General features: G+C 36.5%; 2 protein-coding genes and 1 pseudogene across 2 annotated transcripts; 2 read left to right on the top strand and 1 right to left on the bottom strand.

Moving 5' to 3' along the window:
* Positions 1 to 40,140: 40,140 nt before the first annotated feature.
* LOC149183347 (putative WRKY transcription factor 45) lies at positions 40,141 to 41,322 on the top strand. Its single transcript, XM_089418704.1, has 3 exons — positions 40,141 to 40,484; positions 40,689 to 40,835; positions 40,928 to 41,322. Exons 1-3 carry the CDS (start codon positions 40,141 to 40,143, stop codon positions 41,064 to 41,066), a joined length of 630 nt encoding a protein of 209 aa, XP_089274830.1. The 3' UTR covers positions 41,067 to 41,322.
* Positions 41,323 to 61,164: 19,842 nt separating this feature from the next.
* LOC149183346 (protein-L-isoaspartate O-methyltransferase 1 pseudogene) lies at positions 61,165 to 61,822 on the top strand (annotated as a pseudogene).
* Positions 61,823 to 68,216: 6,394 nt separating this feature from the next.
* On the bottom strand, positions 68,217 to 70,643 carry LOC149183345 (serine carboxypeptidase-like). Its single transcript, XM_089418702.1, has 6 exons — positions 70,541 to 70,643; positions 70,366 to 70,446; positions 69,354 to 69,442; positions 68,955 to 69,213; positions 68,657 to 68,790; positions 68,217 to 68,570 (listed from the first exon to the last, which is right to left on the bottom strand). Exons 1-6 carry the CDS (start codon positions 70,566 to 70,568, stop codon positions 68,421 to 68,423), a joined length of 741 nt encoding a protein of 246 aa, XP_089274828.1. The 5' UTR covers positions 70,569 to 70,643; the 3' UTR covers positions 68,217 to 68,420.
* Positions 70,644 to 72,089: the final 1,446 nt, after the last annotated feature.

The following is a 72,089-nucleotide window of genomic DNA, read 5'->3' as shown; positions in this document are numbered from 1 at the left end:
ATGGAAAAACAGGCCTACGCACTTGTCAAGGACATAAAGGATTTTAGAGTGTACATACTGTATTCACACGTGACTGCCTATGTCCCACACGCTGCTGTTAAAGACATATTGACCCAAGATGGATTAGAAGGCAAAAGAGGTAAGTGGATTGCAAGCATCCTCGAATATGACATTGAAAAAAACCAACCAAACTGATAAAGGGACAAGGTTTAGCTAAACTGATGTTCGAAACAAATTTTCAAGCCTTAGACATTAACCAGCTAGACAGTGAACCGGAGCTGGCGACTCCACAGATCAGTGAAATATTTCTGCAATGCCCTTGGTATACTGATATTTGCTATGTATTGTTAAACCTGTGTGCTCCCCCAGGATTGTCCAGAACCAAGAAAAGATTTTTGAAAATGAAGGCTTTGAGATTTTGTGTTATAGATGGTGCTTTATTTTGGAGAAATCATGAAGGTATATTGCTGAACTGTTTAACCATGAATGAAACTAACAATGTCATGAAAGAATTCCATGCGGGTGACTGTGGAGGACATCTCTGTTGGAAGTCCACAGCAGATAAAATTCTAAGGGTTTGTTTTTACTGGCCCACCCTCTTTGCAGATGTTAAAAAGTTTTCCATGTCATGTCACAAGTGCCAAATTTTTTAAGGCAAGAGAAAGTTGCTGCCCCTGCCCCTCAAACCCATCTCCACCGAAAAACCTTTTCAATAATGGGGTCTTGACTTCATTGGAGAAATCCATCCCTCTTCTTCAGGCCAACACAAATGGATCCTAACAGCCACCGACTATTTCACTAAATGGGTCGAAGCCATTCCCTGTAGGCAAGCCAATGACACCATCATTATCCAATTCCTTGAATGCAATATCCTTTCCAGATTTGGTTGCCCTGAGAAAATCATCACTGACAATGCCGCTGCCTTTAAGTCCAAAAAGATGATCAATTTCTGTCACAAGTTCCATATCACCCTGGGTCACTCTACAGCCTATTACCCTAAAGGTAATGGTCTGGCCGAATCATCTAACAAGAGCCTCATCAACATCATAAAGAAGATGCTAGAAGAAAACAAGAAGAACTGGCACAAAACGTTGGTAAATGCCCTATGGGCAGACAAACTTTCAAGCAAAAGATCCATTGGAATGAGCCCTTATGAGCTGGTATATGGCATGGAGGCTAGATTTCCTTCATCCCTGGGCATTCCTACTATCAAGCTGTTACAGGAAATCCAAGCAGAACCAAATGATATACAGAGAAGAATCAATCAGACAATTCACCTTCAGCAAACCAGAGAACAAGTTTATGACAGAGTACAAATTCTGCAAGAAAAGCTTAAAAAGATGCTTGATAAGAGGGCTAAAGCTGAAGATTTCAATACTGGTGACAAAGTTTTAAAGTGGGATTCAAGAAGAGAAGACAAGGGCAAACATGCTAAGTTTGATTTCCTATGGAAAGGCCCATTTGTTGTTTCTGTTGTTCAGGGAAATAACACTTATTTTCTCAAATCCATAGAAGACAGCACAGTTGAAGAAGGCCCTGTGAATGGCAGGATGTTGAAACATTATCATGATCCTTGTTGTTGAAACAATGCAAGTCCTGTATATACTTTTGTACAGCAATATTATTTGTATATATCAGCACTCAGTTTTTATTTTTGTATAAACAGGCCGACTGCCTAAGGAATATCAGTAAATTGGTGAGGACGCAGCCGATGCAAATTTTCTAGTCTCAAAAGCATCAAGACAGAGGAAAATTTCCAGTTCATACCAGCACTTTGCTCTAAGCAAAAGCAAGGCAACACAGCAGTTTGACCCATATTCCCAAACTGTTTTAAGAGGCATATTCCAGCAGCATTGTATATAAAGATCAAGCACGCAGAAGAAAGCAGGCGATGCTATACAGTCCACAGTAACTCAGTTGAGGAGGAGGTTGTTCATAGTTCAAAGTTTCATATTTTTAACAGCCAGAACAAAAAAGTTTTCAGCCTACAGCAACTATAGAGATCAAGGCAGTCTGACCTGCTGTTCTTGACTTTTCACAAGGAAAAGCCATCCCCAAGTGGAGCCACTGTTAGCCTCCTGTTGCAACAGGGTATCATCTTTCATGATTGACAGTTTTACATGCCAAATATGTCATACTTTGCAGGCTGCAGTGTTCCATATTTCCAGATGAGACCAAAGAAGAAGCCATGAAGTGTGCTAGTCCAAATGCCACTGCTGCATTCCATTTTGATGAGTTGTTCCAGTTTTGAAGAGTTTTCATTTAAGGGAGGTCCAAACAGTCTAATCTTGGTCTCCCTAGGTTTCAATTTCCTGTTTTAGAATATAGAGAATGCATCTGTCCAAACAGTTTAATCTTGGTCAGATTTGTAGATAGGTAGAGAATCAAAGGGACCCAACTGTTTAATCTAGGCCCTGGCAGAAATAAGTGCAGATTTAGATAGGAAAAATTCAAAAGAAAAAGTGTAAATATGGGTCTGCAAGTCTAAGTGCACCCAATCCAAAAGAAGAAAAAATGTTAGGAAAGTAGGCTGGGTAGGTAGCTGTGGTTGCAGAATGGTGATTCATGATCAATTTTGTGTTTCAAACTATTTTATCTTTTCAGATCAGTGCAGGCAGTTTTGCATTCAAAAGAGCTCAGAGCTGGACATCACTAACTTCCCCCTTCTTCTAGTTCCCCAAGTCCCTTACTAACTTCCCAAAGAGGTCAAGATCTGCTTGATTCCTCTTAGTTTCATCATCATCCATATCAGTTGCCTTGGTGAAGATCTGCTTCACTCAAGGACTTCATTTCTGTACAACTTCTTTTCCCCAAATTTAGCCTAAGGTCCCTGAACTTAGCGCTTGCTGGTCACCTTCATATTAACTACTAACAGTATTATATAACTCCCTATCAGTTTTCCCCATTCCCCCTACTAAACTATGTATATAACTCCCCTATGTAAATATCCCCTCCCTGGCAATATAGCCATATTTTTCTAAGTCTGGGGAAAAATAGTCCATCTGGGGCTGTTTTTAGCCCATCCGAGTCATATCAGGGATTAATCTGACACCTGGTCAGATTAATAACCTCTTCACTAGCCCTAAAACCCTAAAAAACCCATGTTTTACCCCTCATCCCTAAGTCCCAGCTGTAAATATTTCAACCGCGCTCATTTTTACATCCATAAACCCCTTTTTCCCGCCCCTAACCCAAATTTTTTGTATAAAATATTAACCCTGCCCGTATTAACCCTCATAATCCACCGTTCCCTAAGTTACAACCCACCGCGCACATATTAAAAAAGGAATATTCCTGCAAATATTCCCCGCCCTAACCCGCCATCACCTCGCACCGACTGCCAACTGTTGGATTGCCCGCCCCACAGATCAACGGTGGGCGGGCCACCCCATCTCCGAACCGCTCGAGCTTTAGCGTTCGGGAGATGGGCGGTATTGCCGCCGTACTCCCGCCACGCGTCAAGCGCTGGGCTGTGGCGGAGCCCCCTCCCCCAAAACCGCTCTCCCCCAAAGGCGGTGCGCCACGAACCCACTTACCGCCTCCTACCCGGTGATGTCACCGCTTACATCACCCCCTGCACAGTCACCGCCTACGTCACCCCCCTCTGCCCAGTCACATGTCGAGTCATCTGCCTGCGTGGCCTCCTGCCACGTCACTGCCACGTGTCCCTGCCACGTCACCGTCCGTACATGATGACGTCATGCTGACATCATCCCGCCACGTCATCATGCTGACGTCACCCGCCATACAACGTCCCATCATGCTGATGTCATGCTGATGTCATCAGCACTTTTTTGGCGCGAAGGGCAAAAAATCGCACTTCGGAGCCCCAGAATTAGTTTCTGAGGCAGTTTTTGATGAGCGATTTGTGCCTAGCGCAAATCGCTCATCGCAGGATTTTTTAGGCCGAAATGGAGAATCTTCAGGGAATCTTTTCATTATGCAGCCCCCAGGAAGCCCGAAAGGCGCGAAAATGACCCGTTTTCTTCACAGAGCACACCTAAAGGACCAGAAGGCAGTTTAGAAGAAGCAGAGGCCGAACAACGGCCATTTATTTGTGATTAGACCCGCAGCACATCAGAATAGCAGCCCAGATTTTGTCAAAGAGTATCAGAGAAAGGAGACAGACGCCAAAGTGTATCAGCCGAAGATCTTTTAGGGGCTCGAAGCACCTGTACATTAATGAGCCCCCAGCAAAGTCAAATCAAGCAGCATGAGCCCATCCCTGCTTTCAAATCTCAGCTAAATGTTTAATGCCACAAGACGGAGATGGAACAGACACCCATGCACATTCATTTCAGAAGCACCTGCACCAAGCCACCAAGGACAACAAAATTTATTCATTTTTAGTGCGGCCGCCCTCAGCGCAGCCCGAGTTAATTTCATGCATTTATTTCAGATAGAGTTAGGTCAATAAACTATTTTTTTTTATGACCTAATTAGGTCAAGATGTAATAAAGAACTCTGTAGATAGTTTTGCCCTATTTATACCACCCTCTGTATAGTTTTAAGGGTTGGTCAATTGAGAATTTCACTAGAGACTCGCTGTGTATACCTAAGTTTTTCCATAATCAAAGATTGCCGAAAGCTTGGAGAGCAAACTGTCTGTTGTGAATGAATGTTTTGGAGACTGAAGATGGAATTCTTGTGCTGCAGCCTGAAACAATAAGTGCCTCTTATCTCTGTTTATTTGTTTATCACTATCTAAATAGCAGGAAAAAAGAATAGCCTAGAATTAGTTTAAATACTCTCTATGCTCAATTTCTGCTATTTCTTTATGTTTTCCTCTGAATGAATTGGTTATGAATATGAATTCCTTCTGGCTCATGTTTACCCCGATTCACTTGTGTTGGCCAATTATCTAGGGATTCTTAACTGCCCCTAGGTAGCGCCCTGTTATTTCCCCTGTTAAGCATAACTGAGAGATTCTTAACTACCTCTCATTCCTTAGCATTTCTATCCATCCCTTAAACCTGAAACATTGCTTCATGCTCAGCTATCTTGCTCCACTTTCCCTCACTGTTATTAAAGTAAAGCTCCAGCAGTAGTTTCTCCTCGACTCCACGCCCAATGGTTCGAAACCCTTAGACTATGCCCTGCCTCTCTACCTAAAAAATCAATTTTCCCACCAAAACAAAAACCTCTGGACCCAAGACCTAGCCTAAAATCCTTTCAAACAAAGCTAAATCTAAAAGAGAGAGCCCTCTCTGACTGCAGGTAGGCTAGAACCTGCAGTCCAAAGTTGGTTTGTGGTTACCTTGGCCGTATCCCTTTCTCAACCTTCAAGGACAACCTAAGTGATAACACTATCAACATTTCTAAGAATCTTATCATGGACTCAAAGACCAAGGGCATTCTTATCAAGTTTCATTTATTAAGAGATCAAGTTGCTACTAATGTTGTTCATCTTAAGTATGTGGCAACTAAATAAAAACTTGCAAACATCTTTACTAAGCCACTTGCAAGAGAGCCCTTTTCGTATCTTCGATAGTGGATAGGAGTTGTGATTCCTCCTCCCAAATGACTCTATTATAATGTGTGTTGGTAGCTACTCAATGTGTGGGACCAAATGAAGACTAAGTTGCAGTGGTTTACATAAAGTTTTCATGATAACCCTTTGCCAATGATGCCAAATGGGGAGAAGATTATTGGTGCTCAGGAGAAGGCATAGGATGAAGAATACCATGTTAGGTTTTAGGGGGAGCTTACAATGTTTCCATCAATTCCAAAGGGGGGCATTGTTGGACAATTAGCATTGTCTAAATGGTTGGTCGCACTTGGTATGTTGACATTGATGTTAACCAGACTGGCATTGAGATCAAGGGAAATAGATATTGGCAGTGTAGAGAATAATCATAGTAGCAACCTTATTGGAAAATCCATAAAACGATGACTATGATGGTTGGGAGTCTTAGACTTTGGAGCCAGTATTGGAGTAGTAGATCATGTCAGAAGTAGGTGAAACCCACTTAGATCGAAAGATGTTGGAAAAATATTTATAGTGGTATGTGGAAGATTGAAAATGGCCTCCTAGACCTAAAGGTAGAGCCAGTTAAAGTTTGGTGACCTTAAGTTCATGATAGCAGGATTAAAAGGTGATTGGAGGAGTCTTGGCGCATAGCCAAAGTTGGCAGTAGTGCCAAAATCGACAGCCAATCCTAGCAGAGTGGCCAAAAGGAGTTTTAGGTGGATGTGGCATGTGCCAACAGAGCAGCAGGAGGCAGTTTTATTGGCCAGTGGAGGCCCCACTTGACATCCTGGCCTGGCGAAGGTAACCTAGCATTATAGCCTTGGCAAAGACTTAAGTCTTACAAAGAAAAAGTGTCGAGAGATAGGGCACCAGTACATGTTGATATTGATAGGTAGGCAATAAACGACCAATGAGAAGGGCTCTTGGTAGACCCCAAGGTACACATCATCCTACAAGGATCATCCTAGAGGATTGTAAAGGGGAAACAAAATCGAAGCACTGGTTGATAGGCGTCTCACCACGTGGAAGCATTCTAACAGCACTTGATATGACATCCTTGTTAGGGTTGGTGCTAACGGGAATAGGTTTCCCAAACCTTTGATTGTGTAGATCAACAACAAAGAACCATTTAGAGACCACTCCTAATACCACAAACCATAATGAAGTGGTTTTGAGAGAATATTTATTGAACCCGATGGTTTTTTATTAACAAAGGAAATTTCTCGCAAAGCCATGGTCTCAATGACTCTTCCTCTCTCCTCTGGCAAGACAAGAGCCAACATGCAATTGAGCCAGAAGACCAAGGGTGATGATGTCAGCACCAGCCAATCAAAGCATGACATGGGGCATGAATATTTGGTATTTTTGGGAACCCAAATGGCCCAAATCTGGGTGACACGTGTCACCAATCATTGGTCAATACATACCACAGGTGACGTCATCCTCGTGGATATAGCGCAGAAGACTTTAAAAGGCACATAAGTGAAAGAGTTAGGCAACAGACACGATAACATGTTGGCATTGACAATAGAGATGCAGCGAATGAGGATGAGGTCAGGTAGTCCCCACTAGACACGTCGACCTAGTAGCATGACCCCGATGGATGAATAAAGGGGCACACAAAAAAAGGTGTTGGGATAGAGGGGGTTACAGGCTAAGCATCAGTGCAGGGTTCTATATAATAGGTAAGAACCAGGGGCGCAGACATTACAAAGAGAAACAAAGGCTCTTGGAGCAGCTAAGCACTAACCCTTGCTCATTTCGCATAGAAACAAGGCCAACGGCATGGAGTTGTTAACAAAGAAGTTTGGCCTGCGAAGGGCTTAAATAGGATAATCTCCTAAAGGTTTGAGCCAGTGGTCACAACACCTAGTCCCATGGAAAAAAAACAAGGAAAGGTGTTAGTAAAAGGAGCTAAAGGTCGAAGTCATCAGATTTGACAACATTGTTAACGGAAAGCCTTTGGGCTTTGCATGGATGATTCGTCAGCTATGACTTGAGAATTGAGTTAATACAATTTCTGAGAGTTATGGTTCAAGGCAACAAGGACCACGACACATAGGAGCAATGTAATGGACCCTATTGTGAAACAAAGTTAGCCATCCCTGAGCTCATTGCAAGTTATGATGAATTAAATGAAAATATGACATGCTGTGTTATCCTCTAGTCCTATGAGCCTTAAAGAGTAATGAAGGAGATCCATGTTATGAGTACAGGTATATATTAATGGAGAAGCTCTTTGAGTTTGCAAGTTGACTATGATTTAATTCTTAGTAAAACATTTAGCTGCCCATTCTCATATTTAATTCAGTTGTAGTGGCCGAGTAGTACAGAACAGAGAGATAATGTTTTCCATGCATAGCCTAACTAAGAATTAATTCTCAATATGGGAGAAACACACAGGTGCTCATTCTTATGTTTAATCAAGTTGTAATGGTCAGGCAATGTGATGTAACAATGGCATGGAGAGCCATGATGTTATGCTCTTGGGTAGAATGAGATTGACTGTAGAGACAACATTGATCATTGTGTAACAGTGAAATAAAATAAGGATTACAATGGAGCAATGTGGGTGAATGTATTTTTGGTGTGAGTTGAACTGTGTAGTGTTGTGTGTGTGCAAATGAGAAGGTGACTTTGCCAAGTGTGTAATAAAGATACAAAAAAGTAGAGGTTTGTGACCAGAGATGGTTGAGCAGCAGGGAGCATAGAAGGAGAATTGCAGAGCTAAAGGAAAGAAGTTGGTACTGCATTAGACCGGATTTATATTTCTATGTAAATGTATCGGCCTTTATTTTTAGTTTGAAAATTGTATGAAAAAGTAGAAAAGTGGCTAGAGCAGGTAGTGGCCTACACTCAGAAGAAGTTGGTGCCTCTTAGCAAGTTGTGTCTTCATATCTAAAGGGGGTTGGGGCCACCTATAAGTGGGTGCTCACAAACAACTTGATGTAGTTAAGTGGGTGCTTAAACTACATCATAATAACAAACATATTGGTGGTTTTCTCCCTTTGGATTTCCATCTAAAAAATACCTGTGCCAATATGTGTGTGTTACTCAGTTGATGTATGTGAATATCTTATCTTATTGTTCATGTTTATTGTAGTATGAAAGCTCTCTCAAATAACTGACAGTAGTGAAAATAATTGAAGGTTTGTACTTTAAGTTTTAGGAAACCACTATTATTGATTCACCCCCCTCCTCCCCCCTCTCAGTAATTCCTTATTCCAACATGTTGATAATTTCATCCAAATTTTTGTGCTATTTGCAAAGTTATGTTGGATGTTCTTCTTTTGTGCTTCATTCAACAGAGAGACAATTTCTGCTTCCAAACCTTCCTTCTACTTCATGCTTTCTTCCAACTCCTTGTTGAGTGATTCATTGATTTTCTTGGCCTCCTCTAGGGTAACTTTAGATTGATGATTGTCTTCTCTGATTCTTTAAACTTCTTATTGATGCTTCTAGCGTGTTTCCGTAGTTCACTCAATTTGGCTTCCATTGCCTCGACATTCCTTCTTTCTACTTTTATATCCCTTAGGGCATTGATAAGTTCTCTTTCAAGATATACCTCACTTTATCTTCTTCATCATCTTCTTGTTCTTCAGGGGGTTCCTTCTTGTAATCTCTTGTGATGAACAACACCCTTCATGTGTTATTTTCACTATCATTGTCACTCTCTTCTTTGGATGAAGAGTTATCTTCCTTTGAGTAGAATCTTTTCTTTAAGCCTTTCTTTCTACCTTGCTTCTTGTATCTTTTTTAATTCTTCTTTGATTTCCTAGGAGCTTCCTCTTCATCATAATTGTCTTAGTTCTTTGCATAAGGACACTTTGACACAAAATAACCAATTTCACCACAATTAAAACATTTTAAAGGGAGCTTACCTTTGTACTTGTTTGTTCCTCTCTTCAACTTCCTCACAAAGTTAGTTATCTCTTCATTTGCAATTTCACTACAGATACAACTGGGGCTTTGCTTATTCTATTGCTTGCTTTTCCATGCCTTCTTAGATGTTGTAAAATTTGCTTCTCTTTTGGATGAGTTCTCCTACTCTATTCTCATTTTGTAGGTTGTAAGTATTCCATGAAGCTCATCCATGCTCACACTTTCTAAGTCCAATCTTTCATCTAGCACTGAGACTTTAGCATCAAATCTCATTGGAAGTGATCTCAATATTTTTTGGACAATTACCTTATTTTCCATTGGTTCTCCCAACCCTTGTATGGTGTTTACAACTTCATCAACCTAGAGAAAATAAGTAATATTTTCATCTTCATTTATTTTCACCTGCTCAAATTTTCCTCTGAGGGTGTGAAGCTTGTCCTTCTTGACTTTTTTCCCCTTCATATATATTTTGGAGCTTGTCCCATAAATCTTTTCACGATGTGCAATGCATTACTTTTACATACATTGATTCTATTAGGCCATTCAAACATAAAGCAATACATGATGTCAAAACATGTAGCTACAATATAGCCAAAGAACCCATTGTACATTGTTGTAAATGTGTGGCCTATTGTTGGGCTATTGATCATAGGGACAGACATAGTGACCTTTAGACATCAAATATTTATTGGGAAAAATGTTAATGATCAACCCTAACCTCCAAACATCAAAGTTTTCTTAAAGAAAATGGTCTTCTTAAGGAATATGATTATAAATTATTACCAACTAATGTAATAAAATAGAGCTTCCTTATTGAAAATTAATATTCATTTTGTTTATTCTATGTTGAGATACTTCATCATTTGATATGAAAAACTTTTGAATCATTTCATATAAACACCTCCTAAGTAAATGAATATGAATAATATGTATAAAATGATTAAAATCTTTGAGGTCGCGGGGGCAAGTGGGGAATCTTCTTTGCGGAGAATCAAGAAGAATATAAGCATGCTTGGAATAAACTCCACCACTAGTGTACGTAAAGCTATTCTGTCAAATCACAACTATGGAATAAACTACTACTTTACCATGCATATTCATGTTGAATATTTCTTCCAACTACAAGCCAAAGGCATGACATGATATTAACCTCTAGAGTACTAATTATAGTGGGAATACACTGTCTTAAACACTCTGCATACTATCAGACAGTTTCATCATCTATCTCAAATCACTCAAAAATAGGATTACATACAGCAACACAATGCTCTTTCGGCCACCAGGTAGTTTGGCGTTGAAGCCCTTCAGGCTTTCTATTATTATGATAGATTACATTTACACTTGGGTTATTATGTTTTTTTTCGTCATGACTATTCCCTCATCGTGGGCGTCACGTTACAGAGCTTTCTTTCACATCACAGATGCGCCTGCAATGACTGGTTTTCCAATCAACGGCTTTCGTTCAACTGAGGGGAGGGATGATGATAAGGGGAGTGATATTTATTTATTAATGTGTCGGGTAGTATATTTCAGGACGTCTTTTGTTTAATTGAGGGGAGGGATGGGAGGGGAGTGATATTTATTTATTAATGTTTGGGTAGTATATTATAAAATTTAATCAATGATATATATTGTTTCGGGTATTAATGAATGAATATTACAAAATATATTAGTTGAATGAATATTACAAAGTTGGATTTGAGTAAGTATAAAATTTAATTAAATTTAACTAGTGACATACATTGTATTAATCATTAACTAATGAATATCACAAAATATATGGAGCTGTTTTTAGTGCGACTTTTTAGAGTTTTTGGTGCAGGAATCCAGCGGAATAATTTGTGGTGAAATCTTGATTTGTGTTATCTAAACTATTTTTTTGACTGTATATGGATTCAACACACTGAAAAATCCTAGGACACTTTTATTGTGCAGTGGTTACCCATCAAACTTGTGATTTCAATGAATTCTTGCTAGCTTTTAGAAAAATTAAATTAGAAAAATCCACCAAATTTTTTTTCCAAAAAATCACATTAAAAACAACTCGAAAATATATTAGTTAAATTTAAATAAATACAAAAGCTAACTAGGGGCAGTATAGTATTAATAAATAAATATCAGAAAATAATTTGTTATCTTTTCATAATTACTTATATGTGACCATTAATGCTCTTCTGCTCGGTGATTAGTGATGAGCCTCCAAACTTTGGCCCGAGCCGCCGCCGCCTGGCCCACCTCAATCGTGCACGGAAAGTTCAAAGAAACAAAAATTATACACGACAATGCACGACAGCAACCCTGGCCCATTCGAGCCTTCGGCTTCAACTCAGTTCACATTCATGAAATTGAGAGTGATGAGTTTCGCCCGTGCGAATCTTCAACTCAATTACTCTCGTTCCCCTTTCAGATAAAATCCGGTCCTCTTATCGCAATATCAAGTATCTGTGGGAGGTGATTCCAACCCAAAGCGTTCACACAGCGTTCACAGCTAATTGCATCCGGTGTTTATTGTGAAATATGGTTTTCAGAATCCGTGGAGATTAGGAATTTAATTAATATCATTTACAGATCAAAGTTGATATTTAAGTTAAAGTTGATTGATGTGTAAATGTTTATTGTGAAATATGGTTTTCTGAATCCTCGAGTAGGATTTAATTAATATTATTTATAAATAAAGGTTCATATTTAAATTAAAGTTGATTGATGTGTAAATATGTTTGTCATCAAAGTTGAAATTCTATTCATGTGTGTCAAAATAAAAATTTTAAATAATTTAAAAGAAAATATATAAAATATTTAAATAACATTGCTCATGAAAAAATTTGCATGTGAAGAAATTGGATCCTTCTAGACACATGTTAGATCAGTTTTTAAGATGGACCTATGCTGGTATTTATATCAATTAGTTATTTGTCTTATCTGAATTCAGACTTATATCAATTAGTTATTTGTCTTATCTGAATTCAGACTTCCGTGATCTCTAACAATTTTTCGGTAATAATTACGTTGAAGATATTTCGTTGACATGTATAAAACCATTTAGTGTGGTTGGTTCATCGTGAGGACAAGATAGAGAGTGGGAGCTTGGCATCACATTAATTAAAAAAAACCACATATAAAAAACTAATTTATAGCTTTTTTGACTTTTTTTTTAATAATTTATAGCTTGATGTGTTCCTTTATTTATTTAATAATTTTATTTTTATATTTTAAATTTATTTGTCTATTTGATTATTTAAATTTGACCATAAAAGTAATTTTATTATGTTTATTTTAAATTTATTTTATTTTTAGATAGTTTTATTTTATTGTTAGTTTTAGAATATTTCTTTTGAATGAAGATTATTGGTTATATTCTAATTATTAGTTTCAATATATTAAAAATATTTTTTATTAATAAATAATATTTTTAATTAAAATTAAATGTTTTGTTTTTATATATGGTTTTTTTTATTTAATCTAATGTCAAGATTAAATTCTAGTCTCAATGATGATGTGATTATTACCAAAAAATTTATTAATATTTAAATTATATGTCTTGTTAATTAAATTGGCTAATTAAAAAAAATTATACAATTATAAATTTTTATACATATAATATTAATAATTTATTTATGATATTCTCATATATATATATATATATATATATATATATATATATATATATATATATGTGCATGATAAAATAAGATTAATATTTTTTTTAATGACATATCATTAGTTTATTAAATAATTATATTTTCCAATTTTTATAATTTTAAATTTTAAATCTAACTAAACTCAATTTATTGATGATGATGATGATGGTGGTGGTTAACATCCGCTAAGACCAAACATTGGTCTATCGGACCTAAAGAAACAAATTATTTATTTTGATTTAAGATTTTATTCCTATGCTCAAAAATCTTGGAGAAAAGCCTCCCGAGCTCACTGTAATTTTGACATTGTAAAAGGCTAGGAAGGTCAGTGTTGTAACAAAGATTGTGAAACTGAGATCTAATGTGGTTGTACGCAGGGCACTCTAAGAGGAAGTGGTTTTCATCCTCGATGTTCCTATTCTCATATATATGGCAGATCCTTTCCATCCATGGTGTTTTAGGAACTGCCCAACGACATATTTCACTATGGAGCTCATGAGAATTCGTTCTAATCTTTGCTATATTAATTTTCTTCTTTGAACTAGTTAAAATAGAGAGATACTTTTGATATTCTAGGATGAGGTTGATATTTACATAAAAATTAGATTAATATTTTTTTAATGTCATATTATTAGTTTATTAAAAAATTATATTTTCCAATTTTTATAATTTTAAATTTTAAATCTAACTAAACTCAATTTAGTAAGAAATAACTAATTTGGATTTTATGTTTACATAAAATTCTAAATAAAACCCTTCGGTTTCATCTTCAAAAATACAAATTTCCAAAAAAAAATACAATATTAAAAACAGATTTTCCAGAAATACAATATAAAAAACAGATTTCCAGGGAATGGAGAAGAATGCGCGGTCTTATCCTAAAATGATAAATATTGACTCCGAGCTCAGACTCTTCAAATTTAAAGACTAAGACCAACCTCCCATATTTAGTCATGCTTTCCCTTCTTCACTGGTAGATCTATTTTGGATTACATTCATCTCCACGCACATAGACTGATATTACAGTAAATTAATAAATTTATTCTAAAAAGTAGGTAAATTTAAAAATTTCAAGTTAATACGAACTCTATATTGACATTGAATTAATAAAATTTAATCATATAAATATAAAATTGTTTATTAATTGTAAAATTTTAATTTTAATTTAAAAAATGATAACACTTTTCCTTTCTTAAGTAAAGAATAGTAATGTTAAAATATCAAATTTTATAAATATTTAAATAGCAAACTTTTTTATTATAATTTTTTAAAGAAATATTAAAATTTTTAAAATAAATAAATAATTTATAAAAAAGTTTTATTTAATTAATTTAATCAAATCATAAAAATTAACTAAATTATAAAAAGAATTAATATATAAGCTACACATTTACACATTTAAAAAATAGTGGAAGGAGATTATTAATCATAGAAATTTCTCCTACTTTATTTTAGATATTTTTAATTTATATTTATGGGTCAATACTATGTTTATCAATACCGCATGCCAAAAATCATAATGCATTTCATATAATGCTGGGTCATATGATATATATATTTTTTAATTAATCAATTTAATTAAAAAGGGAAGAAGAGCACAACTATTTTGAAGAAAATTTTAACCTTTGATTTAAATATATTACTATGAATATTTTAAAATATTCCATAAATCTTAAATCCTTGTCATCCACTTAAAAAATTATTGATAACTAAATTAAAAATTTTGAAAACCCTATCTAAAATCAACACCTGTCAAATTGTTCTAAATAAATATGAAATTTGAAATTTCTGTCAAATTATTCTAAATGAATATAAAATTTGAAATTTTAATAAATTTTTCAAATTTTTGTTAAGAAAAAAAAAACATTTTCATTACTTAATATTAAAAAAATAAATAAATAAACTGATTCTAATTTTTATAAAAATAAAATAAAAGTGAAAAAATCAAAACTTATTACTTTAAATTAGTGTTACTTCGTAGCCCACCAAGTTCAGCTCAATTGGCAGTGATCATAGTGATATAAATTAATATGAAAATTGTGAGTCTCCAAGTTCCCCAAACCTAAATCAACTCTTAAATATATTTTAATAATTATTAAATTAATTATATTTAATAACATTAAGTTAAAATTATATTTAATAATATTAAGCTAAATTTTATTTTATAAATTCAAAAGTAAAATAGGAAAGGAGAATAAAATCATTATTAAAAAAAAATAACTTAAAAATAAAATAGTAAATTATAATAATATTATAATAATATAAAATTTTATGTTATTTATTTAATTTATTTTGATAAAAAATATAATTTAAAATTTAAAATTTAAAATAGTAATTTTTTTTAGGATAAATGATTATTTCATTAATTAAAAAATAGTGGGTATATATTTAATTTCTAAAAAAACTAAAATCTAGGAGATACTTGTGATTAACAAGATGCCTATTAAGAATAAACAATCAGAAGAATGTTATGATAATCATATAACATAGAAAGCACCCTAATGATTCAATATTTTAAGTGGGAAGCCTCCGACACTGCATAATGTCACATACCCCGGTAACCTCGCATGTAAAAATAGGGAGTTAGAAGTTTTTATGCAATTACCACAAGTAATTAATCAATTCACAACTCCACAAATCATCATTAACCGTAGATATACTATTAATTATTACATCAAGTAAATTGACATCAAGACAGTAAGTTTCATAACCATTGCATAACCTTTACCACCACTGTAATAACATAAACTGTCTCATGAATCCATGCATCCATTTCTTGATATCCTTAACCATGTTAGATAATCATGTACTAAGACATTATGGTTGTCACATCAAATAAAGAACCATCATCATTAAGGACCCATCATTATCAATGGACACATAAGGCAATCACATCATTTACACCATTTGAACACGGATATACCCTGGAAACCCCGTAGGGTGAAAACCAGCAAACGTTTAATCTTTTTATTAAATGCTCGTGAGGGTTTTCACCCCTCACTCAATGGCTTATAAGGGATTCCATCCCTTAACCATTGTATTAAAATCTTTACAATGAATTATCATTAAGCTGTCACATAACTAGCTAAAAGCTAATATAATTTCCATGTAATCTTTTATTTACATACCGCCACATGCAACATTCCTTGTGGCATAATTTCTCTAGCAATGGACATTACTGCAGCTTGAACTCATCTGCATGGACGAATAATCCTTTTCCTGCCATTGTTAAACATTACTTTCCTTTGGCACCAACCGCCATCTTTTCCTGTCAATGTTGTTGACACAATCTTGGCAACAAGATTAGTTACATTATCAATAATTCATTAAACAACCTCTAAAAATGATCTTTATCATCTACTCATCTGCATGAGCAAGCATCACTTACTGCTACTCGTACATCTGTTCGAGTATATTCTTGTTCTACTTTTCACACATATGTCTCTCTAAGAGTTCTATTCATTAGTTTTACAAGTCCATGTTTTCTTCTAAAACATTTAACACAACTAAAGCTCTATTCATTAGTTTTACAAGTCCATGTTTTCTTCTAAAACATATAACACATTAGTTATGTTTGCATACCAAGTAAAACTACTGCTCCGCGCCCTTGCACATGCATTTCTTTCCACAGTTATTCTCCAAGATTTTATCATATTCTTGCTAACATACAAAGAACACATACTTGAAGTACGTATTCTCTTACCAAAAGAAGCTACAAGAATGAATAACTATAAACCCAAAAGCACGCCATTAGCTAACCCTTCACACAATAGTGAAGTCCAATCAACCTGCAGTAACACTGGCGATTAGATTATCTCATCAAGAGACGAGGCGCCCAGAGAGGGGTTCTTTCACGGTGTTTAAGAATGGTCACTGCATTCACAGAAAATATGGAACACAAAAAATCGTAATACGGTGCATGTTGTGTGCAAAGACACTGAGGCCAGAGTTTCATCGTTTTCGCAGAAAGCAATGGCTTATAATCAGCCACTAAGGTTTGGAACACTTCACATTGTCTAACAACCCATCTGAAATTAATAATGACAAGCTTTGTTAATCTCAGCCAGAGTTCATGACCGTGAGAAGAAGTTCGCTGAGATTATACAATGTCAGGAAACCATGAGAGAGGAGGACTCACTTACCCTTCGGATGATTCTCTAGGTACTAAGCTCGCCATTGTAGATCCCAAATGATGTAATTTTAGAAAAAGGAAAACCACACAGGAGAGAACTGGCTTACCCGTCAGATGATTCTCCAGGTATTAAGCTCGCCATCGTAGATTTTAAAGGATGAAATGATAGAAAGGGAACAACCACAGAGAAGAGGAATACGCAGAAGAAGATCTCCGCAGAAATGAATGAGATCTGATGGTTCGCATCAGATGGCCTCCCCTTCCTGCTTTCACCCACCACTCCGAGCGACCAACACTAAAGCCAATGTCTTTTGAATAAAGCCATCCAAGATACAAATCGAACGCTCAGAGATATTCAGTCTCACGTTCTTCCATCCAATCTCCATCACTGGTCTGCGACAGTTACACGGAGTCTTTCTTACGGAGTCTTTCTTTCCGAATGCGCCCCAAGTTTGTATGGTGACCACTGGATTAATCAATGCAACACCCCCTTCCCTTGTTTTGCTCGCAACCACTCATATTTCATCAACTGCCATATGGGCCCGTGGGACTATGGTATCTTTTTTTTGCGCATACTCCATCCCAATGCTGTTAAACAGATTCAGTTAATAATCGTTCCATCCATTTCGTAATGGAGAATTAACCAGATGTGAAGTAATGCCTCCCATATTCGATCTCATCAAGAATCAGTTCCGGAGGTTAAGGATCAGTTCCGAAACTGAATAACCATTCACAACTGTTAATTATGATGAGTTACGTGAGGAATTGTAACTAACTCATAACTCATTTTATGTTGAGTTACGCGAGGGATATGACATACTCCCCCCCTTAACAAGAACACCGTCCTCGGTGTTCATCTTTCATCGGAACTTGATATTTTACTCGTGGTATTACCATCTAAACCACACAAAATGTGATCCTTTCTCTTTGAAATCAATGATTTCATTCCAAGAAAAGACGACAAACAAAATAGTAATGATATAGTCATAAGAAATATCATTAGTTTAAGCATCAATAGTCATAAGCATTCGTAATTGCAAAAATATGCAACTGCTAATCGCCACCACTTGGCCCTTATTCATTCATGATAACAATTCTCTGTGTCAACTTACCATTACTTACCATCTATTTTGAAAACCATGAATACTTTCATGTAAGTATTTTAATAGTGGTTGGAAACTGTTCATTCCTCCACGGTAAGTAATTCCTGTAATATATGACTAACAAATTCAATCACATTAGTCACTATATTTTAAGTCAAATGAAATACGTTTGACTATCAATCAATTGTGCAATGTTAGATGATTTCTAAATCACAGTACTTTTACAAGTACTTAAAGAGCACTAATACTAATCATCAAATGATAAATTACTGCTCACGTGCACACTGAACGAATTCTCACTAAAGACATTCGCAAAGTGCTTCTAGATGTACCAAAAGAGCACCTAGCTCTCTAATCATCAAAACAATCAATCACTGCATCATTTGAAAATGGTCTTAGTCCCTACTAAGACTTTCACAAGATTAATAATATGATAAAGGAATTAAAATTTCCAATAACTCCTTATTGAGTACTAAATTCATTTCCTGTTAAACGTGCATAACATATTTTACACAACTATATATAGAATTCATCTTTAACATATCATATAGCTGATTCGTTAATTTCTTTAGCTATGAGTACCATAAAGGCTAAAGAATTTCCCAACCCATGGGAACTGGTTTCTGCAACCTGATCGAGTCATTTTCACATCCAGACAGTTTCTTTGATAGAGACCTTACCAGGTCTAACATGGAATTCCACTGGCCAACCAGCTCAAGAATTCCAATGACCACATAGGGTCCAATATAGGATTCCTCTTGGCAGTGTCCTGCCTATTCCTCTGATAGCATCCCGTCTATGAGGAATTTTGGACCTCCTCCAACAGGCTCCAAATCAACGGAGTTGCCTCAGGCTTTTTACCCTCTTCACCATCTTGGCAAACTCTTTGCCCTTACTAAGATCATTGATCTCTAGGGAGAGGAAATCCGGGCAGACAAGTACCATCAACCCCTCCGGGCAGGTAATTGCCATCAACCCAACTATCTGCAACTGTCTGGCATGTTAAATTTCTCTTTTATTACTCTTTCTCAAAATAATTTACGCAGTGAACCATATGAACATTATCATTAACAAAATAAACATGCATGTACACCATGCATTTACACTTATCCCTCATCATGGGTCCACAACATCTAGATTGATGGGAAACATATCTATCATACATGTTGTATGCATGCAAATTCCCAAATAACATAATTCATGCATATCATATAACATCATTCTTTCTCATTTATGATTGCAATTCACATTGCAGCAATTTACATGATGAGTTTTCTTGTTGCCATTAAGCTACCACTACTTAATCCCATCAGCAACGTTGGTTATAAACATGCATCAGTTAACACGTATTCAATTTCCAAGCATTTTCATGCGTACAATATTGTCATGTATAAAAGCATGTGCAAATATTCATTAATGTATAAATGTCAACAACAGTTGAGTTAATAATCTAAACATTTCCAATTTTGCCATAGTCTGCTGTCTTAATTCAAATCGTCTTTAATGGAGTATTATCTTATGTTTACTATGGCTAGCTTTGGTCATGCGTCGTTAACATAATTAAACATAATCTCTCTAACATACAAGAACATAACTCTATGTCACAATGACTAATCTTTGTGCATACCATTACTTATCATATAAGCCCTTCTTTAATGTATGCAACACATATTCCCTTCACTGGAATACTACCATCATTTCATACAACAAACTACATACCTCTTTCTTAAAGGAAGTTATTTTAACCTCATTCTTCTATCTTCCCTTTCAGGGAATTATTAAATATATCCATCTTTATGCATAAAAATCAAGATACAAAACAAGATTTACTTATCCATCCAAAATCAAGGAATCAACACAACTCATCTAACAAGACAATCTCTTCAAAAGATTATTGTCTTCAAGAAAGTTAACATGATCACTTCCTCTATGTACACACAGAGTCATAATTCCAAAGTCACAATAGCTACCATTATGCAACATGTCTTTTCCTAACACAATTACTTTACTTCAATGCACATAGTTCTTTCCATGAAACAAGTAAGGATTTTGTTCCAAGAAAAATGACAAGAGACAAACATTTCTCACACAAGACTCACATGTAGTCTTTCTAGGAGGAACTACCTATTTACTTTACCAAGAAAACATATAAAATAACCAATCTTTTACTGCAAGCATTATCATATTTTCTCTATCAAGGAAACATATAAACAATCAATCTTTACTGTAGAAATCAACCCCATGATATTTCCAACTGTTTAGTAAAACACAACTGATTATTCTCTATAAAGAATAGAGTTACTTATCTTTTCCTTGGTTCAACATGCATAACTAAACAAATTAAACCACCCTTACCGGAAGCAATTGCTCTACTTATGCAATTAGAAGCATGATCTCCTAAGTGTCACACATGCACCAGAGTTACCACTTGATGCTAGATGCAACAACTATCATAACACTACTATGTGACCATTTCAGAATAATGACTTCAAGGAGACATTAAGAAAATCATTAACATCAACACACTATAGTTATCATTTTCCAACTCCTTAAGCATGGTCAAGGGAATACTCACATGCACATCGAGCGCTATCTAGTCATTCCCAGACTTAGCGTCTTCTGCAAGATTCTGACACTCAAAGCTTGCGCTATCTGGTCATCACCAGACTTAGCGTACCAGACTTAGCGATTTCTTTTTCCCATCTCCGTCTGTCCCTACAGCACGGTCTTCTTCCTTCTCCTTGCTTCCTTTTCCTTTGGAAGCATCCATAGTTGGGGAAGGTAGTTAGAGTTTACTGACAACTGTATTAACACAGGTAGTCTATTTATGAATAATTATCACATGTAATTATACCATGAATGGGTCCTAGAAATGTTACTCACTGAACATGCCTCTACAATTAACTTCACACTGGAATGCAACATGCATAAGAAATCCACCATTCCCCTAGTAGAGATAAATTCAACCATCATTAAATCGAAGCTCGAATGATTTTTATCTCCCAACAAGTAATGATTAACATAAACACATACCATGCTAGTGAATTTCGATTAATTAAAGGGTAACATCATTAAATCTATGAAGACATAAGCATATACTATTCATCATGCATTCTCATGGTGAATAAAATTAAGAACTCTTCTCATAAACAACCAGAACTATAGCACAAGGAGAGTAAGAATCTTCATACACACATTCGTAACATCAATCAACCTTCACTTGTTTACAAATTGTAATAATCTTAAGTCCAATTCAATTAATGCATATGAGTTCTATGGGTTAGTCATACAACACTAACCAAATCTCAACTACCAATCGTCTTCATGTATCCATGACAAGACTGAATCAAAAGTTAGTTATTACAATCAAGTTTCACTACTTGACTCATTGTTTACTTTCAAGTCTAAGGGGTGTTTACAATGTTTGTTTTTTTTTTTTTTTTTAAAAACACTATATCATCATATCCAAGGACATTCCCCATACTCTACATTTATGCATTGACTCATTAAAATTAGTTCATTGTAACTTCAATCATGTTCATTAAATGCATCATTGTTATTGCCATATTTGAAAATCAAAACTTGGTAGTTGATTGTTACTTCCCTCAATGAGTGTTCAATATTGTTCTTAAGTGTGACAAAAGTTTCATTGTCTTTTATCCGCATCAGGGATCCAATGTTATGAACGTAGTTATGCAACAACTTTATTACTTACTACTCAAAGCAGTTATAAACATGAATCACACATATCATGCCGAAAGTAGTGTACTACATAAATCATTATGTGAATGGTTGACTCATACCTGAGCTAATGCCCACTAACGGCGTACCTCAACTTCTTTTCCGCTTACAAATTCCCAAAGGCGCCAGTACTGCAACCTTTGGCTCTGATACCACTTGTCACATACCCCGGTAACCTCGCATGTAAAAATAGGGAGTTAGAAGTTTTTATGCAATTACCACAAGTAATTAATCGATTCACAACTCCACAAATCATCATTAACCGTAGATATACTATTAATTATTACATCAAGTAAATTGCCATCAAGACAATAAGTTTCATAACCATTGCATAACCTTTACCACCACTGTAATAACATAAACTGTCTCATGAATCCATGCATCCATTTCTTGATATCCTTAACCATGTTAGATAATCATGTACTAAGACATTATGGTTGTCACATCAAATAAAGAACCATCATCATTAAGGACCCATCATTATCAACGGACACATAAGGCAATCACATCATTTACACCATTTGAACACGGATATACCCTGGAAACCCCGTAGGGTGAAAACCAGCAAACGTTTAATCTTTTTATTAAACGCTCGTGAGGGTTTTCGCCCCTCACTCAATGGCTTATAAGGGATTCCATCCCTTAACCATTGTATTAAAATCTTTACAATGAATTATCATTAAGCTGTCACATAACTAGCTAAAAGCTAATATAATTTCCATGTAATCTTTTATTTACATACCGCCACATGCAACATTCCTTGTGGCATAATTGCTCTAGCAATGGACATTACTGCAGCTTGAACTCATCTGCATGGACGAATAATCCTTTTCCTGCCATTGTTAAACATTACTTTCCTTTGGCACCAACCGCCATCTTTTCCTGTCAATGCTGTTGACACAATCTTGGCAACAAGATTAGTTACATTATCAATAATCCATTAAACAACCTCTAAAAATGATCTTTATCATCTACTCATCTGCATGAGCAAGCATCACTTACTGCTACTCGTACATCTATTCGAGTAAATTCTTGTTCTACTTTTCACACATATCTCTCTCTAAGAGTTCTATTCATTAGTTTTACAAGTCCATGTTTTCTTCTAAAACATTTAACACAACTAAAGCTCTATTCATTAGTTTTACAAGTCCATGTTTTCTTCTAAAACATATAACACATTAGTTATGTTTGCATACCAAGTAAAACTACTGCTCCGCGCCCTTGCACATGCATTTCTTTCCACAGTTATTCTCCAAGATTTTATCATATTCTTGCTAACATACAAAGAACACATACTTGAAGTACGTATTCTCTTACCAAAAGAAGCTACAAGAATGAATAACTATAAACCCAAAAGCACGCCATTAGCTAACCCTTCACACAATAGTGAAGTCCAATCAACCTGCAGTAACACTGGCGATTAGATTATCTCATCAAGAGACGAGGCGCCCAGAGAGGGGTTCTTTCACGGTGTTTAAGAATGGTCACTGCATTCACAGAAAATATGGAACACAAAAAATCGTAATACGGTGCATGTTGTGTGCAAAGACACTAAGGCCAGAGTTTCATCGTTTTCGCAGAAAGCAATGGCTTATAATCAGCCACTAAGGTTTGGTACACTTCACATTGTCTAACAACCCAACTGAAATTAATAATGACAAGCTTTGTTAATCTCAGCCAGAGTTCATGACCGTGAGAAGAAGTTCGCTGAGATTATACAATGTCAAGAAACCATGAGAGAGGAGGACTCACTTACCCTTCGGATGATTCTCTAGGTACTAAGCTCGCCATTGTAGATCCCAAATGATGTAATTTTAGAAAAAGGAAAACCACACAGGAGAGAACTGGCTTACCCGTCAGATGATTCTCCAGGGATTAAGCTCGCCATCGTAGATTTTAAAGGATGAAATGATAGAAAGGGAACAACCACAGAGAAGAGGAATACGCAGAAGAAGATCTCCACAGAAATGAATGAGATCTGATGGTTCGCATCAGATGGCCTCCCCTTCCTGCTTTCACCCACCACTCCGAGCGACCAACACTAAAGCCAATGTCTTTTGAATAAAGCCATCCAAGATACAAATCGAACACTCAGAGATATTCAGACTCACGTTCTTCCATCCAATCTCCCTCACTGGTCTGCGACAGTTACACGGAGTCTTTCTTTCGGAGTCCTTCTTTCCGAATGCCCCCAAGTCTGTATGGTGACCACTGGATTAATCAATGCAACACCCCCTTCCCTTGTTTTGCTCGCAACCACTCATATTTCATCAACTGCCATATGGGCCCGTGGGACTATGGTACCTTTCTTTTGCGCATACTCCATCCCAATGCTGTTAAACAGATTCAGTTAATAATCGTTCCATCCATTCATAATGGAGAATTAACCAGATGTGAAGTAATGCCTCCCATATTCGATCTCATCAAGAATCAGTTCCGGAGGTTAAGGATCAGTTCCGAAACTGAATAACCATTCACAACTGTTAATTATGATGAGTTACGTGAGGAATTGTAACTAACTCATAACTCATTTTATGTTGAATTACGCGAGGGATATGACACATAACTTACTCTGTGTCGGTTAATTCACTTTCTTGTATTGGTGTTGTATTTCTCTCATGAGCTTGTTTTTTGGCTTCTTTGTCTTGCCTAGAGGCCACCTTCAAATCCATTGTCTAAACCCCAAGACTGGTATGCTAGAAACTCGAGCCTGATTTCTTACTTTGAAGACAAGCCTTATACAAAATCCTAGTTTCCAAGTTGGCATGTCGTTGAAATATATTCCATGCCATTCTTCCACAAGTGAAATTAGTTGTAGTCATCCATATCCATATCTTCTAGTAGGACTTCTACTTCATCTTCTTTCGAATGGAAGCTAATCATCTCTTGTGGTAATGGATTTTGTTAATGCTCTTCAATAGACTTTTGCGTGACCTCTATATGGTTATAAGATTTACTTTATGTTGATTGCATGCTTGATAACTGTTAACTTTCTCTGGAGACACCTTCAAATGGGAGAGAGACTTGAACCTATTTTCAGATCGACAGACTTCGCCAAGATTTGATGCATCCTAGGGACTCAAATTTCTACTTCTTTATGGCATTTTTCCTTAATTAATTGGCTCTTTCTAAGAATAGTTTTTTCCAAACGATTCTTAGGTATTCATTGGACAGTCCCTAATAAGATTTATGTATTAAAGACAATGTCTGCATCTTAAGGGAACCTATTCGTAATCTAGAGACTACTTCCAAACAATATCCTGATAGAAAATATCTATGGAGACTCATAGAGGCAGGGAGATATTCATGTAAACACATATCCTTGCATATGAAGTGTACCTCCTTCTGTTGCTAGCCTCCAATATTTTGATAGAGTTGCTAATGGAATCGATGATCACATCAAGGGTTTCCTCTTGCCAATATTTCTTAGGGAGAGAAAAGAGACAGACCTACACTAGGGATGAAAGGAAGTCCTCCTCCTCCATATTATATGGCTCCTTCTATAATTGCATGAAGAGCCTTGCATTGTTGAAAGAATATGGCCCTCCTTCAAAACCCCTTGATCTGTCTTCTAAGCTAAAGAAAATGATTGTAAAAAAACATTTTCCTCAAACTCAAATTCTATTTAATCCTAGAGGTTCCATTTATTTTGGATCCACTGAATCAAATACATTTTAGAGGGACATAATACAATAAATTTGTAAACAAAAGCATAATCTTGCATGTATTGGATATATTCTCTGATCTTACTAGATGGGAGCCTTATATTTTGGATCTTGCAATCCCTAGACAGAGGTACATGAACAAGGTGATGGATAACCAATTGTGAATATCCCAACACCACTAGCTCTTTAATGTTTCTTCTTTGGCGAGAAGTCGCCCTTGGAGTAATCCAATGCCTATGTTACATTATTTGTGCAATTTCCTAACCACGAACTGTACTCAACTTAAATTTTCCATAGGGTTTGAGAATAACTCCTTTGGCTTCTACCAACCCCTTAGGAAGATAATATTTTAACTAATTAAATAATTTTATATATTATTCTAATACCAGTATATTAATGTATATTATCACATGTTAAGTGACTTGTCTTATTAAATTATATTCTATCTAATAAATTAATAAATAATAAATTCTTTTCTTCAATTTTCTAGAATCATATGATTCAGTTATTTAGTCTCATGTATTATTTGAATCTTCCAAACCACTACCAAACATTTTAGGTGGCATGGTTTTTGTGAATGATAATTTACTTGAGATTCATGAATACTTGCCAAAATTAACTAGTATTGCTACCAAAACATTAAATTACAATAAATTTTATCACCTTACTAAACTAACTAATACATAAATTTGTTAAATACATTTTTTTATTATAAGAGGAAATATTTTATATTAGAAATTTTCTTGTGTTTGTAGCGATACAACAATAGCACAAAATTTTAAAATTTAGGTAAATGAAATTTTTTTCATCTAGCCTAGAACCAAAACAAAACTTTGTGAAGAGAAACTACTAAAGCACAATTCCTATACATGTATATGTTCCACTACACCCCTATAATAAAGAAAAATTCCATTTCCATAGTCAACTATTACTATAGATGAAAAATATCTTCCTTATGAAACACCCTTGATTCATTTGAAGTAGTGACAACATTCAAAAATAGAACTAGGAAATTGACATGGCTAACAAGCTTGTTGAAAGGGGGAGAGCACTATTGAATTTCTACCATTTCATGTTAAAGTTCCTCTATTTGGTGTCAAAGACTAATAATTTCATCTTCTTCCCTTCGGAAATATGTCCTCTATTCAACCCGCTAAACTTGACTGTCGATTTTGAGAATATTTAGGAATTGTATGGAGAAGAATGAGGTCAATTTTTTGGCTTCACTCATATCTGTCGGATTCAAGAATATTCCGAGAATCAATAATTGAGTTAAGGATGGCTTGTTCGATTATGATTTCCATTGTTGTGGTCAAGCTTGTTCGAGTTAGTTGTATCACAATTAAAGTTGCATAATTTCTTCATGCATATCTTCGACTCGAGGGCCCTCCCTCTATCGAATACTTTTTCTAAGCATTTCTAGTTTAATAGTGAGAAGCCAAGGATTATCACTACATAAGGTGCACATGGATCCTAGTGCCCAAAACAAATTATCGAAAATCACATAAAAGGGGAATACAGAGTTATTCTCTAGAACCCAACATTAGCACCCACCTCACTACATTTCTGGCAACTAAATATGATGTTGAGAATTAGAAAGGGAAACAACATTTGACCAAATCTCCAAGCTCTTGCAAGACTTATGCTTTTAACTTTGGATTTAGTCTCCCATTTCATGCAAACCTAAGTGATTGTAGATAGTGGAAATGTGAATTGCATCAACATATCCTTTGATATCCTCCTTTGTAGTCACCTCACACTACCAAATATCAAACCAAACCTCCATATAGGATGAGATTTGAGATTTTCCCTACCCAAACTAAATCCAAACCACCCACCTTTCCTTCTCCTTACTAGTTGTTGAGGGCCCCGAAATCGGGTCGACAACAAGGGGGATACCCACCCGGTCCGGAACCTGGTTGGCGGCTCCTTGCCCGTTTGGAGTAGCGGGTCCGACTGGGGGTAATGGGACCAGTTTCCCAATGTGAAGGGTGTGCGTGTGTGTGTAGAGTTTGATGGTATTGATTTAAAGGTTTTTCTAAGCTAGTATTAATTCTAACTGCTAAACTAACTCTATACTAATATAATCTAATGAAGAAAAACAATACATCTAATCTACGCTAACCCGGGGTGTTTTCTTTTGTTATGCGATCTAGAAAGATTTCAAACAACAGCTGGTAATAAAGATCATTCAGCTATTATCAGAATATAAATCAATAAAGATAAACCACTCTGCATAAGAAGTTAGGCAGAACAGTTGTGAACAACATATCGCATAATTAGTTATTCATATGTCAAGCATAAATAAATGACTCCACCGTACAGAAGTGCCAAATGGTAATACACACATTCATACAGTAACATATAAAGAACTCAACTGCATATCACTTTAGGAATACTAGCAGAATTTAGTCAAGAGATAAAAGTACCATTTATGACTGACTTCACTAATAAACTTCAAGCAATAATGATTTATTTCTACTTGTTCTAATATCTGCTAAGAGTACAGAAGTGCAACATTAGTAACAGACATTAAAATGCAAACATAAATAAATCTTGATCCATCCATTCATCAAAAACCCCCTCCGAGGGTGCAGAAGTGCATGTTCTGAGGACAAGTTTTTTGACAGATTTCCGGACCCTTCTCGAAATGCCATGAGAAGGGTTAAATACTACTAACTAATTAATCTTAATTACACGAATTTAGGGAAACGACTTCAAATCACCGCCCTTTACTAAAAGCAAATTTATTTCTAAAACTTAAATCTAATTTCTGACCATTTCTGTATATTCTCCTTAGTGCTGTAAACAGTGCAACGTTTGCCTGGGAAGAGTCGGCTGGCTGCCTTCTTCTTTCACTCGGGAGATAAAAGTGGAAATAACAAGAGCTGGCACCTCCTTCTGACAGACCAGAAGATATTTTCGAAAATCTTTCTCTAGCTGGGTGTATTCGCTGCGTATATACTTAGCACAACCCAGGTTCTTCTCGAACTGATTTTGCTGTTGCTATTTTGGTTTCTGGTCGTGCGAATGACTGAGTGAGTTAGGAGTCGTGTTGTATGGGCAATTCCCTGTGTCGAGAATTTCTTCCGTTCTTTGTTCCAGGCTTTTCTGGAGCGTCCTCCTTCTCTTACGCTTCTTTCTCTGCTTTACCAAGTCTGAGCTTCAGGATCTTTTGCAAACACGCTGCTTTTGTGCGCCTTTGACTCTTCGTCTTGGATAGTCTAATTTCATCAGTGCCGGTTGGCTGATAGTCTGGAATCCGTGGTCCTGCTGCATGCGGCATCCATTTGCGGAGGCATCTTTTCTCTGTTATCTGATTGGCACTTTCCCCTTTTCCTTAGATGTTTCCTGCATATAGATTTATATCAGTTGCGTGTCTTGCAGTCTACGCAAAGAAGAAGGGAAATGAAAAGAATGACATGAAAGCATTAAATTCTAATGAATGCATAATCCTGACATTCATCATGACTTGACTCTTCGGAAAACGCGATGCAATCATTTCTAGATACTCAAGCATGTGGTGATTAATTTCCTTTAAGGCGCGCGCTTAATCTTGGGTCTATCGTGTATGTCGGAGAATTCTTGCGATGAGTCTTTTCATATCGCAGATCGCAGATCGCTGACATCGCAGATCGCAGATCGCTGATTTCATTCAATGGTTTATGCTTCTTAGTGCGATGTTTGCGATGTGCGATGTCGCATATCGGCGATCGGCGTTTCTTGAAGATCTTCTTTTTAAGAGCGCTTGGAATGCATGCGACGCGATGAACTTCGCGTCGCTCTTTCGCAGTTTTGCTTTTCGCGCTTGGGGGATGCTTCAGTCTTTCCTTGCGATGCGATTTAAGCCTTAGGGAGAAAAATACAAAAATTTTAACAAAATATTTTTTGGATTTTTTGTTCAGGGTCCCCCCTTTGCTTGATGTTTATGGCTAATATCAAACAAAGAGGGGGGGTTGTTGGTGACCACAACAATGGCGATTCACTGTGAAGAACCAGTTATCTCTGCTTGTTCTATTGCACTTTCACTTCCAAAACAGAAAAATTTTCGTATATCTAAATTTTGTTATGGACAGATAGAGTATTACCCCTTATCCTGTCAATGATGTTTCGTCACAACTTTTATTTCATTCAGATTGTTTGCTTCCTCTGGGTTATTTCTCGTATTTACACCAGACATTACTCGGTCTTTTCAAAGATAAAATAAGGTCTTCTCTGCGTACTGGCTTTGTAAAATATGCTCATTTGTCGTAGGTAGAGCCTCTGCTGCCCGCAAGCGTCCATAGCCTCGACAGGGTTACCATGTTATCCAGCAATGATCCTTTTTCCTGCTTGAGGTCATTTACAACATTCCAGAGAAAAATCCTTTCGACCCTTTTTCTTTTTTTTTTTTTTTTTTTTTTTTTTATTCTCTAAAGAACAATGTCTTGGTTTGGTGGCCAAATTATGACACAGTCATTCACTTGATTTACACTTTTGCTGAACAAGCTGGCTCGTGATGAGACCCCTTGTCTTTTGATTGCAACAATCTTGAGTCGTTGCCCTGTTTTGATAGACAGTATTGGCAAAGTCAGCAAGTTATATATCTGTGATCATGATAAGCCGGCTCGTGATGAGACCTCTTATTCTTTGAGATATAGTGTTTTCTTGGATTGTTTCTCTGGATGCTGCGATTTTCCTTAGCAGGGAGGAAGTCATTGTTTTTCCTTAAGAAAGCTCTGGACGACAATAATAGAGTTTAAAAAACAACAATTTTGCAGAGAATACTTATTTTATTATTGATGATACCTTTCATTGCGTTGGCGTAAAACAATTTTTTGCCAAAAGTTACTTTCATCCCAAATTTTTTTGAGGTTGAAACTAACATCATATTCAGGCTAAAGTTAACTCTATCTATCAATAATAAAAGCCAGATTTTTCGAAAAGTTTTGCTATTTATACAAGTGAAATCAAAATCTGATAGAGAAATGGTATGTTCCTTCATGAATACTATTTATGATCATTCACAACCAACCTTATTTATAAGAAATGAAAAACTAAAATAAAACTAAAATTATCCTACAAAAATAGAAGAGTGACCTTCTATGGGAAATACATTTTGAGAATTTGTCCATTCACAGGCAGAGAATCTTTCCTGCCTGTTAAGTCCTGCAACACAAAAGTCGATGGGCCTATGACCTCTACAATCTGAAAAGGACCAAGCCATAGCTTCTGGAATTTCGTATGTTTGCCCTTTTCTTCATGAGCCTTATCCCACTTCAAAACTAAATCTCCCATCTGAAAGTTTTTTCTGGTCATTATGTTCGAGTCAAAAGAGGATTTTATTAGCGCTTGGTGGTGAGCATGGGTTTTCTTAGCCTGTTCTCATTGTTCTTCTAGCTTGATTATTTCCATTTGTCTTAGTTGTAAGGAGGAAGTAGATACTTCATCAATGTATTGTACTAAGGACAAGGAGGGAATGACTAAGTGAGTAGGAAGAACTGCTTCTCTCCCGTAAACTAAATTAAAGGGAGAAGTGCCAATAGAGGCTTTCTTTGTAATTCTGTCTGCCCATAAGGCGTTTACCAGCGCTTTGTGCCAATTCTTTTGGTTTTGGTCGACTGTCTTTTTAATAATCCTGATTAGGTTCTTGTTTGTCGATTCAGCCAACCCATTACCTTGTGGATAGTAGTTGGCAGAATACTTCAGTTTGAACCCTCTTTTGAGCGCGAACTCAGTCATGGTATTTCCAGAAAAATATGAAGCATTATCAAATATTAAGGCCGTTGGCAATCCAAACCTAGTGATGATAAACTGATCTATGAATTCAATAATGTTTTCAGAATTAGCTGTCTTGAGAGGAACCGCCTCTACCCATTTAGTGAAATAGTCAGTTGCCGTGAGGATATACCTATGCTGTTTAGAGGAGTGAGGAACGATCTCACCTATTATGTCCAGGCCCCATTGACTGAACGGCTGTTCGATGTTAACTGGCTACAGTGGCATGGATGACTTCTTTTGTTTTCCTGCAGCAGTCTGGCAAACCTGGCATTTCCTTACGTGATTGTACGAGTCTTTGAACAGCGTGGGCCAGTAATATCCTGCACGTAAGATTTTATGTGCGGTGGCTTCTCCAGCATAGTGTCCACCTGCTGGTCCATCGTGGAGTTCCTGCAAAACCTTTTCGGCTTCAGTTTTCTCAAGACATCTAAGAAGCACAGAATCATAATTTCTTTTAAACAGGACATCATTTACGAGCTGGTATTGTTTAGCTTTCAATCTCAGGGCTCTCTTCTTGGTGTGATCCAGGTGAAATGGAGCATACCCGTTCTTAAGGAAATAAATGGTGTCAGCATATAATGATACTGCGTCGTTTAGGCTTACCTCATACGCGTGTACCTCTTCAGACGAGTTTTCAGGGATTTGCGATGCTCCAGCTAACATCTTACAGAAGCCTTGACCTCTTACGATGTGTGCCGGCTTGATCTCCAGGTCGTATTCTTGTAAGGCGGTGATCCAATTCGCTCTCTTTTCGCCCACATCCTTCTGTATCAGGAGGTTTCTTACCGCTGGAAATGGTACTATGACCTTGGTATGGGCCTTTAGCAAGAAAGGTCTGAAATATTTGATTGCTTTGAAAACGGCGTATGCCTGTTTCTCTACGTCCGAATAATTGAGTTCAGCACCTTGTAAGTTTGAGCTAAAAAATGCGATTGGAGCTTCTACCTTTTCTTGATTCGCTTGAGTCAAAATTGCAGCATAAGAATTCTCTGAGGCAAACGTGTATAAGACAAAAGGTTCTGAAAAATTTGGGGTTGCTAAAGATGGAGCGTTGATGATGGCTTGTTTGATTAAGTTAAACGCTTCGTGCTCGTCTAGACCCCATTTAAAGTTTGAATTCTTTTTTATCATTTTTTGTAAAGGAGAAATAATACGTGAAAAATCTGGGACAATCCTTTTCACAAAATTGATTTGTCCTAGGAAAGATTGCATGGTTTTTTTGTTATGGGGCATGGGTATCTCGGAAATTTCTTTGATTCTGTCAGGTTCAATGTGAATGCCAGATTTGGACACTATGAATCCTAGCAATTTCCCTTCACTCAACGCGAAAAAAGATTTCTTCGGGTTAAGCGAGATCCCATACCTTAAACATCTTTGAAAGATTTGCTTCAAATCTTTGAGATGGTCGCTTCGGTTCTTGGAGTACACAGTTATATCATCCAAGTAAATCACTACCGATTTATTGACTAAACCTTTAAATGCAATGTCCATGGCTCTCTGAAAAGTAGCGCCGGCGTTGATCAGACCGAATGGCATCTTTCGATACGCGTAGGTACCCCATTTGGTTCGGAAGGTGGTTTTTAACTGATCATCCGGGTGTACTAGCACTTGATTGTATCCTGAAAATCCGTCCAGGAAAGACATCAACTCTGAGCCTGCTACTGCCTGTAATATTTGCTCCATCGGTGGGAGGGGAAAATTGTCTTTCTGACAGGCTTTGTTGAGATTCCGGAAGTCGATGCAGATTCTAATATCTCCGTTTTTCTTCCTAACAGGTACCATATTGGATACCCATTTGGAATGTCTGACCGGGAAGATTATTCTGGCTCTCAACAATTTATTCAGCTCAGTTTTTATCTGATTTTCCAAGTTGGGGTGGATTTTTCTGAGCTTCTGTTGGACAGGTTTCTCGTTGTCAATCATAGGGATAGTGTGCTGAATGATAGAAGTGTTGTAAGTTTTCAACTCGTCGTAATTCCAGGCAAAAACGTTTTTGTACTGTCGTAGAAGACGGATATATGCTGATTTTTCTTCGGGGGCTAGGCCTTGGCCTAGATTAACGTTTTGCGGCTTCTCATCGGTTCCTAGGTTCACTGATTCATAGTTCAGAGTTGAACTGTAAAGCTTGGCATTAGCTGACCTTTTGAACCGACTTTTTAAGTCATATAAGTCTTCTAGTTTGACCACCGATTTGGGTATAGCATTATCAGTGCTATTTTGTTGTATTTGGTGATCATGACAGTCTTCGTCAATTATCTGGTTTGAGTAGGATCCTTCAGAGGTGAGGAAACTTACGATGTCTGGGTCGTCGTTGAATACCCTCCAGTTGGTGATGTTGTCAGGGATGGACGGTTTAAAAATTAACTCTATCGAGAATCTATTTGGACTAAAGTCTTCGGAGGGAATGAGTCTGGAGGTTACGTTAGCTAACAGGTCTGCGCTTGCATTTTGGAGTCTCGGGACTGACGAAATATTGAATGCTATGAAATGTGCAGTGAGATCTTGTACTAAAGATTGATAGTGCTTCAAATGACTTGACAGGCAGTGTATGGTGTTACGTACCTGTTTGACGACGATCTCGGAATCTCCAAAGACTTGAAGATACTTGACGTTCAATCCGATTGCTTTGTATAGGCCTTGCACCAAGGCCTCGTATTCCGCTGTATTGTTCGTGCAATCGAACTCGAGTCTGCATGTAAGCATAGTCTTATTTCCGTCTCAGCTAATTAGAACGCATCCTGCTCCTGCTCCCTCGTTGGACTTAGAGCCATCAAAATATAATTTCCAAAATAAAGATGTATTTACAGGGTTATCTAAAAAACTAACACATTTTGAATCATCAATCTGGGAAAAGTTTTCTACTTGGGACAAAACTGAATTTTCCAAATAAGGTGATATGTGAGCATTGAAATTTCCGAGGAAAGAATCTACCGAGTAGTTGCCTATGATGCTGCTGTTGTATGCTATGGCTTCATTCTCTCCTTCCAAATCCGTCACTATGTATTTTTGGTGCAACTCTCGTTCAACCTTTATTTGATTTGGTTTCCCATTGGAGGGTAACCACATGTGCGACCAGTCGGTTGAAAAGTATCCGTGGAGTTTCTCGGACCAGTCCCTACTAAGAATCAAACCATAAAATTCAGGGATATCAGCCACTAGAATGTCGATAACCTGGCATACCTTGGGGTTAGACGACAGTCTTATGGTCACTTGGTTAAGTTCACCTATCACTTCGACTTGCGATCGATCAAGTTGAACTATGCGCACTGCGGATTTTTGCAGTTGAACATTCAGTTTGGCACATATTGACCTGGGTAAAATATTGGTTGAGGCACCAGAATCAACCAAGCAGTTGTGCACGTTTCTATTAAAGATTTCATAAGTGAGGAGGAAAGGAGGAGTATGAGATCTAGATCTTCCTCCAATCAAAGCGATGTCATTCGGATCGATTTTATTGATCGTGTTGACCGGAGGTCTTCTTATATGGTGGGAAGCTACAGCTGTAGGTAAAGGTGTAGTAGGTACGGCATGTAACTCTTTCATCATGATTTTCTGTTGGTGTTTCAATTTGCTCAACTCGTACAGAGTGATATTAGCCCTAGTCTTTTTCATGTCATCGATGATGTTATACTCCATTTCATCCGACACTATCAGTGTTCTTGATGGAGTTGTTTGATCTGATTGGACTGGGCTAAATTGGGTCGCTTTAGCAGTTGTTTTCTTTGTTGCGACCTTTTCTTTTGCTGCAGGGCTTGCGCCCTTCTGTTTGGGGGTAGTTTGGGGAGGATCAAGTTGATTTTTGGTTCGTGTGCTAACCGGAAATGCTTCTTGATCTTCTTCTTGTGGGAGGATGAAATCCCACATTCCTTGCAGTTCCACCACTTCTTCATCGTCGGTCTGTGTTTCGATGGTGCTCTCTTCTTCTTCTTCTTCAGATTCAACGTTTGAGACCACATTGGGTGGCTTCGTCTCCATGGGAGGATTTCTTTTAAAATTCATAAAAGGCTTTCTTGGGGACGATTCTGCTACTTGTTTTCTTATGTCAATCATCTCATTAGACATGGCCTTTAACACCTTTTGTAATCCTTCCATATCGAAAGGATCTTTCGTTTGCTTCTTCTTGGTGTCTTCTTTGAAAGAGATTTTCTTAGATTTACGTTCTTCGATTGCAGATCTCTTTTCTAGGGCTACTACGCGTTTTTCAACTGCTAACGCCTCAGTCAAATTTTCAACTAAGGTTGTCTTGCTTGCCCTATCTACGAAGATGGCCAAGTTTGAAGGTAAGGCCGTGATGTACCATTCACATCTCACTTCCTCGCTGGGTTGGGAAGCAGCGGGAATTTTGTTGAGGATCTTGTTGAACCGTAAGTTAAAATCTTTAATGGGTTCCCTAGCCTCAGCTTTAAGATTGGATAAATCGTTGATCAGTGTCGCTGTCGATCTATCATCACCGAATTTGGTAAGAAATTGATTTTGAAAAATGTCCCAGCTCGTGATAGATCCGGAGGGCAGCGAAAAATACCATGACCCGGCTGTCCCTTGCATTGTATAGGGAAAAAGTCGGACCACGGCATCTTCGTTGGTAACTCCGTTGAGATTAACAGAAAGCATGAAATTATTGATATGTTCTTCAGCTAGCATTCTTGTTTCTGGATTGAACTTCGGTAGCCATTTCTCAGGATGGGCGGGTATTGGACTTAGGGGTGGAGGCATTAAAACCGCCCCAGGATTGTTCCATGGAGACTGGGCCATCGCTGAGTTGCTAGTTAACAAAAGTGCAGAAGGTGATCTCTGATGTTGAGAAGATGGAGATATTATGATCTTCGATGATTGCGGAGGAAGGGTTGTGGAAGATGGATGGGTGATTTGAGGTGAAGATGTGGGTGGTTGACTTCGCGGAGAGGGAGTTGAAATGGACGAAGTGGACGAAAGAGTCTCTCTGTCAGACTCTGGAAGTGCTTTCCTTGCTCTTTTCCTAGTGGGGAGAGGAATTTCAGTTGGCTGGATGCCAAACCTTTCACTCTTCAATCTGGTCAGGGGATGAGCAGGATTGTACTGCGAAGTCACGCTGCCTTTAGATTTATCAGACCTCTGAGTAAAAATAGAGAATCCCTGGAGTTTACGGATCAAAGTTTGAATTTCAGGGGGATCAATGATAAGTTGGTCTGATGTATTAGGGTGTGTAGCAGCGGTGGATGCCCGAGCGACCTCTAGTTCCGAGTTTAATCGTACCGGAGAAGTCGGGGAAGTTGGTGAGGGTGATTTGCTCTCAGAATGGTATTTGGATTTTGAATTATGTGCCATTCATAGCTCGGCCCTCCTTCTAGCGCCAGAAATGTTGAGGGCCCCGAAATCGGGTCGACAACAAGGGGGATACCCACCCGGTCCGGAACCTGGTTGGTGGCTCCTTGCCCGTTTGGAGTAGCGGGTCCGACTGGGGGTAATGGGACCAGTTTCCCAATGTGAAGGGTGTGCGTGTGTGTGTAGAGTTTGATGGTATTGATTTAAAGGTTTTTCTAAGCTAGTATTAATTCTAACTGCTAAACTAACTCTATACTAATATAATCTAATGAAGAAAAACAATACATCTAATCTACGCTAACCCGGGGTGTTTTCTTTTGTTATGCGATCTAGAAAGATTTCAAACAACAGCTGGTAATAAAGATCATTCAGCTATTATCAGAATATAAATCAATAAAGATAAACCACTCTGCATAAGAAGTTAGGCAGAACAGTTGTGAACAGCATATCGCATAATTAGTTATTCATATGTCAAGCATAAATAAATGACTCCACCATACAGAAGTGCCAAATGGTAATACACACATTCATACAGTAACATATAAAGAACTCAGCTGCATATCACTTTAGGAATACTAGCAGAATTTAGTCAAGAGATAAAAGTACCATTTATGACTGACTTCACTAATAAACTTCAAGCAATAATGATTTATTTCTACTTGTTCTAATATCTGCTAAGAGTACAGAAGTGCAACATCAGTAACAGACATTAAAATGCAAACATAAATAAATCTTGATCCATCCATTCATCAAAAACCCCCTCCGAGGGTGCAGAAGTGCATGTTCTGAGGACAAGTTTTTTGACAGATTTCTGGACCCTTCTCCAAATGCCATGAGAAGGGTTAAATACTACTAACTAATTAATCTTAATTACACAAATTTAGGGAAACGGCTTCAAATCACCGCCCTTTACTAAAAGCAAATTTATTTCTAAAACTTAAATCTAATTTCTGACCGTTTCTGTATATTCTCCTTAGTGCTGTAAACAGTGCAACGTTTGCCTGGGAAGAGTCGGCTGGTTGCCTTCTTCTTTCGCTCGGGAGATAAAAGTGGAAATAACAAGAGCTGGCACCTCCTTCTGACAGACCAGAAGATATTTTCGAAAATCTTTCTCTAGCTGGGTGTATTCGCTGCGTATATACTTAGCACAACCCAGGTTCTTCTCGAACTGATTTTGTTGTTGCTATTTTGGTTTCTGGTCGTGCGAATGACTGAGTGAGTTAGGAGTCGTGCTGTATGGGCAATTCCCTGTGTCGAAAATTTCTTCCGTTCTTTGTTCCAGGCTTTTCTGGAGCGTCCTCCTTCTCTTACGCTTCTTTCTCTGCTTTACCAAGTCTGAGCTTCAGGATCTTTTGCAAACACGCTGCTTTTGTGCGCCTTTGACTCTTCATCTTGGATAGTCTAATTTCATCAGTGCCGGTTGGCTGATAGTCTGGAATCCGCGGTCCTACTGCATGCGGCATCCATTTGTGGAGGCATCTTTTCTCTGTTATCTGATTGGCGCTTTCCCCTTTTCCTTAGATGTTTCCTGCATATAGATTTATATCAGTTGCGTGTCTTGCAGTCTACGCAAAGAAGAAGGGAAATGAAAAGATTGACATGAAAGCATTAAATTCTAATGAATGCATAATCCTGACATTCATCATGACTTGACTCTTCGGAAAACGCGATGCAATCATTTCTAGATACTCAAGCATGTGGTGATTAATTTCCTTTAAGGTGCGCGCTTAATCTTGGGTCTATCGTGTATGTCGGAGAATTCTTGCGATGAGTCTTTTCATATCGCAGATCGCAGATCGCTGACATCGCAGATCGCAGATCAATTTCATTCAATGGTTTATGCTTCTTAGTGCGATGTTTGCAATGTGCGATGTCGCATATCGGCGATCGGCGTTTCTTGAAGATCTTCTTTTTAAGAGCGCTTGGAATGCATGCGACGCGATGAACTTCGCGTCGCTCTTTCGCAGTTTTGCTTTTCGCGCTTGGGGGATGCTTCAGTCTTTCCTTGCGATGCGATTTAAGCCTTAGGGAGAAAAATACAAAAATTTTAACAAAATATTTTTTGGATTTTTTGTTCAGGGTCCCCCCTTTGCTTGATGTTTATGGCTAATATCAAACAAAGAGGGGGGGTTGTTGGTGACCACAACACTAGTCTATTTCATAATTCAATACGGGAGGATAGATATAGGTGCCAAATCTCCTCCACCCATAGGGAAATGAGATAGACTTAACATCCATGTTGTCACCCATAAAATCATGGTAGATAAAACTCATTCCATCCTATATCACAACCTTCCTTACCACACTTGGACATTATATCTACTTGATTGTTCCATATACATGATCATACTAGGGTTCTCTATACCTACCATACCACAACCCAGAGACTTGCTAATATCTCACTCACCATTGACTCCATTATAAACCACTTTTCCTTGCAAGAAAATTGCATACAAGGTCAGACATGTCCATGACTCATGTACCAACCTCCTTAGTAACCCTTTACCTTTGGTGCATTATTTTAAGGGAATGGGGTGTAACCTATCCACTCTTTAACTATGAGGGAAGCAAATTTTATACTTCTACCTTTGTTTGCTAGGAGGAAGCAAATTCTATAGTTCTGTCTTTATTTACTAAGATGTTTGCCTCCTTATTCTTTTGTCCCAAGGTATGAATTGTAAAATACTTCATTATTTCTTTTAATAAAGGTCTAATCTTTTGAAAATGATATTTAAATTTAGGTCATTAAGATGTTATTCAATTTTAAGTAGTTAGAATACGATTCCATCTAGGTGAATTATAATTTGAGAATCTCCCACTAAAACTAATTTGTTGAGATTCAAAAAAAAAGCTTGGAGCAACCATTGATTTATGGTTCTATTTGATTGTTGGAAGCATGTCGAAGGCTTCCTGAGAAGAATGGTTCAACTTATCCACCAAAACTTAATATCAAGCCCCCTTCTACCCTCCCTTATTTAAATACCTTTAACCTATTATATACCTTTATAAATAAATTAAATTTAAAAAATAAATAACTTGAACGTAAAAATAAAAGAATACAAATAAAACATTCCTTCATTCAAAACCGATGACATCATTAATGGAAAAATCCTTTACGAAGTTACTAACCGATGACATCATTAATGGAAAAATCCTTTACGAAGTTACTTTCTCTTTTACTCCCATGACAATCATATCCTAACATGCTAGGAAAGCACCCTTCACGTTCCACTATTAACGCGGCATTGAAACGCCGAGCCGAATCCGGACCCGTCCAAAGAATTGAAAGTCAACACGACCTGCGTTAATTTATGTCTCTTTCTCATTTCTAATCAAGTCCATCGATCTTCGTGGATGCTGCAGGAGGTGCAATACGCCGGTGTCCCACTCCTCCGATTCCCTTCAAAAAGGTTTTGCCAGTTTCAGGAAGACTCCTGGCGTATTTGCAATGGCTAATTTTAATCCGAGAACTGCCCATTTCCAAGCAGCCAATAAGGGTGTCAGCCAGGGACAAACCCAGCAGCTGCGGGAAGCAAACTGTTCGCAGCACATGAATGAAGGTGCCGAAGAGTTTCGAATTTCTGACTTTCTTGTTTCGGAGGAGCAAAGCGACAATTCATGCAAAAGTGAGGATGCCGGTGATCAATGTTACAACTTTAACACTGTCAAATCGGGACCAGGTTTCCAGTGTGATTATGCAAACCCTTCTCCCAGCAATTCACCGTGTATCCAGGAGAATCATTTGGGTCACAATTCTACTGTGATCCAAACCCATGAGCCTCTTGAGACAATGTAAGTGTTCGTTAATTTGGAGGTTCTTAACAAATAATATATCTAGCTTATTTAACTATTCATCTTAAACCTTCTCCGGATTTATTAAGCATGTAAAAAGATTAAAAACTTGAGATGGAAATCTCTATGATGATCTGTGCTCTGATATATGAATTTTTACAATACTTTATGATAGTGAATGGTAAAATTATCTATTTTGAACAGAAACCCTAAGAAGAGCAGCATGAAGGGAAAGGCAGATCGAGCTCTGAAATATGCATTTCTGACCAGATCTGAAACTGACATTTTGCAAGACGGCTACAAGTGGCGAAAGTACGGCAGGAAAATTTTGAAGAACCGCCCTAATCCGAGGTAGTTATACTATTAAATCCGAGGCGCTAATGTTATTAGACTTCATTTAATGTTCCATTAATCGGACTATGTGCTGGATTGTTTGTTTGCAGGAACTATTACAGGTGCTCGAATAGCAACTGTGATGTCAAAAAAACGGTGGAACGTGACACCCACGATAAAGGAATTGTCATAACTACTTACATGGGGCAACATAATCACGAAAGCCCAACTATAATTTATTATATTTGAAGGCATGAACCGCATCAGGCTTCAGCTGCCACGCCAAATTACTAGCTCGGTAATATAGCTTTCTTACTATGATACTACGCCTGTTCGGGACTTCTTACTAATATCAATAAATAGGTCATTGGACAGTAATTTAACACTGTAATTGGTGCTGCACGGGTTGGGTTTATAGGGTGTATTTGTCATTCAACTTTTGGAAGTTCACATCATGAGTTTATATGTTCATGACCAGGTACACAGATAGTTTATACCATGCCCGTCATTATGCAGAATAATCAAGTAAATTTCGTTCGGTTTAAAAAATAAAATGTATGCAGCCATGTTACTGGTTTCTGTAAATCCATTATGCAGTAGCAAGGGTTTTTAAATTTATTTTGTTACGTGTAGTGTGATTGAGGATGATTCCAGCCATAAATAAATTTAAATGTTTATATGGTATATCTTGCGCATAGAGAGAACATCACCATCAATTATTAATGCAGATCCAAATACAAATCTAGGAGCAGAGGCGCCGGCAGTTTACAGAGGATAGGTCATCATTAGTCAATGTTGCTTGGGGGAGATAGCCCTCCTAATAGGTTTCTCAAGAGTAGCCAAAATGATGTCACATCCGCTTCTCAATATTATATATTTATAAATAACATTTTTATATGTGAACACATAGAAAATATCCATTTTTTTTAACTTAAGAATGGATAAAGGTTAAATAAATAATAAATTTAGTAAATTTATTCCTTATATTATTAAAAGTAGAATATATAAAAGGAGGGATATAAAAGTAGGATATATTAAATATATATATTTGTACATAAAGAGGGAAATAAAAGTAGAATATATATATATATATGGGAAATAAAAGAGTTAAGTACTTTATTTATATATTATAATTATTAATGTTTCTTTTGAACCCACTAAATATCGCTGATATGGGTAATTACTTCATTGTGGTTTTCTTGTTATTTTTTGGCAGACTCTTCCTAATATTGTTTTTATTTGCTAGCATATATTGATATAGTGGAGGGTACTAATTCTTATGACCCATAGTGTGTCTGGGATCTAGAACTCACTCAACAATGTTGACCAAAATCTCAAAGTCCAAGTGGGTGTTCCTATCATGAACTGTTTGGGCTTCAAGTAACTAGATTTCATCCATAATTCTTTTTTGGGGGGAGAGGTGGGTAGTTGCATGGTAGAGGTAAGCAACAGTATGGACTTGTGAGTGGGTGCAAGGCCTACAAGAGGCATAATGAAAATGTGGTGAGTAAACACAACTAAATGTTGGATGAATAACAGAAATAATGAAGAAAACAAGAAAGCTCAACAGAATAACCAAGACAAGAAACTGAATGGATTGGAATTTGTTATTCAACAATGATTCTCCGCACATTACATTTCATGGGCATTTGTTAGTTTTATATCATAGACCGTCGTTACATAACTAATATTTCGGTATAAAACTGTCTAGTTACATTTTACCCAAAGTTACTAATTCGTTGTCAAACTAAAAAACTCCACCTTGACAACAATTTTCCTAATCTCTTGCCCATGCCCATTCATCATCTTTTCTGCAAGCCAAGAGAAGCTAAACACCACCGCAGCTTCTCTATTGTAACTGGCTTTGTGAACATGTCTGCACAATTCTCTCGCGTATGGACCTTTTGAAGAGCTACTTTTCCACCATCGATCACATGTCTCAGAAAATGATACCTTACATCAATGTGCTTGGTTCTTCTGTGATAAGCAGGATTTGTAGCCAAATGAATAGCGCTTTGACTGTCACAAAGTACATTCACTTTCTCTTGTGTCCTTCCAATCTCATCGAGCAGACCCTTTAACCAGATTGCTTCTTTACTGGCATCTGAAGCAGCTATATATTGAGCTTCGGTAGTGGACAACGCAACTGTTTCTTGAAGCTTTGACATCCAACTAATTGCTCCACCTGCAAGAGTAAAGACATAACCTGTAGTAGATCTTCTTTTGTCCAAATCACCTGCATAGTTAGCATCTACATATCCGCAGATTGATCCTTCACTACCATTAAAGATGATGCAATGGTCACTTGTGCCTCTTAGATATCGAAGCACCCATTTCACTGCTTGCCAATGTTCTTTACCTGGATTTGCCATGAACCTGCTGACAACTCCAACTGCATGTGAAATGTCAGGTCTTGTAGATACCATCGCATACATTAAGTTGCCTACAGCGTTTGCATATGGTACATGAGACATATACTGCTTTTCATCATCAGCTCTAGGACTCAAAACCGAAGAAAGCTTAAAATGGGAAGCTAGTGGAACATTAACAGGTTTCACATTATTCATAGAGAACTTTTCAAGTACCTTCTCCACATACTTCTGCTATGATAACCAAAGCTTACCATTTTTCCTGTCTCTGTGTATCTCCATGCCCAAGATATGTTTCGCCGCTCCAAGATCCTTCATATCAAACGTCCTAGAGAGTTGAGCCTTTAACCTGTTGATCTCTTCCATGCTTTTGCTTGCAATAAGCATATCGTCAACATACAAAGCTAAGATAATGAATATGTCATTGAAACTTTTGAAGTACGCACAATGATCATACTCACTTCTTATAAAGTTTTGGCTCACCATGAAGGAATCAAACTTCTTGTACCATTGTCTGGGAGACTGCCTCAGACCATACAATGATTTCCTGAGCTTGCAAACTAATCTTCTGCTGCGACCTCGTACAAAACCTTCTGGTTGTTCCATATATATCTCTTCGTTCAAATCACCATGTAGAAAAGTTGTTTTAACATCTAACTGTTCTAACTCAAGATTAAGCAACGCAGTTAGTGCCAACATAGTACGTATAGAAACAAGTTTTACAACTGGAGAAAAAATCTCATGAAAGTCTATACCTTCAACCTGAGAATACCCTTTTGCTACCAGTCGCGCCCTATACCTTTCGATACTTCCATCAACTTTCCGTTTCAGCTTGAAGACCCATTTACATCCAACAACACTTCTCCCTTCAGGAAGCTCTACAAGATCCCAGGTATTGTTCTTGGCTAAGGAGTCCATTTCTTCTTCCATAGCCATTTTCCATATCACGCTATCTGTATCATCTACTGCTTCCTGATAACAAGAGGGTTCCCCATCTTCAGTAATCAAAGCAAAAGATGAAGCAGAATCTTCATACCTTTTGGGAGTTTTCCTTTCCCTTGTAGACCTTCTCAGAGCGACTGGTTGCTGAACTGGTTCAGAAACTTGCACTGGTTCAGAAGCTTCAACGGCTTCCTTTGTGTCTTCAACACCTTTTTCTCCAGAAGTCTCTCCTTCCTTTCGACTGTCACCGAAAGGTCTAGCCTCCAACTGAACTCGTTGATTTGGTGATAACTGTTCCTGTTCAATTCTTTCAACATTTGATTTTAACAAAGAGGATTCATCAAATGTTACATCTCTACTAATGACTATCTTCCGCAATGTAGGATCCCACAACCTATATCCTTTCACTGCATAGTCATACCCAACAAAGACATAACATTTCAACTTTGGATCTAATTTTGAACGCTGATTTTTCGGAATAAGAGAATAAGCATCACAACCAAATATCCTCAAATGTGAATAGTCACAAGACTGACCTATCCAAACTTCTTCAGGAATTTTACAATCAATTGCTACTGAAGGTGATCTGTTAACTAAATAACAAGTAGTAGATACTGCTTCTACCCACAACTCCTTTTGCAAGTTAGCATTGCTGATCATGCTTCTGGCTCTTTCCATAAGAGTCTAATTCATACGCTCAGCAACACCATTTTGCTGAGGAGTATAAACAGCAGTTTTGTGTCTAACAATTCCCTCATCCTTACAGTATTGTTCAAATTCAACAGAAGTGAACTCACCACCATTGTCAGTTCTTAGACATTTAATAGATTTGCCTGTTCTTTTCTCTACCATTACTTTAAATTGTTTAAAGACATTTAATACATCAGCTTTCCTTTTTAGCATATAGACCCAAACTCTACGGGAGTAATTATCAATGAATGTTAAAAAATACAATGCACCTCCATATGACACAACAGGGGAAGGCCCCCACAGATCAGAATGAATGTAGTCTAAAACATCTTTACTATTATGATTTCCAACTTTAAATCTCTGTTTACACTGTTTTCAATACACACAATGTTTACAGAAATCTAAATTCAAGGATTTCAGACCGAGAAGAGATTTACGTTTCATCAATATCTGAAGACCTTTCTCGCTCATATGACCCAATCGTTGATGCCATAGACGAGTACCTGCTTCTTCCTTTTCTGACGCAACCGCTGCTTCACTGATCTGAGTACTTCCTTTTAACCTGTAAAGATTTCCGACCTTTTCGGCCTTCATAACCACAAGTGCTCCTTTAAAGACTTTTAAGACGCCATCCTGACCTGTAAACTTATATCCATCTGAATCCAACACTCCCAAAGAGATTAAATTTTTCTTCAAATCAGGTACATGTCTAACACTAGTTAATGTCCTAACTGTGTTATCATACATCTTAATCCTGATATCTCCCATCCCAACAGTCTGACATGACACATTGTTACCCATAAACACAGAACTACCGTTTACATTTTCATACGAGGTAAACCAATTTCTATGTGGGCACATGTGATGCGAAGCACCAGAGTCTAACAGCCAGTTATCAAAACCCTGAGAGACATTACATTCAGGTGAAGTTTCATCTATCATACATAATTCTTCAACAGATAAAACTTCGTCTATCATACCTGAATCGACCTGATTCGCTTCATTCTTCGGGTTTTCGGATTCCTTTCGTTTCCAACAGTCCTTCTTCAAGTGTCCAACTTTACCACAGTTCCAACATTTTGCCTTACACTTCTTTCCCTTCGATTTCGATCTGGAAGACCCCCTTGGTTTTTCTCCTCTTTCCTTTGAGCGTCCTCTAGCGACCATGGCTTCTGATGCAGTTGTTTCAGTGCTGGATTTTCTTCGTACTTCTTCAGACAAGAGAGCTCCCACGACTGATTCAAACTTCAAAGAATCAGCAGAGCTGAAGCTGATTGAAGTTACGAAGTGATCCCATGATTCAGGCAGAGAACACAGCAAGGTTATGGCTTTATCTTCTTCCTGTATTTTGACTTCCATATCTGTTAATTGACATATTAGTGTATTAAAAACATTCAAATGTTCTGCAACGTTTGAACCTTCTTTCATTCGAAGACTGTATAACTGCCTTTTCAGATAAATTCTGTTGGTTAATGACTTTGTCATATAAAGATTTTCAAGTTTTTCCCACAATCCTGACGCCATAGTCTCTTCAACAATATTGAAAAGAACTTCATCTGCTAGGCATAACCGGATGGTACTGAGAGCTCAGGCATCCAAGTCCTCCCAGTCTGAAGTAGTCATGGTTGTAGGTTTCTTAGTTGCCCCATCCAATGCCTTGTGCAACCCTTGTTGCACAAGCAGATCCCTAACCTTCAGTTTCCAAAGAGCAAAATTGCTCTTTCCGGTGAATTTCTCCACCTCAAATTTCGCATTCGACATCTTGGCCATTTTTCCCTTTCCTAGGGTTTTAGTCTTTCTAGGGTTTATATATATATATTTGTTTATCTTTCTCAAAAAATTTCCAATGCCAACAAAGGATTTCCAAGTTTTTTTTTTTTAAATTGCTGAATATTTTTCAGGAAAAACCTTTGTTTTTTTTTCGATTCAAAGAAAACCCTTTTTAAAAAAAAACTTCTTTTCTCCTTTTCTTAAAGAAAAAATCTGTCTTCTTTTCTTCAAATTCTCTCATTCACCCCTTTATTCAAAAACTTTCTGAAACAAAATTTCTTTTAAAACAAAAATACCCGGATTTGCAGAACAGAGGTTTGGCAACCAACACGCAGAACAAAGGTTTTTCCTCTTCCGCTGGACAGCAGCTCGTACTCTGCTCCTACTAGACTAGGCAGCGGTCTGGCAACACGCAACAGCCCCTTCAGCCTTCACGCAGCAGGTCTTCACGCAGGCAGAACTAGATAGCGGTATGGCAACACGCAACAGCCCCTTCAGCCTTCACGCAACAGGTCTTCACGCAGGCAGAACTAGGCAGCGGTCTGGCAACACGCAACAGCCCCTTCAGCACCTCCACACAGCAGCACGCAGGCAGGCAGGTCAACTTCCCTTTCACGTAGTAGCACCTCCAGCATCTCCACGCAGCAGCACGCAGGCAGGCAAGTCAACTTCCGGCACCCTTCCTCTAGCGCTTCCACGCAGCAGAACCCAGGAAGATTCACGCAGCCTCACGCAGGTCCTCACACAGCAAAAAACACGCCGGCAGCACCAATTCTTTACGCAGGGTCTTCACACGGCTTCTCACGTGGATAGGCTCTTTCACTGAAAAAACGCCTCACAACTGATACAGCTTCACGCCTAATCGCTCGGCCCTCGGAGCTCTGATACCACTTGTTGGATGAATAACAGAAATAATGAAGAAAACAAGAAAGCTCAACAGAATAACCAAGACAAGAAACTGAATGGATTGGAATTTGTTATTCAACAATGATTCTCCGCACATTACATTTCATGGGCATTTGTTAGTTTTATATCATAGACCGTCATTACATAACTAATATTTCGGTATAAAACTGTCTAGTTACATTTTACCCAAAGTTACTAATTCGTTGTCAAACTAACACTAAAGAGACCCTAGGAAACAAAAGGAGTTCAGGGGATTGGAAACCAAGGTGAAATCAACACATAACATGTACAATGGATAAATTTAGGGATAGGTGTAGTAAGTATACCAGAGATGAAAAGAGTCGTCGGAGAGTTGTATAAACGAGGCAAGGTGCCAAGAGGTCCTTCTTGGTGAGGAGGAGGGCTAGGCCACCTCTCCCCTAGTTATTGTGTTGAACTTCCACCAAAATATCCTAGACCAAAAAAATGACAACAAGAAGACTATAATTAAAAAGCCATATGTAAGAAGTTAAAAGCAAAAGAAATACTAGTAAACTTGGGGAGATGAGCTATCAAAAATCCTAGAAAAATTCTAGTACAGATCATCCCAACAACAGATGCATATGTTGACTACATGTAATCCATTAACAATTGAAAATTGTAGAGAGTCCTTGACCTATGATATGGAGTGAATGATGAAAGGAAAAACCAAGAGGGATTGTCCCTTCCACAATGATTAAACCACATGTGCAGGAATCACAATGGAAAAATCCCATAACAAACCTAGTAACACAATTACAAAACCAGATATATGCAACTCACCCCCAACGATTCCAAGAAGTCTAGGAGGTCTCATAAGTTTCGAGATTAATGCTCTTCTTTGTCATTACTCATTGGCATGTGTGATTGCATGAGAAAGGTTGGAGACACCATCCCCCTCTTTAATGTTTGGGGTGATTACTTGGTGGAAAGTTTTCTCACCTACCTACTTGGCGCATATTTAAACACCCCCATCGGGGTTTTTTGATCATTGTTATTGAGGTTGTTGAGTTGATCCCACCATTTTGACTAGACTTCATTGCTCCAAGGGGAGGCAAGGCAAAAGATTTGGTTCTTCCATCCCAAATTCACATAGTAATTTGCTAATTTGTTTCCATATCGACAAGAATGTGTGGGAATTATAGTAGAGAAAAACAGGGATTAGATAACTAATATGAAAGATGAAATTTTCTAGTCTCCAAATGTGGTAGATATTTTGTAGGGAGGATCCATTAAGAAAAATATTTACAATGTTTATAACCAAACTAGAATCTTCACCCACTTAAATCTTTGTAAATTGATTTGGGATAGTTAGACATAGTTTGTACTCCAAGACACAAAATTAAACTACATTCTTAGTATTTACCCCACAATTAACAGTAAACAATTTTATGGCCTCACCATCATAGTTCCTAAATATGACTCCAAATCCACCAAGCCTTGATTTTCCTTTTAAAGCCCCATCAAAATTTATCCTGAGGAACCCAACTAGGGGAGGGGTGAGGATCTTCGGTAAGCCAATTCTAGTATGAAGGGGAGTACAGGCTGCAAGTCGAATCATGGTTGGGGAAAGCTCAAGCTTGCTTATGATAGATCAATCATGTGGGTTTTCTTTCCAATTTGGTTGAGACCACGATGAGGATAAGATGATCTCCAAAACATTACGCAAGATGGTCTGTCAGACCACATTCTCCGCAAATTCAACTTGCTTTAAGATTATATTGTTTCTCTTTTTCCATATAACCCATAGCATAAATCTTAGCATCGTTACCCATGCTCTATTAAGGATGGGATTGTTGAATATTCTAGGCTACCATTGATCAATTGTTTCTATGAGACTATTATACTTTCCATCAGAGTGTCCAAAGAGTAGTAGAAATTGATCCTGTAGTTTATCCAAGAATGAGCAAGAATTAAGGAGATGTTCCATGTCTTCCACATGGTCTATACAAAGTAAGCATATTGAGGGACCCTTGAATCCTTTTCTTCTAATTTTATCCTAGGAGAGAGCCTAGTGTTTGGCAACCAACCAAAGGAATTGTGAAACTTTGGGCTAGAGGCCTTGGAGCTAGACTTTGCACTACATAAACATTCTAGGAATAGAGTTATGTCCCATTTGTAGTGACTATTCCTCCTTTATTGTGAACATTCATTTCATTTGGTACCCCAAATGAAGCTTATCCAAGCTATTTATTATGGGGATTTTTTTTTTTTTGCAAACCTAATGGAACTTGGTCCACTGTTCTATTGCCAGTATGGCTATCGGTACTCCCTTATTTTCCATATTCTCCACTCTAAGTGATTAGTGGACAATATCCAAAAATTAGATTCATTCCTACAATTTTAAGATGGAGTGAGGTTTGATATCTCCATGAATTCCCCTTGGGACTCAAGCTTGGGTTTTTTTCATCATGCGATATAAAAAAATAAAGTTGTCTAACAATTTCTAATTTCCTAGAATGAGTGATTCTATATCAATTACTTGTTATGTTTTGTTAAATTCCAAATAAAGTAACCTAGACAAAAATTTGCAGTCCATAACTTCTTTGATTGAGAGGATAGTGGACTATACTTTTCGTTCCATATCTACCACTATAATTCTCGTCCACCTTGAATCTAACTCCACCACAATTTCCCCCGAATAAATTATTCTATAGTTCGGATCCTATGGGCTCAAACCACAAGGCATAGTTTTTCCCATGTAACTAGCCACCACTTTATTTCTCTTATGTCCTCACCCCATATAAAGGTTTTATACAGATGTTTTATCAATCTAAGAATTCCTTTGGGGGTTGTCATCATAGAGAACAAGTACAAAGGGAGAGCTTGTAAAACTAATCTCAAAAGCACCAGCCAACTTTCCATATTCAATAACTAAAAGGTCCAACTATCTAATTTTTGCAAGATGTATTATAGGGTGTTATGCCAATGATTTGTTTGTAATTAACTTTCACCTATGGTGCTTCAAGATATTTGGTAGGAAGAGAACTAATATGAAACCCCATTAATTATGCCATGTGTTATTGCACAACCAAGTTAATATTAAATAAATAGATATGGGTTTTCTAGGATTAATGGAGGTACCTAATGCTTCCATGAAGTCATTGAGAATTTCTTTTCATAATATTGGATTCTCTGGTTGTTGGCATACCAAAGAGCATGATTTCATCTAAAATTTGTTGATGTGTGTTTAGAAGATCATATCTTATAGGCATAATCCTTTGAGTTTACCTTGATCCATGATTTCTTTAATATTCCTTACAAGACCTTTTCTTGCTAAAATATATAGAAACAAGGACAAAGGGTATCGATAAGAAATACCCCTTAAGGGGTTGAAGGTGTGCATAGGTGATCCCTTCTACAAAATTAATAAGGGGGTTGAGGTTTGGGATCTAATCCAAGAAATCAAATCTTCATAGAAGCCAAATGGATGAAGTACCTGGAGTAAATAGTCCCAACTTAATCTGTCATAAGCCTTTGATAGATCAAAATTGATCGCCATCCCTGCCTTTTTTTTTTTTCATAGAGTGTATCATTTCACAAGATACTATGATACAATCCAAGATATGTCACCTTTTCACAAATCCTATTTATTTGGACGAGATAATAGGACTCAAAAATGGCTTTATGGAGTAGACTATGACTATAGAAATGACTTTGTAGATGATGTTGCAAAGGCATATTAGAAGGAATATTCTAGCTACATTGACTTTATATGCTTTTGGGACGAGGGTGACGAGGGTGGAATTAATACCTGGAGAAACAAATCAGGATCATCAAGATTCTTCTACCCATGAGTGGATTTCAAAGCCTAAAAATGGCTAGTATTCTTGAAAGAAATTAGTAGTGAATCCATCTAGCCTAGTGTCCTTACTCTTAGGCATGGATATTATAGCTTCCTCAACTTATGCAAAAGTGATTTCCCTCGTCGACGAACCATTCTAGGTAAATTGAATTAGGGATGGAATATTTAAAGAGATCTTGTGGATATCATCTTGGGAATTGGGAGATGGTTTTGAGATGAGAGAGTGGTAATACTCTACTAGTTTTTGCTCTAAATCAATATGGGCCACTAGTTGGATCCCATTTATACTTTTCAAGGAGAGCCTTTGCTATGGTGACCATGGGCTAAGTAAATAAATAGAAGAGTGCCTTAGTTGAGGTGATAGTGGGCTACGTCTCCATTTGTTTCCCTTTGCCTAACATTTTCCCTTTAAGGATCCCCTTTTTTGCCACCATTTCTATTTTGAGCGGTAACAAGTACCAATTCGAATTTACCTCTAGAGGCATGTATTTTGTAGTCTTCTTGTGGAGAAAAATTCTGTTTTTACAACTCCATTTTCATTTCTAGCATGGATATACTTGGATTGATTTAAATAATGAAGCTTGGCGTCAGTTTTAGCTTCTAAAGCATGGTCTCCTTCATAAGTATTTGAGTATCCTTGGGCTTGGCCATCACAGGAGCCTCAGAGCACTTTTGTGTAATTTTCTTTTCTTCTTTCACTTCATATTCACATGCAATGTCTCTTATTCTTGTTTTTCCTATTTCTACATTTAGTATTAATGCTTATTTTGCTATAGGATTGGGTTAAATGATTGAAATAAGTTATTTTGAAGGTTATTTATAGAGTCAAAAGCATGACGCATCCTTAGAACAACTTTGAAAATTCATATTCATTATTGAGCTACTTGGATTGGTTTACTAGTTCATAAATATAGAATTTCTGGAAGTCCCTTGTAGCCAAATAGTAGTAATTTTCTGATTTTTTTTAGAACACATTAACGAGCTTCATTTGAGTTGATTCCACTTGTATTAGGTCATAAAAAAATTAAATTTAATAACAAAATTTACCCCAATGCATTGGAATGGAGATCTGAGACATCTTACTTATTAACAAAAAAAATTCCATCCCATTTGAGTTTGATTTACTTGGGAATTTAGAAAGAGTCTAGCTCATGTAGCATTACAGACCTCTTGTAGCAATCACCAATAGCAAACCTATAGCATCACTTTCCTTCACTAGTTTTGATCCCCACTGCAACTTTGACTTATTCTAGATGAATAATGACCCCTAGGCTCTAAATACATGATTGGGGAATACTAAATACCATTTATAATTTTCCTTTTTACCCCTGCAACACATCTCAACAATTTGGGTTAATGCTTTATGAATTGGATACCACAATAATGATTTCCTTGATTACCACATGAAGTATATAATGAAATGTGTCAATGGATCTAACCTCTTTGGAATGCAGTGATTGATTACATTCTCTTTCCTTCATGCATGTTCGATTAGTTTACTTTATTTATTCTTAAGTTAAGTCTAGGTTCCCTTTTCAATGCAACTTTCACATCCTACAATTAGGCTAGTGTTTGATTTCCATTTCTGAAATTAGGATTAGTGTTTACATTTGAGAAAGTAGCATTTCAATTTCTACAATTATTTTAGGTTATATTTCATGATGTTCACTCCATTACATCAGATTAACAAAGGAAACATTGTATGCTGCACATATAGTGCCAACACCTCTTAAGTTTTTACAAACCCTAGGTTGATAATTAAAGTTGGTTCTTGGGAGTTGCAACATTCTTGTTGCAATCTTGAGCCTCATCATTCGTCACATCTATCATAGATTGTGTTCTAAGTGTTGTATTGTGTCATTTCAACTGTCGCACTTAGAAATGGGTGTCGCTTTGTTGTTCTTTTAATGTGTTCCTATTGTTCATGAGTCTTGTGAAATCCATTGGCTTGTATTGATGGCATTTATTTGTATGACTTATGTTTGAGTCATATTAGGATGCATTTATTTCTCCTACTCTTTTGGTCTCACACTTAGCCATTGTGAGACCTCTTCTTGGTCCTTCAGCCCAACACAAGTTCTAAAGGCATTAATTCTCTTCCTAGGCGATAAGCGCAACTTGTTCATGAGCCTCATTGACATATATTTCCTCCAATACTTGTGCACTGCCTTTTCTAAGGTCTCCTCCCTCTCACAGTGCATTAGTACTTCTTAAGGATAAGTCACCTAGTCTTGTGCTACCTCCCTTAGTGAAAAATGCATTCCAGATGAACATGTATCCACTGTTGGAGAAAATTGTGCCCTTCCAAGCTTAAGTGAAATTCAAAACAATGAAGCACACTTCAAAACAATGAAGTGAACTTCAAATGATCAATGAAAAAGTGAACTCTAGATAAAGAAGGTCCTTCTTTCCTTCAAAAGTACACACCGAGTGCCTAAGCGTACCTCAAAACAATGAGTGCACTTTGAGACTATGAGCGCGCTCCTTTGGCACGAAGAATTGTGCCCTCCTTAAGCATATGGTGCACTCATGAAGCATGAAGCTTCATTATTCTCGTAGAGAGCATGGCACACTCACCAAGCACAAAGCCTTAGAGCACATGGTGCAATCATGAAGCTTCATCCTTCCCTTTGAGTGTATGGTGAAGTCATGAAGCCTGAAGCATGAACGCACTCCTTTGGTACGAAGAAATGTGCCCTCTTTAAGTGCATGAGTGCATCCTAAAGGCTTGAGTGTTTCTCCTTCATCTCTTCAGCATGCGCTCTTACGTCATCCTTGAGCACATGAGTGCAGCTTGAAGGCTTGAATTTTTTCCCTTCATCCCTTCGGCATGTTGTAGTGCACCATCCTTGTCCTTGAGTGCAGGTCCATGAAGGCCTGAAGGCCTGAAGCCTTACTACTTCATCTCTTCAGAGTGTGCCCTTGTTCCCCTGATTTCTCTCTCCCTTGTTTGAGTGCACAAGCTCACCTTGAAGGCCTCTTGTGAGCCTTGATGAGTTTGATTGTGCCCTTCTAATCAAGCCTCATTCTTTTAATCCTCTCACAGGCCTATCATGAACTGATCATTCCATGAGATAAGTAGTGATAAAATAGATGTTTTAAAACTGATTTTGCCTTGCCATGAATTATCTTCATTCGCAGGAGTACTATCTCATTATGATAAAGAGATTCTTATGCAAATAACAAGGAGAAAGCATAAATAAGCACCTATAGCAAAGAAGAAGAAAAAGGAATAGTCATGGATACATGAAGCGGATCATGGATCGAGATAAAAAAAAAAGACATTGCATGATGATTCAAATATTGATCAAAGACCCTTTGGAGGGTGAAGATGAGCAACAAAGTGGACCTTTCATGAAGATGAAGCATATATCATATCTATCATCAAGAATGCAAGATGAAACATCAAGGAAGATAGCTTGGCATTGCCACCTCATCACGAATCTCATGTCATCATTCTCAAGTTATAATTTGCACCAGTGTCATCATAATAGTTAATGTGTGTCCATTGTCTTGCCACATCATGTAGAATATGATGTATTCTAAAGAAAGTACAAAGTGTAATGTGTGGAAGTCCAAGAGCCATAATTGGAACATGAAGAGTCATATAGTCATATATGGACAAATATTGTATAAAAGTCCAAAAGTCATTAGAAGTTCAAGACTTGTTTAGAAGTCCAAAAGACACATTGGTAGTCCAAGAGTCATGAGGGTAATTCAAGAGTCATGAATATATGAAAGGTAATTCCCCTTATTATAAAAGCAACCTCAAACTCAATAAAGAGGTTTTTGAGGCTTAAGTTTGGAGAGCTAGTCTTGGCTTCTCTACTTGGCATAGGAGAGAAAATTATTCTTTGGAGAAGCAAGAAGTGACTTAATGTTCCACTACTAGAACTAGTGCCTCATCACTGTAACTGTATACTTGGATATTTCACCTAATTGAATTAAATGAGCCAACAAATTTTCATGCATGTATTGCAAATGTTTTATGACTATTCTTGGGATGTTTACATTATATATTGTGTTCATATGTACTAGAGAAATTGAACTATTTCGATGGCTTTGGTACTTATCTTGTTGAATGTGTGTTGTATTCGCTTTACAATCATTATGTGAATTGTTCTACTAACGAATATTTTTATGCTCTCGTGTGTCTCTCTTAGGTTAGTATTATTACTTCCTTCGAGAGACTCACTTTTTTTCTCCCGCTCATGAAGGTCTCCTTTTACACATTGCAATCAATGTTTCACAATGTCAACTTACTTGCTTGAACAAGGTTTATGTATATAATCTCTTATGTTATCTGTTGAAACCGAAACAAGCCTTTGTGTTATGTTGGTTGGGCTGATACTTAGTATGGGGCTCCTACTCCAAATGATGTGAGTTCTAATTGGGACTTCACAATGGGGATACCTCCTCTATGTTGATAGTATCTAGCATCGTCAGCAACTTCCTAGGTTCCTAAATTTGGCATACAATCTTCGTTTGGTGCACATGATATGTCATTAGAAATATCCATCCAAGGAAAACAACTTTCGACTGCAAACCCCTTTCATAGGCTATGTGTTTGCCCATTTTCCAAAAATAAGGTCATTTAGGGTGTCAAAACATATTTGGAAGTTTAGGACCCAAAAAACTACCAAAAATAGAATGTATGATGGAAAATAGGAAAATGGAAGGAATGGTGTTAGGGATCCAAGTGGCATAGGTGGGTGGTCACCAATATCCACCTAGATCATTTGATATTCTAGGAGATGACTTTCATTGGGAAGAGTATTTTAAGGAGGAAACCACATCTGAAAATTCATGTCCTCTTCTCTATTAACTAGATGATCACCATCTATTTAATATAGGATTTATTAGTCCTACATCCATGTATTTTACTTTCTTTTTGATGTATATGTTGTTCTCTGTTGAGAAATTTTGGAGCCCCACTCCCCCGCTAGTTGATCCCACTGCTTTTATTGAATCCTAAAGTTGATCTTTTACTCTGAGATAGACTTGATAGTATTGGGATTTTCGTTGGATCAATATTCTTCCTTTCTTCAATATAATTTATCAAATTTTGTTCATTATGGTCTAATATTTCTCCCTACTCTTTTGGTTTAATTGTTAAAGCATCCAATAGAAGCTTCTCATCCTCGGTTATAACACCTAGATTACCTTCACGGGTTTTTCTTTTTTTGTGATGCTAGTTTTTTTTTTATTCCCCCTTCTCTTGGGTCAAGAATCGTAATATCTTTTGAGATAGAGGGATCTCCCTCATGATTTGAGAGAAACAAAAAATTGTTTTTGGATTGAAGAGGCTTTCCTATTCGTTTAATAGGTGGAATTTGTTTAGATTGATTTCTTAGTTTGGTCACGGATCATCTAAAGCTCTCTCGATCTTTCAGATGAAGATATTTCTTGGTCTCTTCTTGGAGAAGTAGGTAGTTCTAGAATAAGTGATCATATTCATGACAAAGATGCCAATAGAAGGGCACATGTTCATACTATTGGGTTTGTTTCCAAGTTTCATCTTGGTATGAAATCTCAATGGATTCCAACAATGGTTGAGAGATATTCATATATACTCATATTCTAACATATTAAGTGTAGCACTCTCTCCTTGTGAGTTCTGAAATTTTCACAAAGAATCATATGGTATTTCCAATACCCTCAAGGATTTCAAGATCCCAAAAATTTTTGGGAAGTGAGAACACTCAAACCCATACTAAGGCCACCAAGATTTGTTCTTTTTCTGGGTGATAACTATCTTCCCATAATTTCAGGAATAGCCCAACATTGTTGAAAGGTATGGATAATTTTCAAAAACTTTGACTTGGTCCTCAAAATTATTGAAAATGAATGTAAATAAGCCCTTTGCTCCTAACTCTAGATCCACATGACCTTTTGGTTGCCATTTGTGTTCTATCCATCTTACTAGGTCCCTTCCAATGTACTAGAATGTGATAAATTTGTAGATAAGAGAATGGTCTTTCATATATTGTATGTTGCTGTCAAATTTGTTGGATCTTACCTCATATTTAAGGTTTTCCCCAACTTTTATAAGCCACCTTATCTTGTATCGAAATTTTCATTGTGCCTGTAATGGTGTACTATCCTTATTCTCCTTAGCCATGGCTTGTGCTTGATGCTCATTGCTTGGATATGGTTTAGGGTTGTCATCTCTTAAGACAATGTTTTTCTAGGATGAGCTCATACCTTCTCTCCAAGCTTGGTCATAGTTAGGAGTTAGTAATTGTGTTGAGGGAAGCTTTGTCGTTGCTGTGATTGAGGGGATCTGAGTACTATTCTGGCTGCCAATTTTAGATTTAGAAGAGCCAAAAGACCTAGCAAACTACTTCTCATAAATATCAATTCTAAATTTAATAATTTTCTCTAAATTTAATAATATTAAAATTTATTAAATAATCAAATTAAAATTAATAAAATTTTAATAATATTGCAATTTTTTGCCAAATTATTATAATCATATATTTTTATAATCAAGTTAGATAAAAATTTATTTAGATAAATCTCTCTACGTATATGGAAAAATAATGATGAGTACCATCATTCAAATAATATTTATATTCGAAAAAGAAGGATGAATAGCATCATCCAAATAATTTTTATATTCATTTACAAAATTATTGCAATTTTACATTTTTTATATCAAATTGGGAACAAAATTGTGAAATTCCTTTTATTTTATTGTCTTCTAAGTTACAGAGTTCACTTTGTTTCCAAAAACACACATGTGAATTTTCTTTTATGTAAAGAAAAAAATGGTTAGTATTTTTTTCCATTTTCCCTCCGGTCTTAGGAATCTCTATTTATCTTTTCTATGCATTATTGTTAATTAGGCCGCGTCTCATTAAGAAAGGACATTTCCATCATTATCATTAAACATCTTAAAAGGAGATTTTGTTTCTAAATAAATATATATCTTATTTTTTTATTTATTAAACCATATACTTTTATATAATTCTTTAAAAAAATTATTATTATATATAGTCTTTCAAAATAATTATTATTATTATAAAATGGCATTTTAAAAGACTATATGTTATTCTTCAATGTTTTATTGTTGGTAGCTTTTTCCATTTTTATTATAGCAATAATATAGTAGTGATAGGGATATACTTTTGATTTACAATTTATGTGATTATGTCATGGGTATAGTATAAGTTAATTGCCATTTACACATAAATAATATATTATTGTGGAAAGTAAAGTTTTAGATTTTTAAACCTCATTTTCTTGATTTTGGTTCCATTAATTCCTCAACACAGATAAATTTAACTTTTTTCATGGCTTACATAAAATATACTTATTTTTTTGGAAAATACAAACATACATAATTGTAGATCCATGGTAAATGAGTATCTTCTAGAAGTTCGTTACTCAATTTTTTTTTTAATCTCCTTATGTCTTTAATTGTGTTAGAATTCAAGGGATTCATTCAATCAATTGTGTTTCATGTCATTGAACTCACTAAATTGAAAATGTAAGATTTGATAAGCATAGGATTTCATTTTATTAACCAATTATACATATAAATACAATTACATGTGACCTTTGGATTATCCTTCCAAGGCCTCTTGGACTACTAGTGATGGTCCAAGTTCCTCCACACCAACCCTAATTGATTAAGTGTCCATCAATCCCCACTTAATCCAAAAGGTTGTACCTAAGTTCAAGAATGGAGTTGAAATAAAAAGGTGGATAATAGACGATGGTTGCATGTGCTTTTTGAATATGGTGGTTTAAAGAAGACCACAAACAAAATGAATAGCACAAGCTAAAGACATCTATTGGTGGTGGCTTAAGGTTGGCCAATATCTCTAAAACTTGGCTCGAAATAGTTCTGGAACAATTTTGAATCTAGCTAAAAAGTGATGTCTTTTACAAAATGGATGTATTCCTTAATGATTGTTTAAATATGACAACAAACTATTGTGATGGTGGTTTGAAAAAGACCAAAAATTTTCTCTAGTAGAAGCAATAAGTCTTCTATCATGTGGTGGTTTAAGGATGACCACAAACCAACTGGTATTGATGGAAAATCAGTTTGTTTTTAGCTATAACTCTGACTATGGCTTTGACTAACTTTAGTTCAAGTTGTGGCTCAAGCTTGTTTTATATGACTTTGAAGCTAGTATTTGACTATCAATCCCCCACACCTGCGCCCCCCCCCCCCACACACACCAGCTAGATACAAGTTGAGAAGATGAAGATATATCCACGATATAATGTGTCAATACTTGAAAATGAACTCTATAGTATGACCAATATGACTTCTTGGTTATTGAAGACCATTTCCAAGAAGTGATTGATCCAAGGTGAATCTTTATTGTTGTAGGAGTCTTGTTTGTGGAACAATTGTCTAAGACATAAGTATGTTTTCCACAATGCTCACAAGGATGAAGATCAAAACAACGATCTTTTAAGTGAACAAGTCAATCACAATGTTGTCATTTGACAATATGAAGTGGGTGGGAAAGAGGAGCAAGAGAAGATGAACTGTCTTGAAGAAATTCAACTCTCTAATACTAGATTGGTTTAGAGTGGTCCGAAAAGTGAAATGTTGAATCTTTGTCATACCCATGTCCAATTCTATGCTTGTTATTGATGACTTCTTCCCAAGGTCTGATGGTGGGCTTGGGAAGTTCAAGTCCAAATTATGCATCTTCATTAAGTAGCTCTTGAAATGACATCATTGATCTAACCAAGTGTTGGATGCTAATGGTAATCAATCTCAAATAGAGTATTGTTCTAAACAAAAACCAATTTAGAATGTTAGATTCCTTTATTATAGTTCATGTCACTAAAGCTATGATTCGATCTAGATAAAATAGATCTTGTTCTATGCATCTTGTAAATAGGTTAGAAGCTTAGAATGAGTAGCTTTATCGATTTTCACTGTACCATCAATAGTAAACACTATTAGAGTGTTCAATAACTCTAATAAATCCTGAATTCAAGTCATTTTGTTAACAAACCAAAAGTAACGAATAAAAAATGTCAATTTCAAATAAATATATATAATATATATATATATATATATATATATATATATAAAATATATATAATGTGAATTGAACTGAATTTCAAAAAGTTACAACTTACAAAAGAAAACTATTCATAAATTATCGTTATTCTAGAGTGGATTTTCATCTTGTGGGTGATTGTGGGATCGAATGCTTTGAATCCTCGGATTACTAGCTTGAACCAAAAAGCTACCAAACTCACATAGTGAATCAATGTAACATAGTCAACCCAAACTTCACTAAACTTGGAATTAAAAATGGTATCCAATCAAAGATGGTCAACACTTCTTTCCACCGTAACAGCAATAAATTTTCGATAAGTCAAGCGTACAACCCAAAAAAACAAAATGCACCTTTTCTAGAATTGCATATGTTAAATCTAGCATTACCAGCTTGAATATTTGCTTTTGCAACTGTTCCCAAAATTCCAGGTACTGCACATATACCCACAACAACATACAAATGCATGTCACTACTAAAATATTTCACTACTTAGCGAATCACAATAGCAAAAATCGTAAGCTCTCCACCCATCTGTGGCCCCCATCTCAGACTAAACGATAATATGGATATATTGAATATTTAATACACACATTCCTCGAGATGTTTACTGTTGCTAAGGCTGTGGAGCTGATTGATGTAAACGAAAATAGCTACCCTGCATAAATCCACTCATCCTATGCCGTTACAGTTCTTCTAATAAGTGTAAAGCCCCAAAACCCCTTGATTTTCAATAACGACAGTGTTTTTTGGGACCAATTGGAGAAATCCGCCTTGAAGTGTTTTGAAAATTTTGAAACTAGATCTTCGACATGAGCTGGACGGATCATTGCAAGACCAACAAGGGCATGGTCTCCAAATTTCATGGTCGGAGTTGCATTATTAATAATAATATATGTTAATCTCGTAATTTTCTACTGAAGGTTAAGTCCTACAGTTCAGGACTATGGGGATCATCCCCTCCACAGATTGGAATTCAAATTCCAATTCCAAGCTCATAGACCGACCACAAAAATATGGAATTCTTCAGTCTAAAGTTGCAGTTGATGCCATGATACAAACTGATCGAGCAGATTACGTTCTAGATTAGAGAAGTGCTTATATTTACTCTCCTCAGTGTATATAGGTTACAACTTACAACGCTACTATATCCGCTCCTCATGCCTAATGTCTTGATTATTTGTCAAACAATCGTGTACTTGATGTTCGCTCTGGTTCTGGGTAATTACCCGGTGCTTTTGCATTGATGGTTGGAGAGACTGGGAGAACTGTGGGAGTGGAACTCATTTCTCAGCTAGTGGATAGGTCTATCGAATCGATAAAGGAGACCTGCTACTCATTTGTTAGACAGAGGAGCTCTTTCCATTCATGTGGGTGATGGGAAGAAGTTTTCCAGATGGAGGACTTTATGATGCTATCCATGTAGGTGCAATAGCTGTAGAAGTTCTGGAAACATTGAAAATATCATGAACTTTGGTGGCTTTACCACCTGAAACGACCTCAATAGCTGTACAGAAGCTAAAATGTATAAGTCGACTTCGGACTAAATATCGAGTATATGAAATTCTAGATAACAATTGGCCTTGAGAAAAGATCGAAGAGTAAAAGACTACAGTGTGATTGTCACATTGTTATGGCCATCTTGAATGCACAACGGATAAGCTTGTCGCGTTATTATGACCATCTTGAATGCACAACGGATAAGCTTCTGCGAACAGCAACAGATTGACGATGGAAATTTCTATTTGACAGGGATGGCATTAATAGAGCAGAAAAGTACGTAGGTAAATAAATGCTCCACTAGCACGTGAGCAGTCACCTTGGGGGCAACGCTGAGAGGCTATGGAGAATGCGTGAAAATCAGGAGTTTTTGGTAGGGTTTCTAATGCAAAAGGTAAAGAAAAGGTAGACAAACGACTAAGGAGAAAAATGGAAACCTATCTGTTATATGTATTGATGTAGCAAAGAAACAATTAAGTTACACCAGCTTTGATACTATTATTGAACTCATGAAAATTGAAAAGTCAAGATTTGATAAGCATCACATAGCATATTATTAACTACATACATATAGATACAGTCGTATGTGACATTTCTATTATTTTTTCAAAGGACTTCCAAAGACTATTCTTGTTCCTCCACACCAAACCTAACAAATTAGGTATCAACACATGCTCATGGATGTTTATTCTTAGTCCCATTGCAAGTATTGAAATTCATTTATAAATGTAAGGAGAAATACTCTATATAAGGTATCCAACACATGCTCATGGATGTCTATTCTTAGTACCATTGCAAAAATTGAAATTCATTTATAAATGTAAGGAGAAATACTATATATATATATATGCATATATGCACACACATATATACAAGAAATGTTGTTCAATGTTTATGTTTTTTATTTTATATTAATTTTGTATTGCCTCAAAATATAATATAACGAAAATATATCAGACAACCACCATGTGAAATAGAGTTCAATGTTGGTGGTTTCAGTCTACCTAGTGGGAAACCAACTACTTTTAACACCCTATTGAATATGCAACTTGTTCAAAACACTAACATCTTCAACAAAACTAGTCTATCTGCTCAAATATTGTAATACAAAATATTGCCATTAAACATTCTAGAAAGTTAAGAATCTTAGGAAGTGACAAGTGATTGGCCTTTGGTGCTCGAACTTGGAGGAGCTTGAGGGTCAAATCCACACTCGACGTGGCTTCCTAAATGTGCTAGCTTGGCACCTAGTATTTCTAAGCAAACCTATTAGTTTCTCTAAGCACATTTGATGTCTTTCAAATCAGAATATACGTTGTACCTTTCTTCATGTTTCACTTTTAAGACCTTTCCCAATAGGGTCTTCATCTGCTAGTGAAGAGAATGGAGATGAGGTATTGTTTCCTTCTTCTCTTGGTTTGGCCAGGGACATGAACGCAATGAGAAAATTCTTCAAGTATTTATGAATAAAAAAAAATCTTGGTAGTCTTTAGTAGTAAGGGATTCAAGTTAATGGATTTCGTTATAGGTTTTAGGAGGAAAAGTCAAATGGTAATTGTTAGCAACTTCTTGCACATGTTATTGCATGTGATTCCAATCCTAAGGGTCACAACCAACCCCTTTGCATCATCTATGAATTCGCTTCCTTCTCATGTTGCACAGAAGGGTCACACAATAGGGTTCCACATAATTTACTAGTGACAAGGGGATGAAGGTTCAGATTAAAAAATTTCAGCCATAAGAGGGAGTGCAACAGAACACTATGAGATTACCAACGTGGCACAGGATAACAATTGGACAAAGGGGAAAAGGGTTCACCACAAATCAGGGGCAACATCAAGTTACTAGCTTTTAGCTACCCACCGAGTGACCATAAGCACATTAGATGAAAAACATGCAGAAAAAAGAGACTAACCAGCTCACTGAAATACAAATTGGCATTGCAGAAGACATAGAAGTGATATTGACTCTTGAAAGAGCGTCCTTTTCAAAATCAGGTCTCCACGATTGAAGGTTTGGAGGAAACACCAACAACCTTATAGCTCGAGGAGAACTCCTTTGCTAGCATCCAACTTCTGTAATGCAACCATAACTCCATTCTTGCCCAAAGCTCCTACAATTCTCTACAACCCCAAAGCCAAGCTCGCACCCAAGAAGATTCAGGATACCACGTAGCAAAACGTAATTTTCACTAGAATCACTCTAGGATTACAATACTCGAACATAGAGGAAAGGGGTCGTAAAACATGTTTAAATTCATGATAGGATTTGCATGCTTGTGCACACAAGGGTTTAGCCATGCCACACCATACATTAATGGTCTAATTGTTAATGGGATGTTGGGTTCATCCCCCAACCGTTCTCCCTTCATTGATATCCACCTCAATCAGAGAGTTGTTCAATTTTTATTTATATGTATGGATGGTTTTTATGTAAAATGCAATTCACTTTCTAGATGCAATTGTGGTTTCAATAAAACCAATGTTATATTTAACCTGGGGAATATGAGAAGGAAAAAAAAAATTAACGAAAAATCCCATGCAACCTTCTAAGGCATAAATATTTTCGTAACCACTCTCTTAGCCCTCATCATAGGATACTCCCACACCATCGTCTATGCACTCTAAAATAGGAATCAATGAACCTCCTAGGATCAAACATGATCATTCAAAGCAAGCAAAGGGGTATATATTGCCCACAATCCACATCCCATGATGAAGCCAAATTACATGCCCGTCATAAAGGGTGATCAAATGTGAAATTAAGAATTTTAAGGGAATGTAAGGGATCCTTAATCCCCCCACTCCATGTCACCCCTACCTCTTCCTCACCTCTAAGGTACAACACTTTGTTGTGTCCCTTGTGTTACCCTAATATCCTACATCACCTTCCCCTCTTCTCCCCCACATTCTTTATCATTCTCTTGTTGCTCTATCTTTTTCTTTCTGCCACTCTGCCTTCCATCTCTAATCACTTTTTTATCCAAATGTTCATCCTTCAACACTCTACCATCATGGAAGGATTTTGTTGCATTTGTTGTTCATATGTTGTCTATAGAGAATTGCACAACCTTAAGCGAGCTCTAAATAGCTCGAATCGAGTCTCAAGAACACCCACCATAACGCCTAATAATCTACTCTATAATTTCTGTTGGAATAATCAATTGGAAAATCACTTGGGATTGTTGGGAGACAAGAAGGGTGCTTCAAGCATACACACAAAGCGATGAATATGGACAATGGGGGAAGGATAATGAAGCTACCCTATCACCTCTCATTGAGAAAAAAATGGAATTAGAGCAATTAGACATTGCCCTATTAAAATTAGTTATTCTATTTTCCAACTTCAAAGGAGTCCTTGTAATGGATAGAATTTGTCCAAGCCATTCCCATGCAATTGAACCAATAGAGTTTCTAAGCATCAACATCCATTTGGAATTTCTAGATAGTGCAACCTTGAGATATGAGTTTCCATGTTTTGTTGTTTTCTATTTCTAACTCGTCATTTTTTCAAATTCTAAAACTATTCACTATATGGGGTGAATGAGCACATTTAATTTTGACTAAAAAACTCATAAGAGTGGAGCGACTCATGTTTTGACTTAATGTTGTGTAATTTCATAATCTATTTTGAACATTACATGGGTTATGAAAAAGTAAAGTATCAAAGAAGAAAAGAAAAAGAGAAATGATATATCGTTTAAAATGAATAGAAACCACAAAGTCATTAGAGGAAATTTCATGCTAAAAGTAGTCTTTTAAGGAAAAATAATAGTTAAAATAATAACACAAGAATTATAAATTTTAGAGGGAAAAGAAGAAAACTATTTTTTTATTATATCTTTGGTTTATCTCATTATAGATTTTCTCAAATTTCAAGTGTATACACTCCTTAGGTACGGAATTAATGTTCACATCCAAGTAGTACCCATTATGCATACTTCTCAGAAGACCCACATTGATAAAAATTGAATATACACAAGCATGTCAAACATGTTTTTTAATATATCTTCATTTTTTATCAATTTGACTCTTCTGAGAAGTATGCATGATGAGTACTCGTTGAATGAGAAATTGAATTATGCATCTAACGAGTGTGTATGCTTGAAATTTGAGTAAAACTATAAGGATATAAACCAAAAATGCAATTAAAAAAAATAGTTTTCTTTTCCTTTAAACTATTCACATGTATCTCTTTTTAAACTTAATAGATTTTGATTGGTTTACATATTATGTAGATGAAAATTTCATGAACACTTTTAGATTAAAATTTCCTCTAATACCACGATAACTTTTGAAACCTTAATGTTGAATACCACGATACTGAAGCTTTTGAAACCTTAATGTTGAAAAAATTCTAAATTCTTAATACAAATACTATGTTGAAGTTGCACATAAAGAAACTTGTAAACATAGTTTCTCAATATTACCATCACTTGCTATGTGGTAGTAAAAGAAAAATCTATTATGGAAGAATCCCAATATGTAACACGTTGTTGCTTATATTATTCATATATTGTAAATAAGACACTAGATTTATATAAATCATTAAAACAAAGTTTCCATTAATCACTTTTATTTCATATTGCATAACCATAAGTGTAGATACATGAAAGCTTCACACGAAATTGAAAGAAGAACAAAGGGCTCCGCATAATAAAGAGCGTTGAAATCTCTATTGAAGTCTTTAACAATCAATGATATGACCAAAAAAAAAAAAATGTGCTTAGTTAATTAACCAACGAGTAATATTTTACGTAGAAAGCATCTCTTAAATTAGATTAATAATTAATATTATTGAGTACATATAACTCCACTCAAAATTCTTAAATTTTACATATTGTAAAAACATATAGTAAATACCATAGCCTACGTATTAATATTTCGACTGTTTTCTTATAAACATGGGAATGATTGGTTAGTTAAAAAGGGACTATTGTGGTAGCAGGGATTCCAACCAGATCTCCTCCACTCCCATGTAGACTTATCACCACAGATGTGTTATAGTCTCTATTTAGATGTGTTATAGTCTTGATCGGTTTTCCGATCATTTTGTGAGAGAAGCACTACTACATGTAGGGGGGTTTAAGACAATATTTGAGTCAATTGTCTTAACTTAAGACAAAAAGAAACTCAAATATTGTCTTAAATATTGTCTCTAAGCGGGTGTCTCAAAATATAATGTCTCAAAAATTTGTCTCTATAAAGACAATATAGAACACATATTATTATTGTCTCTATAAAGACAATTTGATTTGTCTCTCTAGAGACAATTTCATTTGTGTCTCTTTAGAGACAATTACATTTTTGTCTTTTTAGAGACAATTCCATAATTCAAACTATTGTCTCTCTAGAGACAATATAAAAAATTATTTAAAAAAAAATAAATGTCCATAATTCAAACTATTGTCTCTCTAGAGACAATATAAAAAATTATTTAAAAATAAATAAATAAAATCATTTTGAATGTCTGATGGCCCGTATCGTTCTCACCTGGAACAGATTCGTAAGATAATAAGCAGGAATCTTCCACACAATACAGAGTTAACAAAATGTGCGTACGCCTCCAGACGCTTAGTATGCGCATTAGTATTAAATAAAGATTCAATTCAGACAAGGTGTTAGTAGCTGAGTTCCAACATATAATTGATCAAGACACAATGTTCTAGCCATAGCTGATCAACAATGCCTGCCTGTAATTGATGAAGAAATCTAAAATGTCCAGGAGTAGGATTTCTTTATAAGGGTAAAAAATCACTAAAAGCATGATGCTTTAAAAATTTTAAGGCTTACTTCAGGTCTGCTTTAGAGTAGCCCGTATGAAGGGTAAGTGTTTTGTTCCAACATGGATCCTTCCTCAAAGTGCATCGAGTAGTGTAGACAGCAGCAGCAGCACGCATTGATGGACCGTAGAAAGTCCATGTGCTTTATGGACATATCTTGCCATGCCAAGCACTTAATGTCCAAGAGGCTTATAAAGGGATAAGAGGCAAAAAGAGGAAACATGCATATTCAACAATAAAATAATAGAACGAACAAGAGGTGAAACATAGCCAAACCACATAGCCTCCAATTCAAATATAAGTAGACAATACTGGCATCCATTGTATGATTGCAAACAACATAAATGTTTTCATGTCATTGTCAATAAAATTGAATGTAGGCTAAGAGCATCATGCTTTGAATTCCCCGAGACTCTCTCAACCAAATATTTTTGTTGAATTTACAATTTCTTTCATCCAATTTACAATTTCTTTCATCCATTAGGACATCAGAACATGCTGGAATAAGAACACAGGATATACTATTCATGTTCTTTAATATAACTTTAACACCATGTATAATCATAATTCCACAAGGCTTGGTAAGCAATAAGAAGCACTATTTCTATACAGTTAAAAAGTGGCCATAAAAAGCTTTGACACAAGTTAGCAAGACTGATGGTCCCAATGCACAATTATTTTGCCAAATCAGAAAATACACATCTTTGGGGATGCACACTACTGTAAATCTAGAAAATTTTACATTAATCTAGGTGAAGAGAGCAATTCTCCTAGTTAAGCAGATAACTAACTCTCAAAATTCTTCTCTGGCATCTCCGTCACTGTCTTTAAAATTTGAGAATTGTCATCAGTAATACTTCCTTGTGTCCAGCGTTTTAACATCTCCAAGGCTGCTTTTGGCTGATCCATTGGGACCATATGACCTGCATCATGAACCTGGTGCAACAAAATAGAAGATTCCGTAAGGAAGAAATTATCTACTTGTACAACGAAATCAAAGATGATCATCGAGTGCCTTTTACCTTGAGAAAACTGAGTGGTCCATAACTGGTTATTAAACCTGCTTCCTTATCATCTACAAGGAAGGATTTTGTAGGCGCCTTCTTGAAATTCTCACTTCCAGACCAATCCATGGAATTCACCCATCTTGAATTCCCTGAAAGACACATAACTTGAACAATTGACTTTTCAATTTTGAAGATTAGACTGACAAGCCTAAAAAACACAACTGCAAATAAGTTAATAACAGACTTAACACCTAAATCATAAAGTCATTGTCCAAAACAAAAACAATATGTTATATGTATACAGTATCATTACCTAACCAATTGCAAATGAGATCATATTCTCCTGCATAAACTAGCAACTTAACACCATCCTCCAAGAGTGTTGGAATGCCAACTTCCATATTCCGCATCCAGTCAGTAAGCATAGCTTCATAAACCAAGGGGCTACAGGAGACAAATTTTCGGCTGCCAACCCCCAGGGCATCCCTAACGGAACCCTGGTTTAAGTAATTCTCCATATTTGAAAAATCATAGCACAGGCCACCATTGCACTCCTTTCGAACATCATAGTACTGCAAAATATAAAACAAATAATGAAAACTAATATCGTAAGATATATAAAACAACGATGACAAACTACATTTTAAGATACAAAATGCTGATAAAATAAACATAATGTCTGGTTGCCCAGTATTTAGAATTTAAGTCTTACATTGATATTCCCAGCTAATGCCATAATGGAATTGAAAATTGAGGTGCACACCAAGTATGATGCAAAGCATGTGACAGTCCCTTTGGTACCTGACAAGTTATCACACCAGCTATAATCAGAACCTACATTAATAACCTTCGATAAAGGATCCAGCATAAGATCAGCCGTAACCAGTTACTTAAAACACTTCACAAATGGTAACTAAGGATCATAGAGAAAACAACATTTAGCCATCAAGCTTCTCGCAATTTAAAACATAGTAACAAGATTTCAATATGAACACATACAAATCTAGTTCAGTAAACAAAGTATACATCTCATAAATATGAAAATATGCATTTATTTCCAAATTTTAATAGGATTTCAGCCCCATGAAAAAATGTTCCTTGAAATTTGATGACTAGTTTATATTTATAGGTGTCTATTTCTGAGATTTTTGGGCTGTTTTTTTACGGATTAAAGGCCTACAAGCATCAAATACATGAGATATATTATCAAAAATGATAAAAAGTGGACCGTGCTGCAAAATGTTTGTAAAAACACACAATAAACAAGAATGAACTAACTAGAGGAGGAAAAAGCATCACCTATGCACAATATTTTGAGATCCAGTTAAGCCTTCACTACTGTTATGGAAAACGCTTGCACAAACAACTTAAAAAATACATTGAATATTTCAAAAACCACATCAACAAACAAGCCTTCCATAGCGGATAAGTTTTCAAAGCCCTTAACACAAATTTTATGGATTGTACTTGCTCATTATGTACTGAAGCAAACACAGTTCAACCAAGAAGAATGCTAGATTTTCCATCTGAATAATAGATAGTACGACTTGTCAGTACAGTAGGGTATTATTAGGAATACAATAAAGAAAAGTAATTTAAAACATGAATGCTAGATTTTATGAGGCATTTTCGAAAGTAGATTTGATCAATGCCACACAGGCTGCTTTCAACAATATAAAAAGTGGTGTCATTCAAAACTTTACCACTTTGTTGGAATCAGCTACCTTTAGAAACCCGAGGAGGAATACATATGGCCGAGTGGGAACTGTAAGCTTGAAGTTCAGTTGCTTTAATATCGTAGACTCCTGCGAAGAGTTATTATCAATTGATCAATCAATCTGAATGTTTGGAGACTATGTTGCAATCAATGACAAAGAATTATCAGTTAGAGCTAATTACCATGGCCACTATCTATTCTGACGTGCATTCATTTGGGAAGATGCGGATGAAGTCATTGACCTGTAGCCAAGTATAAACCAGCTCTTATCAATATTGTGTTACCTATTATAATATAATTTTTGTGTTGATTCCAGCATAAAGCGTAATCTTCTGTAGGAGTAGATATTGCTGGTGTATGTACTTTTATACAACCAACAAAGTGTTCTTTTAATTAGATATAAACACATCCTTTCTTACAGATGTCAGCAAGTCATCCTACATGTGGAGGATAGACTTCTTCATATTTACTAGCTATAAACATTGCAGCGATAGCAAGTAATGGCAAATTCTTCCTTGCAGTACTCTGAATAGAAAGGTATCTGTCAATGATGTTCATAGTGAGATAGAACGTCTCTGGCATTAATTTGTAAATTTAGAAAAGTAAAAAACGCATGTGAAGAATGTAAATTTGTAAATTTGTCAAAGAAATAATGAAATTACAATTAATTTAAATAAATATAAAAACACCAAAACACAACCTTTTTGGGTGCCAGCACACTAAGATCCTGATTCCTTATTCATAAGATGGATACATTAAAAATTGAGAACTTAGATGCTTTACAACCTAAAAAATTAATGAAAATCGTACTTCCTGCTTAATAAATCTAAGGTTAAAAAGGATCTGTGTTGAATATCAATCCCAATTATCACTTGTGTTAGCTCTGTAGTTTTCCATCATTGGTTTCTCTGTAGTTTTCCATCATTCAGGTGAACCCAATGATTTTGTTAGTGTATAGGCTTTAAGCGAAACCATAATTTTCCATCTTTGGAAGAACCAATAATTTTATTTAGACCCTAGGGAAGAAACCACCAAAGGCATAGAGATCAGAGATCTGAATCCATCAAATTGATTTCACTAGCTTAGATTCATCTTGATTCTTAACCCATAAAAAAATTCTGCAAAGTTCATTTTTGTTTGAAGGTGCAAGCACTTCAAATTTGCAACTTGAGGTTTTTCATCATCTTGACATGTGATAGATTAGACATTGTTAAAATGGATCTATGTTAATTTTTTTTTTTTCTTCGAACACAGCATTACACATCCCCAAACCACTTGGACTATACAATGTGCTACTCTAGACAATAAAATCAACACTGTTGAAAATATATCCTACTCAGAAGTTAAAGAGAGATGCCCAAATAGTTTGCCAAGATAGCAATTCTGCAATAAAATAAATGTCAAATTACAAATCCATTACCAGTAATTTTTAGAGGTGTAGATAGTCTTCATGTCTAGTCAACAGAGATATGCTAGCCCTCTTGCTTACAGCAGTCATGGGGCTAATGTACAGATATCCTAAGTCTCCCGCTTACAGTAGGCAGGGGACTTACACATACATATGCTAGCCCTCTTCCTCGTTGTAGGGCTTATGTATAATTTCTTTTCTAATAAATTCATTTGTTAGTAACATATATGGAATTTTCCAAAACAAAAAGGAAAACGAAAACACCAGCATACACCATAACCCTTTTTCCTCAGTAACATACAACAAAACATGCCAGAAGAAAC

This window comes from Pinus tabuliformis, chromosome 3_2 (assembly GCF_031772625.1).
Source record: "Pinus tabuliformis cultivar Carrire ecotype Pingquan chromosome 3_2, CPIR1, whole genome shotgun sequence".
Lineage (NCBI taxonomy): Eukaryota > Viridiplantae > Streptophyta > Pinopsida > Pinales > Pinaceae > Pinus > Pinus tabuliformis.
The sequence above is the reverse complement of the archived record's forward strand: the minus strand, read 5'-3'. Positions and strand labels throughout refer to the sequence as shown.

Coding starts and splice junctions, on each gene's coding strand:
- LOC149183345 (XM_089418702.1), bottom strand. CDS start 70,568: ATGCACGTCAGAATAGATAGTGGCCATG. Junction 69,443..70,365: donor TCCTCCTCGGGTTTCTAAAG/GTAGCTGATTCC, acceptor ATAACTTGTCAG/GTACCAAAGGGACTGTCACA. Junction 69,214..69,353: donor CATTAGCTGGGAATATCAAT/GTAAGACTTAAA, acceptor TATATTTTGCAG/TACTATGATGTTCGAAAGGA.
- LOC149183347 (XM_089418704.1), top strand. CDS start 40,141: ATGGCTAATTTTAATCCGAGAACTGCCCATTTCCAAGCAGCCAATAAG. Junction 40,485..40,688: donor CATGAGCCTCTTGAGACAAT/GTAAGTGTTCGT, acceptor TATTTTGAACAG/AAACCCTAAGAAGAGCAGCA. Junction 40,836..40,927: donor AAGAACCGCCCTAATCCGAG/GTAGTTATACTA, acceptor GTTTGTTTGCAG/GAACTATTACAGGTGCTCGA.